The 59493-nt window shown below is 37.5% G+C and overlaps 2 protein-coding genes across 2 annotated transcripts; one reads left to right on the top strand and one right to left on the bottom strand.

The window, feature by feature from the left end:
• Positions 1–5338: 5338 nt before the first annotated feature.
• Positions 5339–32415, bottom strand: adgra1a (adhesion G protein-coupled receptor A1a). Its single transcript, XM_087792709.1, has 7 exons — positions 32399–32415; positions 31981–32174; positions 20361–20488; positions 17780–17903; positions 12446–12597; positions 9342–9437; positions 5339–9215 (listed from the first exon to the last, which is right to left on the bottom strand). Exons 2-7 carry the CDS (start codon positions 31981–31983, stop codon positions 7796–7798), a joined length of 1923 nt encoding a protein of 640 aa, XP_087648835.1. The 5' UTR covers positions 31984–32174; positions 32399–32415; the 3' UTR covers positions 5339–7795.
• Positions 32416–33902: 1487 nt separating this feature from the next.
• cabcoco1 (ciliary associated calcium binding coiled-coil 1) lies at positions 33903–41112 on the top strand. The gene is made up of 7 exons (XM_087793500.1): positions 33903–34003; positions 35241–35381; positions 35473–35567; positions 37366–37535; positions 37681–37825; positions 38732–38804; positions 38878–41112. Exons 2-7 carry the CDS (start codon positions 35334–35336, stop codon positions 38992–38994), a joined length of 648 nt encoding a protein of 215 aa, XP_087649626.1. The 5' UTR covers positions 33903–34003; positions 35241–35333; the 3' UTR covers positions 38995–41112.
• The last annotated feature ends 18381 nt before the right edge of the window (positions 41113–59493 follow it).

Below are 59493 nucleotides of genomic sequence, written 5' to 3'. Positions count from 1 at the left end.
AATGCTGTATATTAGTTTGCATTTATGGCAGAAAACAAAACAATTGTGTGTATCATTGTTAGCACCGTAACAGGTGGGTTAACTAGACTAACTTCCAAAACATTAGACATGCTAAAGGTCGTCTTCAAACTAAATCAACTTAATACACCAGCCTACATTTGCAGGAAGGTTAGTTAAAGGCAGCGAACATGAGGTGGAATCGATTTGTAATGGAGAGAATGTTTTCTGTTCTTCATGAAATATAAAAACGTATAAATAAGATAATTATTGAAAAAAATATATACAAAAAGAAAAGAACAATTCAAACAAATTTAAGCTGATATTGAATTGTGTCCTTAAAATGTATTACATTTAAGAGCTGAGACATTTAAATATCAAGACTTAAAACTACCAGAACATAAACAGTTTAAACAAAAATAAAACAAAGTGTCACCAGGTATGTTAGTCTGCAACACTGTTGGGTTTTTGCAGAGATTTTTCTTAAAGGAAAAAGAAAACATCAACAATTTATTCAGGCTTTCATTGAAACGATCGTACATTGAATAAAAAAGTAACTTGTTAACGGCTGCGTAGAGAACTGGTGTACTGTTATGGCCACTAGAGAGCAGCACAGGCTAGTTGATTTCTCTGTTTACGCCTGGTTTAGCCCGTTAAAGAGCGTCAGCACTCACTGTTCATTACAAAACATGCACTAAAACAAGTGGAGTCAATATGTACACCATACATTCCAATCTCACCTTGTCATTCACATCACTTTCTGTCGATTTCTAAGTTAAAACAACCATATTCATCTTTTGTTCTATATACTGTACATAATGCACATATAAGAGGTTTAAAAAACGGAATGATTTTTAACTTTAATCAAACAATTTCCAACAACACGTAATTATTAGCTGATCTGACGACACGTTTTGATGTATATTAAAAAGAAGCAGAAACAACAGTCTTATTCATATTTCACTGAAGATACTATTTACTTCATACTTGAGTTACTTTGTATATGTATTTTTGATGTTACAATGTGCGGTCTTTGTGTCATTTCATCATTTATATGGCTCAGGTAAACATTATGTATGAAATGGAACATGATGAAGAGAAAATGATGTGTGTCGTTAACCTTTATAGTGTTACTTATATCAATTTTGTTTATGATATTACTCAGAAAAAGGTATTTTCCTTTAAAAAAAATCTGTGAATACATACACATTTTTAAATACATGTTTTAAACAATATTCATGAAGTTAATGTTACAAATGGATGTATTTAAAACCCTTTACACATTTCTTTTCCCTTTAACAGATGTTTATCTGCCTGAGAGTGGTTCGTACATATGGTTTAAGAAAATATTCCTTCTATGTCTGTTTTCTTTTCTGCAGGTGTAAGTCTAAATCATTTAAACGCGCTCAGGTAACAGTGGATTTCAGGGCCTGGACATGACCAAATATTCTATTAATTCAGTCCATTAATTACCATGTCCTGAGAAACAAATTATTTTTGTATTGTAACATATGAAAAAAATTCCTCTTAAAGTCATTTTTTTGTAGAAGAAGCAGCTGCTTTGATTACCTGGTGTTAGCCCTTAATTCAACTCCAAGGAGAAACCAATAAGCAATACATTCCTCTCAACTCTCTCTTTCATTTAAGATATACATTTGAACATTTTCAGTCATGAAAACAAGAATACATCATTAAATGGCTTTTGGAAAACATTGTGCCCCCGAGGCATTGAACACATCACAAGTAAATACTTGTGGTTTTGATTCTGGTCCTACACTTTAAACGTTTTAATTTAATTTATTAAGGTAAGTTTTTGCCAATAACTGTATTAGGTTAGTTGAATATTTCACAATTAAATAAGATATGATTTAAATTATTATTTTTAAACTCAACTAACCTAATACAATTCTTTTGCAGAAACAAACCATAATAGATTCAATTAGACCCAACTTTTTCCATCTTTTTTTCAGTTTAGATAGTGGAGATTTAAAGTACAAACAAACCATGTGTTCTTATAAAATGAAACACACGGCAAATGTAATTTAAGTCTACATTATTTAGATTAAATATATATGAAACCAAGTGTTTACCGAAATATTTTGTGTTTTCATCTAATTCTTTGAAACATGGAAACAACCTAATGTGTGAACCGATGCTGCTCTCCACTCTTAGGTCTCCCTGCAAACGCTGCGTCGTGGTAAAATGTAAAGAGCAGAGACAAGACATGTCTGCCTGAGGATCCTTGAGAACCAGCTGGTGTGTTTATAGTGGTCAAAGGTCAGAGATGTAACATTAATAGCTTTAAACATGATCCAGAGAAGCTGGGAGCTGTTGAGGAGCCGAACACAGCAAAACCAGATTCACTTCAATTCAAGTAGATTCGTGTGCATCTTGAAATATACACACAAAGAAAAGGCAAAACCAGTTACAAATATGTGAATCACGACTGACACGAAGGAGTGAGTGATCCCCCAAAGACAGAGTGACGCTACGAAATGACCCGATGAGTCTTTGTTTTGGTTGAAACTTCATCAGAAACACTAGTTGGTCACTGCGTGATTGTCACTAGTCCCAATTGTGCCCCCGAGGCATTGAACACATCACCAGTGCTAGTGGGTCGTCACGCTTGTTGCTATAGAGAGACAAAAACAGGGGAAATTACCTTTTTTTTTCTTCTTGTTGTTGTGTGTTTTAAACACACACTTGTTTCACACATTTCACCTTTTTTTGGATCCTTAAAGAGCAACTTGTGTGTAAATCCATCTCCCCTGACTTACTCACAAGTCGAAGTCTTCCTCTCCAAGATGCAGTAAGTCCCTCATCATAATGATGTTTTACTAGTTTTTAATTTATAAAGTTCTGAAATCTTGGCGAACGAGAGGTTACGAGAGCGAAGTCCATTATGATGTAATAATGGTCTTCGCTCCTCTTTTAGTCAGCTGTAATCATGCCCCGAGTTCTTTATACAACGAGTCCTTTGGAGGTGGAGACATCCGGGAATGAAGACGCACAGTAAACAAGATTTTATAACCAGAAAACTAAGCATTTTCAGTTTTCAGGGGCTTAATCACATTTTGTAATGTAAATATTTCAATGAAAAGACAGTTTTGTACAAACAGACACATACTGATGATAAAATAGAGTCCAAGATCTATTTAAGGCCCACTTAAATCAACACTTAAGTTGAACTGGGCACCCCGCTGTAGCCCAAAGCTGGCTCTAGGAAAATGTATCTGTGTATGTTTTTGTGTTGTAAGAATAAGTAAATCAAGACACACAAGAATTTAAACATGAAATGGTGTGTTTATGATCCAAACCCTAAATACATAAAGTGGACAAATTAGCTACAAATAGCCCTCGTTTAAAAAAATCATTTCATAGACAAGGTCTGCATTCTTTTGTGTCTAATTAGTACACCAAGTTTCACGGGCCTGTGGGCAGCAGAAGCCGTTATGTAGGGCTGGAACTGAGTCCTGGAAAGACGCCATTGGACATACCAAGAGAACCTCTTCAAAGAGAAACCGAGCGCTAGCAAACATCGGGAACCTTTAAGGTCGGTGACCCAAGTTCGCAGCACTTCTGAGCACCAAGTCTAGAGTTTAAGTTCATGTTTTTTTTTTGCTGCAACACCAATCGTTTGGGCATGATTCAACATGGACTCTGGAACAACAAATATTACTTCAGGGTGGAAATATATAAACCATAATCATCATTATCAGTGGTTAGACTTCAAACATTGCTTCAGAGTTGTTGTTTTCAAAGGTTCCTGGAAGGTAGCTTCACACCAACACCCTCAAGAAGCACAAAGACAACACTGACATCAGCGACTTTTATAAAGAGCTGCAGAACTGCCTGGAGGATGTGACCAGATAAAGAAATCTATTCATAGAGTCAGCCGTGTTCTATTGTTTCAAAGGCTTTGATCATCGTGTAATTAAATCCAACCATTTCTTCTCTGTTTGCTTCAGAGAGCAGGAGGAGACAAAAGTTTGAAGGAGTGCTACGAACGTTCTCACTTGATGGTTTCTGAGAGATATTAATGCTGTTTTATTACATTTCAAGGTAAGTTACTTGAACGAGAAATAATCTTGTCTGTTCAGCTCAATTGATGGAAAAGGAGGATCATACATGTCCAGCTCACTGACACACACAGATGACATCACTTTCTATATGCGCCGACGATAGGCTGAGGTCACATGATCAACAGTTTGCTCTCATACGCTGATGAACACATCAGGACGGTGTCTCGATGTTTGCACCTCAACCCCCGGCACATGACTCCGGCGCCCTCAGTCTCCGCGATCATAGCATCTTATTTCCAAACCGACACTCGATGCAAGATGACGTCAGAGTTGAAGCCGGTCCAGCGACGGCCCGGAGCGACGGCCTCCCACGTCGCCTGCGAGGGCTCGGCCACGAGATCATGCGTTGGGGAGTTAACGTGTGATAATTCTGAGTAAATATCCACGCATGAGAAATGTAAATAACATTAGTCATGTGTGGAGGAGGCAGGTGCAGGCGGAGGGCCACACTGGCAGAAGCACCGGCAGATTCCAGCTTCTGTAGGGCTCCGAAATAGGTCATGTTCACATCAGGGAGGTCTGCATAATTTTTCTGACTTCTCTGCTGCTGAAGTGGTTCAGTCCAGTGGCCCATGGCTGTGGAGAGGAGCCTCAAGTGGGGGAAGGGACGAAGGAGACCCACGCTGGTGAAGACTCGTGGTCGGCAAGGATTTTTTAATTCTTGCCTAACTGAAGTGATAACGTTGTGTGGGGTTCTGTCCGGGTCATCCGTGCACGTGTAAGTGCGAACATGTGGCGCAGACGTGCTACATCCTCAAGGGGGAAGCACGATCAGGTTTAACCGCTGTTTGACCCACTTTTGGGTCCTATAAAAACCATGGCCAGATACACATGTTTCATCCACGGAGAATTGCAATATTTAAAAAAAAGTCAAGAACATCATCATGAACATGACGGAAACTGAATGCCAGGGATGTTCCAGCCTCACACTGGAAGGTCCTGGAACCTTCATCTTGCTTCATTTGCAAGTCAACATCTCAACCTCCCAATATCCCTGTAGGCCTGCGGTGACCTGGCCATGGACCCCCCCAAGATGGCGCTGAATGTTCGACCATGCCATCAGAAAACGCGGCCTCAGAACCATAGACAGTTTCAAGGGTGTTTTCAAGACTCATTTGAAAAGAAAACGCAGCTTGACTAAAGATGTTCAAGAACCTTTCACGGTATCGTAAGAGGATAATGATGCTTTTTCTGAAGACCCTCAGATTAGGAATGCAGTGTAACCCACAGCTCTTCTGAAATGAAACTTAGACAAATGATTTATGACAATAAGCTTTTATTTGCGGTGCGGACAACACAGTGCTCAAGTTGGTTCTCTGTTACACACGGTGTCGTGTCGGAAGAGTCACGAAGGAAGTGTAGGATATATGTGAGGTTTTCAAATGCCTCATTAAGCTCATCTCTGCCTCAAAGAGTGAAGATGTCGAGGAACAACCTGGAGGCAAAATGATGTCGCACACATCGACACGTCACAGCTACACAGTCGTCAATGTGAGGGCGAGCATCGCGGATAATCAAACCCATGACATTTAAGTCAGTGCTTAAAATACTTAATATAGTACATATTGTGTGACACAGAATAAACTCTAAATATATTTTAATTTACCAGAGAGAAAATATATATATATATATAGATTTGATTTAGTTTAAAATATGGCATTTAGTGTAGAAGGTGTTTCACTCCAGTAAAAAAGTCAAATTATTGGAAAAAAGATATTTCAACATTGGAAGAAGTTTTTTCTAAATTCTGTTACACAATTCAAACATGGCAGAAACTGGCATCATAGTTTGAGGCAATTTCTTCTACATTTTACAAAATACAAAAGACGTTTAACTTTTAGATGCTGCATAAGTTTGTTTTGGTGAAATCTCATAAGGTCCAGCAGCACTCGAAGTGTCTGTGTTCACTGTGCACTCAACGCCACTTTCTCTGAAAACAAACCACCCAGTGTAAGAAGTGCATATATCATGTCGCTCATTAAATATGGCTGTAACATTTACGAAGAAATGGCTGTAGGAGGGGAACACACAACATCTAGACGGAATGAAACAAGGCCAATCAGTTTCCACATCAATGCTCACTGTTACTTTTCGACACAACGTCATGAATGGCTTAAATTGTGTTCAAGGCGATTTAATTAAAGAGAAGAAAAAGAAAAACCTGAATAAGGTCAGTGGGAAGATTAATGCTTTTGTATGTGGGTATATAATCTTCTTTTTTAATTTAAATCCAAACACCATAACAACTCTGTGTTTTTATACCTGCTAAATTGAGCCAAATAGACAAAGGACAATATTATATACAGTATTCTACAAATTCAAAGGTTACCAATCCATTTAAATCTGCTGAATGATCCAAAGTGTTTCTCAAACTGCTTCATAAATAATTGCTTATTTCAGGAAATCCGGGGAACGGAAAGATGATTAAATATTATTTGATCAATATTAGGGCTGGTGAAGCTTCATGAAGCAGAAGCATGTTGTTTAGCGGTCAGTAGGTGTCGCCATGAGCTTAAAAATAATGTGATGTTTCATTAGAACAGTTTTTCAAAACAAAGGAAAACAGTTCAGAGAAAAATGACCATCACTACTCCATATTTATCTTGAATATTCGTCACTCTGTATTGTGTTTGAGTGATCTGGGTCACATTCGTTATTCAGACTGTTTCTATCACACTATCCCACTGTGATTTGTAAACTGTGGTTTTTTAAAGATGAAATAACTTGATATTAGGTGAAAAAGAACTATATTTCAATACGATCAGCTTTATTCCACATGTTAGTTTGGCACGATTATCTTTTGTCAATTTAGACGTTAAACACCCAAGAGACGTTGGTGAGGAAGTGAGTTATCGAGTATTTGCTTGCCCGCCAAATTCAAAGATCATATCTTAAGTTAAATTGGGTAAAATAAAACTTTTTTTTTTATCATAAATGGCAAACAGCAGTACATTAACTGACTTAACTGACAACTGCTTCACCAGATGGAGGAAAGCAAGAGACTAACTCGTGCAATACTTCTCAGATGAGAGTCTTGGACTTCAGCAGCATACATTGAAAATCCCTCCGGAGATTAAAACCACTTGACAGCATGAAAGCACATGACTAAAGAAGACATGAAGCACAAACACATTTGTATGTACAGACTCATGCACGTTCATCCCATGTGGCACTAAACACACATGCACACACAGATTGTGCTGTCATGTGTGTCACCGCTCATATTTATAAAGTAGACGTGGATAACGATGTCTCAAACGTACAATACGTTTTCCGATAAAAGCGTTTGAAAGTGCAATCAGTTTTGCCTTTGCTGTTCATGAATAGGTTTTTAAGTCTCTGGGTTAAACTCTGTTGTCCTGTTGCTGCTAGAAGAACAGGCAACCTGTATGTGTCAGTGCTGAGCAGCAGGTTTGATCAACTAGTGCTGACAGCAGAATCCAAATGACCTGGTGGTGGTGAGCAGGACACTCACTGCCACCTCTTGCCTCGACAGCTTGTCACCACTGATTGCATCTTCAAACAACAAGGGGGAGTCAAATGTTTTCATAAATATGATTGGTGACGATCAATAAAAACATCAGGGTCCAGGATAATATAAAGGCTTCTGAAAGATCAATACACAGGAAGCTCAAGGTTTGGTTTCAGGATAAAGCTGAGGGCAACTAGAGCAAAACCACTGGGTCATTTATGTACAGGACAGGAAGCTGTTGCAACTATACACTGGTTTCATTCTTCCAAGGTCCAGTCCTTACGTTTACAGTCGTGTCCGACCCAAACAGACCTTCATCTTGAAGGCTCCTGTTACGCCCGATGGTCGCTCGCCTGTTAATGGTGGCGTGCTGTCGAGGCAGTGTATTTCTCGGGAAGCATTTTTGGTCTGGTTCGACAGTGAGAGTATCCTTTTCTCGACGGAGGGTCTTTGTCATGCAGTTGTAGGACTCTACGTCGGACTGGTATTGGAGGTTGTAAGGGTCAGGTTTTTCCGAGCAACTGAGATTGGAGGAGTGGTCGACTGAGCTGTACATGGGCCACTGGCAAGAGCGAACCCCATGAGAAGGCATAAGGAGGCTGTGACAGGATGCCAATGAGTCTTGCACGCTGTGACAGGAGGTCTGACGTTGGAGGCTGTGACAGGAAGGTAGCTGCTTTTCCAAGTGAGGGCTGGGACATGGGATCTGGAGGTCCGGGTGAGGGCTGTTGGAGATCATTGGAATGCCTTCATAATAATGTGCAGCAGAAGGGCTGTCGAGGCGAGAGCTGTCCATACTAGTGGAGGCCAGATGTGAGCGATAGTCCTGTAGGCAGGGCCGTGGTCGGTTAAAGGAGCGGGATTTGGTTCTGTCTATAAGGCAGCTTTGCAGTGGCAGAGTGGGTCGAGGGAGATCATTGGGAAGCAGCTGGATATGAGGTGAAGGCATTGACTCAGTGAGAGGTGATATCGGGGATGTGGCCACGGGACTCATCACGGCCACGCAGCACGGACCCGCATGACTGGGCGTGAGAGTCTGTGAAGACGTCGCGATTTTCTGTCCGATCTGGGGGGAGAGCAGCAGAGGTTTGCCAGCGCAGGGTGAGTTCAGGTGGCAGTGCGGCTGGTGCAGCTCCTGCCTCTGGCCGTGTCCATTCTCATTTGCGTCGCCCTTCTTGGATCTGGACGGGCAGCAGGCCCACCAACGGTGCCACACATCATCACGTTTGGCACAGTGCTGGATGAGAAGGAAGAGCCCCAGAGTGACACAGAAGGCTCCATAGAGACAGCTGAAGATCATATCGAGAAAATGGCCCAGCGAAACAGCCAGCGCCCCCAACGCCCAGGTGGACAGGAACAGAAACAGGGTGAAGGCTGTGGCCCGGAGCTGAGACTTAAACGAGTGTTCATTTCCCAGCACGGACACACCGAAATGTGGGCAGTCTGTCGCAGAAGGACCCCCGGTGTCGATGTGGTACGGCTGGCCCGGCTCGCTGGACGAAAGCTGCTGTTGCTCCTCCGTCAGAATCCGCAACTCGTACTTCCTCTCGCGGTGACGCTTCAGCTGGATATATGTGCACAAAAAGTACACACACATGATGACGATCAACAGGCTGACGGGCGCGTAGAACCCTCCCAGGCTTGGTTCCCATGCCATCCAGCAACTGCAAGGAAGACAAAATAGAAACATTTTTTCAACTGTTGCTGACTATTCTTTATACTATGGTCTTCATTTTAACTGTTATCTTTGTTTGCAACAAACCATGTCCTTTAATAATTGATCTACTTACTATAAAGCTTCACTTCGGCTGCCATAGTTGTCCAAACCAAACGCTGCAGTCACTCCAACAATGATGAGAGGCACTCCGTTGCTTACCAGATAAAACCTGTACAAGATCAAAAGCACATGGAAGAACAATTCAATATTTAGCAGATAAACAGAAAGAATGGACTTTAAAGCAGAAATACATTGTTTCATGTTATTCATGTTCATTCAACAACAACTGGAATTTTGAAGCTAGTCTGTTGATCATCAGCAACTTACTTGATGAGAAAAGTATTGTGTTGGACTAGCACAGTGTGTATAGTTTGAATGTGTCATAATATTATATAATATTATTACCTTTTCATATCTGTCACTCAAGTGCATTTCCCACCAAATACAATATAAAATGTAATATCTGTGGCTTCTAAATGACTACTTAATCATGTATTTCATGGTGAATTGTGTATGTTTAAGCTGTAACATGACAACCTCTAACGAAAAACGTGCCAACGCAAGGCCCGGGGACAAAATCTTGACCGACATGTCATTTTAAGTGGCCTGCCAGATGGTTTTCTCATAGGTTTGCTCAAGATAAGATAAGAAACAGATATGACCAATACTATACATGGACTTTAAATAACAATAAAACATGTAGAAGGGAATACATTTGTTTGGGAAATGATAAGATACTTTGAGGATGAATTTAGCCACCAAAAATAAAAACACAACATCATCAGAGTCATACTTCCTGAAACAGTTTGTTAAATATTTATTGTCAAAAATATTCTGGCTCTTGTGTGCTTGAGTCGAACACCCCTGCTCTGATAGTTTAGGTTTATCATGCATGACGGAATGAAGGAGAGGTGCAGTGTTTCATAATGATAAATATTCAACTGGTAACTGGTAAAAATAAGGGTAAAATGATAAACCTCTTTTGAAACAGCTTAACATTTGAACTGTTTTCTGATTTATTTGCTGCTACTCTTGTCTGTTTGCCTTTTTAACAATCTCTATGTAATTTGCAAGGCAAGTAATGTAGTGCTGCGATCACTTAAATAGCTACATTTTTTTCAATACATGTTGAATATTTGTAACTTTGGCAGAAAAAATAAAAGTTTAGTTGGAGAAAATATTATCATAGCTGAAATTAAGCAACGGAATGAGAGTTTCACTTTGAGCTGGTTTCTACCATTATTCCATTATTTATCGTTACACATCCCTATTAATGTTAATAGCTTTTCTGCTCCCCCATCTCCAAATCATCGACACCTCCATGTTGTTCCTCCTGTCTGTTTGATGCTAAGAAACCCCACCAGGCCGATCCTCCAGTTGCTGACCTCGACCCTCACAAAGCAGGCACTACCCTGACTGTCGCTGGGGGTGACTTGCTCAGCAGCACCCTGGCAGCTCACGTCCTCACTGAAGGTTGCCACGCATGGGAATATATTAATAGTTGTTGTTCCTATCATCTATATCTTCGTCTTTCTGGATGACCTGGCATGACTGATGTCGCTGAACACCTCAGGACCACTATGAGTTTGAGGTAATGGGACAACCGGATTTGCTTTCCAGGCAAAATAACTGTAACTTTCTTCACCTCCAGTCTGAGTTGTCATGCTCTCTTTCATATTCTGCTCCAGAGACTCAGATCCAGCTGTGAACCATATGCAGTGAATGGGTACAGGTGAAGAGTTACTTTGATAGAACTTTAAATTGGATTCTGGAACTCTGCGGCTGAAAAATGAATTTGTCGAAAATTGATTTAAATGTTATTACCTGATGCCAATATTGTTAACGCAACAACATTTTGAAATCATTTTTATTATTTTTGTTGATTATTTTATGTAGCAGAGAAGAATACTTCCACACATTTAATTTTCAATATATAGTATAAGGTAGTGGTTGTCTGTCGTTTATCAAAACAACAAATAAAGTAATGAACAATATTTAATGAAATGCAAATGTTGATAAAGAAGAGCGAAGAGATGACTGACGTTTAAGGTGTTTTAAATTACCATCTGGATCGACAGATCTTTTGAAGAGTTTGTCACTTGCTGCTGAGAAAGTGAGCTGCTGCACATGCTCCTTTTATTAAGTTCTTTATTCACTGTGTGTGTTTGAACAGCAACAGTAATAATTCAAATGCTAAAAAAGTATCTATGCTGAACATAAACACAATGATTTTGTTTTTAGTTTAAATTTATAATTGCATCACAAAATACCTAATCAAATAATAGTAATACTCATAAATACAGTAAAAATCAGATAGAAATGGGGCAATAATAGAGAAATAATAATAGGCCATAACCCCCTCTGACTGAGGTAGATGACTCCCGAGGTGTACTGAAAAAGCCTTTCAGAAACCACTACAAAAAGATAAACAAACAGGACGATCACATGACCTAGCTGAAAGAGGTAATTACATCTAGTATTACCTCGCAAATATGAACTGTTTAAACACCGACAGAACACAGAGTGAGATGCAACTTTGTAACTATAGCTTCATGGCAAATCTACATAATGTTACCTACAAATTATACATTTAATTGTACTTTATTATAATTAAGGTACAGTTTACTTAATGTTAACCTTTTTACCAACCACCCCCACCCTTAAAAATAATCACTCATGATTAGGTAAGGATGCCGAGTGACTGAAGCTTGCTGAGCGAACTCAAATCATGTGGACATAGTAACTGATGATATGAACTGAAGAGCATCCAAACATGTCTACTTATGTTGTCTTTATTAACCCACTGTTATTGCCCTTCATTCATTTCATCTATAAAACCGAATACCTTTTTTGACAATTGGAATCGTATTGATGGCAGTAACTATTGCTTTTACTTTTAAACTTAAAAAAACAGAAAAAGTCTTCTTAGATCCTCATGGAAGTGTTCCATTAACAGTTATAATAAGTTATTTTACCAACGGACACACATCAGCCAACAGGAAACTTCATCGGCAGAGGTCAAAATACAAACTAAATCAAAGCTCTGTGACAAAAGTGAAAGATCTGAGTTGGTAAAATGATTGAATCCTCCTATTGATTTTCCCTTAGATGACTCACAAATCAATCGCACTTCAAATCAGTCCTGGACCCATAACCATAACGCTTAACCAATCTTACCTGAAGATGGTGGGTTTCCTGCGAGTCTGAGCTGGACCGCAGTTGTCGTGAGACTGCATGGGGTCTTTGCAAACATCTTTACAGAGGTTTCGGGCCATAAACGTTAGCCACAGCATCGTGGACAGAGAAGCATAGTGAATCCCAACGCCAACCTGCACACAGAGGATTTATTAGTTCATCTAATTTGAGCAATTGAAGTCGACAGATCACTGTTACATAAGCCACGGTCTATTATGAACTAATTTTGTGTTCAGTCTTGTCACTGTGTGCCTGCGTACACACGCCACAGGGTCATTATTTCAACATGTCAAAGCATTACATGCCATCCAGTGAACACCTTTCCTCATAGAGTACCCTAAATCATGTGACGTCCAGTTCAGCAGCCTGATCTCTGATGCAGAATGAGTTCACTTGTTCCAGAAAGACCATTCCACATCACCACGTCTTTTTCCTGGAGTCTGTATCTGCTGCTCCATGCAGAAACATCATCCAGTATTCCATACAGCAACAATGAGAAAATGAGGTCGACTGCAGCGTTCCATTATTGACATTTAAAACTATAATGCCATTTACAACATCAGCTGAGGTGCATATAATGATTTCTATTAGTTTGGACATTTGAGCCTGAAGCGAAGTTCGAGAGTGAAACCGCTTCTCTCTTCCTCAACATGAGCAAGGACAATAATTATCTCCATGGAAACAGCAACAGATATTTCCTCTCAATTTACTGCAGTGCATAAGGTGAGACTTCTCAAAGGGATTGTAAATACACGATGGCTGACATTAGACCTGATGGTTCCGTGATGCGCTTCAAAGAAGCTTGATAAGAGGAGGAAACAAACACAGCACAGAGGCATGTGGTGGTGGAACATACATGTTGATCTGCTCACTGTACCGTACCCATGTTGAATGTTGGCATGCAAAACAAATGATTCAGTTTAATATAGCGCAGCGATAACCAACATATTAATGATGCATTGGTCAGCAGTGCATTTGGTTTAGACTTAGACTTAGACTGCACTTTATTGATCCCATTGAGATGACACTCTCATTGAAATTTTATTAACTTCATAAACTCTTGCCGATGACATGGTAGTTAAGGCTTTATAAGGCCATGACCTTGAGCTCTAGTTGGGTGAGTGTGAAGCATCAGAAACTCCATATCTGAGTCCATGCATCTCAGTCTGGTGTACAGGTTACATAGGTTCTTAGAGTCAGGGAAGAATGGTATAGAGTTTGCCATGCGGATTGTACTCGCAGCATCCATCTATGCTAATAGAAAGAGAGCTAAACCGAAGACAAAGCTGGCGATTAACCGTTTAATCATGGTCATAAGTGGCGGTTAGTGACGAAAATAAAAAGATCCCCAGTGCAAGTGGCCAACATTCATTTTCTCCGCAGGGTGGCTAGGCTCACCCATAGAGAAAGGTTGAGAAGCACAGCCGTCCGATTGAGGCTCGTAGTATAGCTTCTACTCCGCAGTGTTGAGGGGAGTCAGGTGAGGTGGTTTTGGCATCCGAGTCCATAAGGGTGACCCGGGACACACTGGAAAGGCTGTGTCTCTTAGCTGGTTTCCTGGGAAGGTAATTGGATCTCTTTCAGACTGCTGAAGCTTCTACCCGAACCCATTCCGACCCCGGATAAGCTTAACGTCTAAATTTGAACTTTATTTTTATATGTTGCAAATAAACCCATATTTGAATCTCTGTAAATATATTTTAGCATGATGTTGTAAAGTGGACCTGAGGGTATACCGGGGGTGGTGCTCAGGAAGCAAACCAGTTAACACAGACTCTTCTGTCTCGTCCGTATATTTGGTAAGAAATCAGATTCCTTTCTTGCGAGCGTTGGACTCCACCAGTGCTGCCCTTCATCGCCAATTCTGTTTGTATTTCGTATTTCTCTGCGCGGCTAGTGTAGCGATGAGATTTTCGTAGGTGATGTGGGTGTGTGGTTTCCGCAGGCCAAGTTGGCCAGTCCTCACTAAAAAGTTACTGTTTCGTCCAACACAATACCACAAGATGGCGCCATTCATAGAACCCCCATTACCTTAAGCCACATCCTTTTTAACTTAAGAACAAAAATAGCTATATCAGTAAGACAATGTGAAACATATATTCACTATCATTTTCACTACTGTATGGTTAGTGACGTGACACAATAAAGTGTTGTGGTTTTAAGAGATGAGTAGCTGGTGATCTCGGTTTAAAAATGAGTAGTTTAGTTGAATTACTGGTTTAGAGCAAGAGAGACCATGGCCTTTTAAAACGACAGTGTGGCATGAAACCTCATCAGTTCATCTTAATATATTAAGTTAGAAGCAGTCTGATGAATGAAAACACAGCGTTGCATTATTGTTCTGCCTTTTTAATTATTTTTGACTTCTTTAGTGGTGAACTTTTTAACCAAATTTCCATTTAAATTAAGAGAGACATTTTAAATGTAACATTGACACATTTTATTGAATTTTAATACAAAGAAGCTAATGTGATTATTTACTGTTTATTCACATTTAAGATGTACATTGTACTGAATTGTGGAGAAAAATAATGCTATTGGTTATGCAATGCTGTATTGGTGACGGTCAAATGTCCGTATCAAAAGCCACAACAGCTATGTTTGCTGAATTTGCTTCAGTTGCAGCAGCAGCTGTATTTGTCATCTATTTACTGGCATGAGGTTTAATCAGGGACATCCCAATGTTACAACCAGCTGAGCGTTCCCTAAGTGATCCATGGCCAAAGCTTGAGCATAAACAGTAATCATTCTCACTCATGCCAATTCACATGTCGACTGATCCAATGAGCGCCAAAGGTCACAGACTGAAAAAGCCAATAGAACCACGTCGACCGAGAAAGGCAGTGATGCAATTGTTGGGTCACCAAAACTGCTTTGAACAACAGTCCACATGTGCATAAGATTCACCGGGGAATTAAAAACAAAAAGTAATATTCCAACAGAATTTATAAAGGGCTTCTATTGCGGAATGAAAACTGTTCACACTGACATAAATATAATGTTTATATGAAAAACAAACTAAATCTACATTAAATGTTTCAAGAACCCTTAAGATAAAAGTCAAATAAAAGGAGAGGATGGTCAATCTCAGATCATCAATAGCCACGTCATTTTCAAAAGATTGACTGAACAAGAAGGATTTCTTCAGAGTTTGGAATACTTGCAAGAAAACTTCATGACTTCAGCAATGACTTGATCATCCCAAAGGTTGGCTTTTCTTGTTACTCATGCATCTCAATTCAGTTCTCAACGATAGGTAATACATCAATTATAACACTATGAAAGCGTGCAGCAGTGCACAGAGGTGAAACACCATGAGCAGAATTGTTTCAAGGGGCATGCGGGAGCAAACACAGTACAGTGGGGGCAACCACCCAGGAAACAAGATCTGCAGACCGCCAGATGAAGGGTGTCCCATCACAGCACAACCTTCACATGAAGCTGTAAGAAGGAAACCACGTCAGCAACCCTGATGAGCACCAGATTCACCAGGCACCTGCAGCCAAACCCCACCATAAGCAGGGCGGCAGCTAACCAGAGGATAGCCCACGTGCTGTGGGCGGAGAACCCTCAACCCAGAACATTGTTTCAAAGGTAGAGCCTCCTAGTGTCAGATCCAGATCCCCATTAGGGAAACCGAGAACCGGGAACCAAACACGCATCATGAGACCACCCAGAGACCCAGAAAATAACCACACGTCCCCCTACCCCAGGACAGGATTCCCAGAACCCCCCACCAAAGGCAAATACACTGTCCGCATTTTTTGCTGAATAGAAGCTATAGTGCGTCTTCACATATCACATATGCCCTCATGCGACCTGAACTAGTCAAAAGACTTTTAATAAATCAAGTACATAATTAAAATATGATATGCAGGTAATTAAAATGCACTTGATAAGCTGCTAATATGTTTGTCGTGGTGGCAGGGATTCCCACAGGAGCTTAGCCTTATCTACAATGACGTTTGTGTTGACTGCTGCTGTGTGCTCAGTAGACGTACAGAGGTCACTTTGTTCTTCACTTATACAAACACATCTCTTTAATGACTGAATAATAGAATATGCTGTTTTGCTTTATCATCAAAGCAGAACGAAGGAAACGCAGCTACATTAATCTACTGTTTTTATTTTCTGATGTTTTGACTGTTCAGACGGCGACCAGAGGCATGATGTGAGCTGAGCTGATGCCTCCTGAGGTCTTTATTAAAGCCTGACTGAGATTCTGACGGAACCTTAACTAGAGGTCTTGCCGGTGGAGCGAGCCAGAAGCCCTCCTCCCTACCCCCAAATTCATCATCCTTAATAACACAACAACCTAGCAACTGGTCCTTTGTTCCCCAGACAGTGTAGCCTAGCAACCTTCTATGATGTCACTGCAGATGTCACCACCTCTGTGAGACGTTCGCTGAGCCGAAGTGAATCATCACAAACTTCATGAACGGGCGATGAATACAGATGTTAAGTGTCGACATGATTCTCTGTTTTAGAATCTGTTCGGAGCTTAAAGGGTAAATTCACCCCAAATTCTAATTTCATTTATTTTCTGCTCACCCTCATGTCGACTCCGGGTTGGGATTATTTTTTAGATTAATTATTTTAATTCAATAATTAATTAATCTGTACCTTTTTATAGGTAATAACAAAGAGTTATAGGCAAATGCATTTTCATTTTAATGTAGCGACTGGAGCTCAGTTGTCTTCGTCCAAGATGAAGCACTTGAAGAAGTACATTTTTGCCTATAACTCGAAAAAGGAACATATAACTAAAATAATCCCAACCTTTGGTCGACACGAGAGAGAGTGAAGTTTGTTTTTAATCAAGCGTTAAAGAGCAATAGGAGACTCTCCTTTAGCCAGTCGAAGAAAAGTTTCTTTACCATCTTTAGTTATATTATATTTATGGTTTCTTTTCTCTTCTCGATCCCTCCATCACGTTAAAAAAGTGAGATTGTCTATCCTCGCCATGGTTGTTTGGAGCCAGTTAGGGTGACTGACAGCACATATATTTTAAACTTTATAACAGGCTGTGAAAATGAAATATTTGGTTGTATTCAACTAGTATGTACTTGAATGAGCATCTTTTTTTTTGCCTTTCTTTTTTCCTGCTGTCAAACACCTAATAAAGTAAATAAATAACTTCAATGACAAAAACTTCAAAACACAAACTCTCCTGACACTCGTACATTTTTCACTCATAGTAATCAGAGGAAAACCATTCAGGACAGGATTTTGGCTCAGTGAAGCAGCCAATAATAACCAATTAACATAACACTGAAGATTCGGACAGTGGGTGTAAGTACAAAGAAAACAACTTACAATTTGACACACAAAGGGGAAGTCGATCTGATTGACGCCGCCAGCAAATATTCCAAATGTCATCCCCGTGTGGAAGAGGAAGTTGACGAGCGTGTGCCAGCCGTTCCTGCTGATGCGGACCACCCTGCAGGCAGAATTTAACAGACAGAATATTGTTGTAAATAACATTAAAAACCACTGTTAGTTTAACGTTCAACGTATATTGCTTTGATTTGCTATTTATCTATCTGTTAGTTCAGTCAATTATTTTGTCGATGGTAAGATAAGATTTTGTTTTAGCTCTTGAGCATTGTTTGTGATCTTTAGATGTGGATATAATTCCTCCATCACACCTTTAAGAAGGGGACCCTAATCTGTCTTGTAATCATATTTTAATCACAGATGGAGCTGCTCAGTCAGAAAACACGCCACGCGTTTTTTTTTTAAAGTGTCTCATTTTTTAGCAAATTACCGATCAACCCCTCCTGAGCACCAAAAGTCGCTAAAGAAGCAGCAAGGGGACAATAAAAAATTGAAAATGGAATCTAAAACGGAGGAAACAAGTGTCTTAACTGAACTCAACTATTGATCCAAACTGAATCCCTGTGGATGCTGCACAGTCAAGATGTTAAAGGCAGTTGCCGTGTGAAGGAAGAAAAATTCAGCCGGTTCTATTCGTCAGACTTGAAGAAGCACAGGCAGAAGAACCAGTGAAGCAAAGACTGATCTTCATTCCTCCATTTAATAAATAAGCAGGCATCGTGCCGTAATGGCACTGGTTCTGACATTAACAGTAGTTAACTAGACCAAAAAGTAAAACAGATTTTGGTGCTTTATTTCAGCTTTGGTTTTATGTTCCCTTTCTTCGTCTAAATGACATGTGTTTTTAAATAGTCATATCAGGATCAGTGATTTAAGAAAATATACTTTATTGCCCACGCAATTGATTATGAATATAAACGTTAAATCAGAGGAAACTGTTTGAAGGTGATATTATATTTTGTTCCGTGGTTTATTACAAGATCTTCTGGGACAACTCTTCATGACGTTCAGTACGGGCCAAAGGTTCAGTTCTCACTATCAAAAAGTAGCCACCTTTTTTCTCTGGTGACTGCAATGCAGACTTTTGATGACATTCAAAATATAGTCACCTGAAGTTGTTTTTACTTCTCAGGTATGTCTTTTCAGGGTCACTGGAATTATCTGCCTTATGAATTGGTTTATGACCATTAGTTGTGTCGTGCAGAAACCAGGCAGATACAGCCCTAATGGACAACCTCATAATTCATTTTATGGAACGAACCAATCAGCTAAGTAAAGAGAAATGAGTGGCCATCATTATTTTAAGAAATTGAGATCAGTCAGTCTGGGAAATTGCAAAAACATTGAATGAGCCCAGAAGGTATGTCCAATCTTTTGGCCTGTACTGAATAAGTAGACTTAAATTTAAAATAAAAAGCCGATCAGCTTTCATACCAGCAAAAAATTGCCCATGTGAACATATAAGCCTGATCTCATTCCCAAAATATTCTAATCTTTTGAAATATCAATACAGTTCAAAGAAAAAGGGACCTGTACAACATCATTTCACAGTAGTTTTGAGGAGTCGCCTGCTATACAAGAATGACTCGTCTTGAAAGCTCAATGTGTTTATAAAACCAACATATTTAAAATCATGTTCTGGCCAATTTCTGAGCTGAGACTATTTTTAAAGTACATGTTTAATTGACACTTGTATTGGATAAAACCTAAACCTTAAATAAATAAAATGCATCCTCAAGGCCAAGCCCACAGTTGACCTCTTTCATTTACCTGGTTGCACACTATTAGATCAGCGAAGGTTCTTGTAAAGCAAAGAGACATGAGTGGCTGGAGGGTGGAGGACGATCATCCTGCAAAGTGCTGGCTCGTCAGAAGGCAGCTAAGGTTTGAGTCCTCTGCTCGAAGGCACTGTTATACCAACATATGATGGTGTCTGACTAATCTCTTCTTGATTCATGCTTCATCCATTGATTCATACAAATCATTAATTGGTTACTTCTATTTATAAAAATGTGCTTTTCAAACGTTTCAATGCAGAAAAATAAAATCCTTCTTTGGCTTTAGTACCTTATATATATATATTTTTTAACTATAATTGTGGCGCCTGATTTTGTTAATTGTAACAGATTGAGTTACTGTTTTGTCAGTATAATTTTGGGGGTAAATGTTGAGTGCATAAGACTGCATGTATGAGGCACTCTGCCCAGTGAGTTCTGTTTGAGCTGCTTATAATGATATATTTTTGACTACATGTTAAACGTTTATATTTTAAACCAAAAAATGAATAAAGGAAAATGACACCAAAACCATCAAATGCCACAAAGGTTCCATTTATCTGTAGCAATGCCTATGATAGATGGTGCTGAGATAGACTGAGTCAGACTTGTAGATAATCTACTTTAATATTTATTACAGTTTCAACTCTCGGGAGAAGATTTGGATTGACTCAAGGCCTAAAGTGATTTGCTTAATGAGATACGTTTGTCACAAATGCCTGCAGTAAGTCACGATTGATGACACAGCATCAGTAATTTTTTAACTTTCATTGACTGAGTCCTACCTGTGGTGGATAATATACGTCATAATAGAGACCAGCAGGCAGAGCAGCATGACCGCCGTGCATGCGTAGACCACTGGATGCAGGTAGTCTCCAGGGTACGGAGGGAAGGACAGTACTTTCTTTAGATCCTGCAAACACACAGCAGTGAAATTACTGACAGTATTTTTCTATAATCTTGTCATTTTCTGAAGCGCAACCAACAAAACAAAAAAACAATACACAAGATAATAACGCTCATTTGAAGTCAAAGATAATTTCCCAGATGGTGTTGCAAATGTACAATCTGCTCCTTTTGTCAGCGCCTACGATGATTTACTGTCCAAGAACATTTCAGAGGGATGTTGGACTAGTAACCAGTGTATTGCAAAAGCAAACTGAAGGCTAATAAACCACTAACAAGTGGTTTCAAATGTGATGAAAAACTTTTTTTTTAGAATGTCATCAGATCTTCACCATGACTCACCGCTACGCTAACTTGTCTAATGATGGAACAACACACTAGTGTGAATGAAGACATGACAAATGATGACTCGATTTTTCACAACTTGATTACATTACAAAGGCTTGTGGGTGTTGAATCTTAATAGAATGACTTGCATCCACTTGGTTACTTCTCTTGTCCAAGGATATTAATTTCACATCTTCAATTAACTAAAACAACAATTCCTAAGCTAAACATTAATAAACAACACAATCTAAATCATATTTAACTATGTATATCTTTAGGACAAATATATTTTAAGCCTAAAATATTCTTCCGCCAAGATTGAGCTCCATTCTTCCGAAACATATTGCCTCATCTTAAGAACAGGTGCCAGGGGACAAAAAGTAGTTGACCAAATCCCATAAAATGAAAACCGTGCAGTTGATGTGACGGGTTAAATGACGCCAACAATCACTACAACCAAATGAAAATGGCTTTGAGGAAACTTCATATCACCAGACCTGATCAACCCCTCAATACCAATCTATCATGTTACAATTATGAAAGACACCAATTATATGCCAGTAAAGAGAGCAGGGATTTTGAATATTGGGACGATGACAGGAAAAGGAGAGTTGGTTGAGATGATGCAGAGCAGGAAGGTGGAGATACTGTGTGTCCAGGAGACCAGGTGGAAAGGTAGAAAGGGGAGAAGCTTAGGTGCAGGTTTATAAGTAAGTAGGTAATAATTATTTGTATAGCGCTTTTCCAGACCAGGGTCACAAAGCGCTTAAACAATCAAAACAATATTCAATAAAGTATATACTTTAAAGATCAAGATAAAACTGATAACAGAACAGGAGTTCCAGAAAATCAAGGAAAAGCCTGTACTACTATGGTATTGCTATGAAGAGAAATGGTGTAGAAGCTATCCTAAAAGAGGAGTTTGTTAGGAATGTCCTGGAAGTGTAAAAAATGTCAGATAGACTGATGAGTCTAATGCTTGAAATTGAAGGTGTGATGTTAAATGTTATTAGTGGCTATGCCCCACAGGTGGGATGTGAATTAGAGGAGGAATTAACATTTTATAGTGATTTATATTGAAGTGATGAGAGTGAGACCTGCGCATCCTTTAAAAAAGAATTGTGCGCTAACAAAATGTAGTCATCTATCCATTGTTCCAAATGAGGGCCAGTTGACCAAAAAAAGTTTTAATTTAATTTAAATTTAAAAAAACAGAAAGTTCCCACTCCAGATGCACGGAGCAAAGACACTTTTGCCAATGATGGCTTAGAAAACCTCAAGTTATTTTTCTGTTTGCTATTAGCACTAGTTGTAGATGTGGTTCATGTAAATCATAAACAATTGAAATACTTCTTTACAAAGTAGTCTTAGCTTATTGCTAACAACGTTATTTATCCTTACTTCAAATAAAAACACCTCAAAGCCATTTATTGGTTCACATTATTTCAAATTCGGCTGCAGGGACATGACTTTCAGCAGGGATCTGTGAATTTTAGAAATGTAATAAGTCTATATTTTAACCTTTTTTTCACAAGCTCTTCCAGTGTTGACAAATGACGGTATGCGATCTGAGCACCACAGAGGTATTCGGGTTTTTTAAGTGTCTTTTGGGAGGAAGATGTAGACAAAGACCATATGAGCTCCAGTTCTGCATTAAAATGAACAAACATTTTTGCATACATCTCTAAAAATGAAAGGATGAAAATAATTCCAACCCTTAGTCAACATGAGGGTAAGTAGAAAATGAGTGAAGTTTGAATTTTGGGTGAACTATCACTTTAATTCCAGCTGAGATAGAGGGATTAGATAGCATCATTTGAAATTGACAAGGAGAAGAAACAGCTTGATTGTTAGTGTTTGAAGGACGACTTGGCTTGCATAATAAAGACCAGACTACCCAGCCATCTAGATTAGAAACACATCTTCAGGTCTTTGAAATTTCAAACTTTACTTTTCACATCGATTGTTTCTTTAATTAAACTTTTGAAGCCTAAGCTTGAAGTGGCTTCACTTTCAACAAACAGCTCCAGTTTGACCTCATTTCAGGCGGGAGGATCGTGCACGGTTCTGCACTGACATCAGCCTCCCAAAATAACTAGGTGCATGTCATTAAACATGTAATACGCTGTAGTTGAATTCCAGTGTCTCCTGAAATGTAAATTCAGAGTAAGCCGATGCAAAGTGAAGCATTTCAGCAGTTCATCTCTATGTGGGCAAGTGTTGTCTGTTTGGGCACAACGGCCTGTTTCCTCACGGCCACGTTCTGTCTGCCTCTCTGACGGGGTGAGAGGAGACACGGAAGCCGCTAAAACAAAACACGTTCAAATGTGCCTCAACAATCTCCGACATGCTAATAAACGGAAGGACATTTGCATTGGAAGTAACTGTACAAAATGAAATGCCTTTAGTAAATCTTCTCCACAGTAAAACGTGATGTAAGATGCAAGAAACTAAATACAGCAGATGCTTTACTTTCTCTTGATAAGTGAGCCACACAATAACGTTCTACCCCATTGACATAAAATATTTAACATAAAAGGAAACATGTAAGCAAGTGCAATCTTACAGCTACACCAATCAGAAAGTCTCATTTGCACAAAATAGTGTATCATAAAATATAAAAATACTGTTTTATTAAGCAAAATGGGAAACATGTTGTGTACCTTCTATATGAAAGTAAGTTAGTAAAGGTTATTTGTAAAGTGCATTTCTAGACCAGGGACACAAAGCACTTTAACAATCAAAACAATACACAGTTAAAAACATTTTAATCTCTGTTTGAGTTACAGTTGAAAAAGTTGATTTTGAATTTCTCTTAAGTTTGTTTCTGTGTCATATTAATGCCAATATAGTGGGATTCACAACTTTGTACCTGAGATGTGTTAAAATGTTAAAATATGGTTGTTTATAAAATGCAAAAAACACCAAGAAAGCCACAGGTAGACATGGCAAGTTGTGCTCACATTGAAATATTCATCTGCATGACCTCAAGCTGACATATCACGGTGGACTACATGTGACAGATATTTTTGGAGTCACGTGAATGTTTCAGTGTGGGGAAATAATGCATCAGTAGGCAGTTTAAATCCGGACCTTAGAAAGTGATATATTCTGAATATTAGTCCTACAATAAATTTCTCCTTTTAATATAAATGGATAATAAAATAAAATAAGAATAGATAAATGAGTCAGTTGGACAGGAGTCACAAAGTATATGCCTACCATCGTAGCAATCCAATCATTTTTCCTGAGTATAAATTGGTGCCCAACTTATTGTGTCCACCTGTTTCCAAAGATTAAAAAAGTATAACTGTACCAGGTCCACTCATTTATAGTTTCTTGACTTGCCACTTCATCATTGGAGGTGGAAATGTGTTGTTTACCATTTTTTTGAAATAAATCAACATGTTAACATTTTGAGAACTATTAGTATTGTTGTGGAATATCTAGAGTTATTTGACCAAAATCACTCTGACCTAGAGCGACTATTTTCACCAAAGAGCCCATTATTCAATGTCTCCAAAAGATGAGCGAGCCCAGGTTTCTTTTTCTGTCAGGTACACCAAGAGATTGGATATGTGGTTCTGTGATGTGACTTCAGATAGCCCTTGATTTTGAAAAAGCTGATGTTTCTTCAGCATTGCTTAATAAATCCGTATTTTTTTGAGACATGTAACTTCGATTAAAACCAAGCCATCCAGTTGACTCTGATCTCCTCGTCTCTTTGGCCAATCCTTCTTCCAGAGTATTTCCAATTAGTGTATTTGTTCTATTGTTCAAAGTATCAGTCCTAAGTGCAGTTGGGCTTTAAACCATGGATGCACTGAAAATCCGGCTATCGAAAATGTCTCAAAGTGCATTTATGGTTTGTTATCTCAGGGTCAAGGTGACCCATAGGCCCTAAAACAAATGTGTTTGTGGAATCCCTTGTCTCTTGGTCAAGGTGAACAACCTCCGCCACTGCATATGTAATTCAGGAAGCCAGGGAGGACGTTCACCTTGACCCAGATATAACAAAAGAGTTAAACTGATAGACAAGCTCCCTGAGACATTTACATCACAACAGTGGGTCGAAATGAGACAAAATCTGAGAATAATTTAAAATAAAATAAATAGATTAGCTCCTCCGACACATCTGTCACATCATGATCCTACAGCACTTAACCGAGTCAAGAGGTGGATTCGGACCTAAACGATTAAAACGACACTCTTACTATGTCAACACACATGTCACTGAGATCTGTTCCCATCCCCTGCATGTCACAGCAACTGCATATAGACCGCATTATAAAGATTAGCATTTTGATGTGGGAATAAAGGAGCACGCTCGAGATAATGTTGAGGCACATATGGATCTCTTATTTTTATTGACATTTGTTCCATTCCCAAAATTATAAAAATTCCAGGCACTATAGTTAAATAAGCTTTTTTTCACTACTCTTTAAAATCTTTATTGGTAACATCCTTTAGTTTCAGGGCAGTTGCACCACCACCACCTAAATGCTTGAAAACATGGCTATTATGGTAAATATTGTTGCTGACACCAGTGCATGCTCCCGTCGACACAACACAAGAAAACGCAGCTGCAGGAGATGTCTGCACACACACCTCTCTCTCTCTCCCACACACACACACACACACACACACACACACGCACACACACAAACACACACACGTTCACATAAGCAGATACTCATGCAGCCTTCTGGCATTATTTTTGCTGTTGTTCAGAAAATAGACACTGATTTAAGGGGGAAAGAAGTGGGAAAATAATTGCACGTATAAACAATTGCTTGATCTCTTTCTACTGCTATGGTGGAGAAATCAATGGGCTCAACACTTCACTGAAGTTTTTATTACAGAGCAAAACATTTAAATTTGTTTAATTAATGGATGTGGGTTTTCTTTTTTTATCCTTTTCTGGATATCATTTAAAACAAATTGAATTAGAAGAACAAATGCAAAAGTGGCGCAGTGTTATCATGATCGCCTCACAGCAAGAAAGTTGCCAGTTCTCTTCCAGGTCGGAAGGGAGTCAACTCGTGACCTTTTCTCTGTGGAGTGTGTATGTTCTCCCGTGTTGCGTGGGTTAACTCTGGTTTCCTCCCACAGTCCAAAAACATAAAGAGGTTGATTGTAAACTTGGGGAAATTGTACATAGGTATGAGTGTGTGTGTGAATGGTTGTCTGTCTTTGTGTGCCCTGCGACAGACAGACGTCCTCTCCAGGGTGTCCCCTGCCTCTTGCCCCTAGAATCTGGGATAGGCTCCAGCTCCCCTGCAAACTTCATTAGCGATTAAGCCGTAAAGAAAATGAATGAATGAATGAATAAAAAAAAAATACTAAAGCAAGTGTAAAATAAGTTTTATGATGTGGAAAATTCCTCACATTTAGTTATTTCACAGTGGCTTACATCATGATTCTTGTACAATGTGTTTTAATTTGGTTAGATCCCTTCGTGGTGGTTTCTAACCCTTCTATAGGAGCTTCGAAGCTGGTAGAGATCGCCAGTTGATCGTGACTTCTAACAAGGTTTGGCTCTACTCCCATCACTATCTGAACCTTAGGATGTTCCAGTGATTGTTCCTGATTTGACCATTTTTAAATACCTTTTTTTCTCTTTTCAGTTCGTCCAGGGTCCAGCAGTTCCCTTGTCTCCTGTGTTCTGTTTTTTTTTGTTGCTCAAGTTAGAGCCTATTTTAGATTTAACCTTTGTGGATATTATTTATTAAAGAAAGTGATTTTTGGGTATACTTTCGGCAGCGGAACAACTAAAGAACTAAGAACTAAAAAGTGAGTTTATGTAAAATAAGAGGAGATAATAGGATCAATTTTTATATATATATATTTTATATTTCAATGTATGTTTAGGGCTCCTCAGTAGACAAATGCTCCCATATTTTAATGTAAATAATGGCAGGTTAGGAATGACATTTTGATAACTAAAATCCTGATTTAACTTAAGACAATTTCTATTTCTCCACATTTTGAAGTGACTTATGACCCCGATTTTCCACACACTGATGTGGTTTTTGAGACCGGAAGTCAAAACCCTGAATGTCCCACTAACACATTTTCCAATGACCCATGAAGAACACCACGTGAGCATGTAGGACGGTGATGAATGATGAATGGAGTTCTGGTGACGACGGGTTCTGCTGACGGAGGCGAGTAGAACGAGCCGCGGTGGAGCCTGAGAACTAGTGACTCACGTACACCCGTTGACGTGTTTCTCCTGGACAGCACGAGTGTTCCAAGCAAAATAAAAAAGTGCGTTCAAAGTGTTAGCGCCCTCCCTTCTACTCCACTGGAACACACTCCTGCATGGGCGTAATTCAAAGTGAAGATTCTTGCGGAGGCAGCAATCACAAGCTAAGCCAGCTCCGTCTCTACGACAGCGTCAACTCGCTTTTCCCTTTGTGTCCCGAGACTTTGAATTTTAGAGACACTGTCATGTCTTCTTCCTCTCATCGCTCCCTGGGACAGCATGCTCTCTCGCCACGCTCTGCTGAACAAGCCATCTATTAGACCTAGCATGACTGATTAAATCCTTCCCAGATCCCATAAAGTGAGAAAAAAAAATTACACTAGCAGCGACTCGCGAGCGAGATCTGTGAGGTTCACACCCCACTTTACCAGTGAAGAGAGCCGATGTCACGTCAGAGGATTTACTCATCAACTTCTTTCCTTCACTATTTTGTGGCTTTGAGCGAACCAGCTTTCTTCTTTACTCCTGATACGAAACACATCCTGGGTTTCTATGGTTACCAATTAAAGCCCCTCAGGCCAAACCTCGCTGGTATGTTGTTCACTGCTGCAATATTAATGATGACACAAAACAAGGCAACAAGTCTTGTCTAAAAAGCACGCACACAATGTAATTAAACGCTGTCTGAGGGACATTTACATTCATAAATGTAAACAATTCACTTTTATGAATTGTAAAAAATTCGAAATCTGCCCCTTTGAAAATACGCTTTCAGATAAAGTGAAGAACTAATTTATAGCATCAACTACTTCGGGAATCCACACATATTTGTATATATATATATATACAATGTATATGAAACTATGGATGGGTATGGATAAAACATTTTCGAAACCGGCACTGATACCAATACTTTCACATTGATATCGCTTCCTGAACGATACTTTTTTTTACGATACCAGATTTAAAAGATAAATTAACCCGGGTACAAAGTACCAAAAATGAGTAAAATTATTCCAGCTTCAGTCCAGTTTTAGTGTGTTTTGGTATCACTATTTTTCATGAATTTATATTAACAACTGCCTACAGTTGGGAAGGGAAGATTTGATATAGTTTTTTTTTTTTACTTTATTCTCATTTTATTTCATTTTGACTACACTTTTATTTAATTATCCTTCTTTTCTTTTCTTGTGATTCCTTCTTTCTTTTACTATCTCTGTTTTTTGTTTTTCTTTTAATTTATTATACTCCTTTTCTTTTTAATGTATCCACTTTTGTATGCCACACAAACATTTACATAATTTTCTTTACATAAAAAAATAAAGGTATTTGGAAATATATATATATTCAGCTTATGTAGATTTCCATTCCAAGCTGTATTCATGCAGAAAAAAAAAAAAAAAAAAATCCATTCCAGTGCAAAAGAACACTTGACACATTTATCTGATGTTCACTGCCATGGTAACAAGATAAGTTTATGAAGTTTTGATCACGTGTAGGTATCAAGAACTTAGCACCCTAAGACGAAGCATTTTTCCATACTCTAGTACTGCCAATGCATTTTGGTCAGTGTCACAAAAGAACCACATTTCTATACCTAGCTCAACTTAAAACTAAATACACAATATGACACCATCCAGCTCAACTTAAAACTGAATACAAAATATCACACCATCCAGCTCAACACTCAGAGTTTAAGATCTACTTGTGTCCCATGAAGCAATTTGTCCTGGCCTGTGGGCCATTCACCCACAAATAATGAATGTGTTATCAAAAAGACTTTGAGGCACCGACTGAACTGCTTCGGTCATACTTAGTTTAAAAACATTCTGTTTTTAGTGCCAAATTTCAGTAACAAGTCGTTAATCATGAGTTTAAGATAACGCTGCCGGTGATTGGCTGTAACGTTTAGGATAGTTTTAATTGATAAAAACAGATATATAAATCACAGGATGGCACTGGTGTTAGCACTGTAAGGTAACTGGATAGATGGGGTATTGGTCTTCCCAATAAATATTATTTAAACCAATAATAATAAGCCTTCAATAAAAGAACAAAGTAAGTTCTGTTAATTGTAATTGTTAATTTGGTAAAAGAAATGAAAATCATTGAGTTGATATTGTAAATAGAAAGGTAATCATTTCAATATTATATATGTATTTAATGCATATAAAATTGTTGTAATAGCAGGTGTGACGGCTGTGTTTTTTGTCTCACATGCAAGAATTTCTTTTTATCAATTTAGTTAAATATTAATGGAGACTGAGCAAAACATTGAATACATCTTCTCTCTTTGACTGTACAATGTATCCTCTGGGTATTTACGGTTCTGTTACAAACAAAAATGTGAGTCGCCTTTACTAGTATCCATATAAATATTTAACATGATCTATAAATATGTCCAGCTTGAACTTGCACTGCTACACTTACAGTGAATATCAAGGAAGAATTTATATTTGTTTGATCCAAATTACAAGAGAACATTGTGGTTATCAGAATACATTCAATGGTGTTGGTAGAGGGGCACCTCTTCGAAAAGATTACTTCATCCAGAAAAGTATTTTTCACAGGTACATACTTGAAACAAAATAATTTGAAACCACATTGAGCTACAAACTCAGTTGAACTGAGGATAAGATGTCTCCCAGGGGAGGTCAGCTACTGAGAGGAATCCTTTGAAGAGAGTCCTGAGAATATCTTGGTTTTCCCTTTGGGGGAATTAAATGGATGACCAGCTTGAAATTGCAAACTATTATTAGTAAGATGATGCAGTTCGTCCTCTACCAGAACCAGCCTGGTTATGCCCCACAGACCGAGATAAACAATAGCTTCGCCCCGATGACGGAAGACTTAGTGTCCCAGCTAGCCTGGTGTATACAGTAGAATAGCTCTACATTTCACAGGATATTTTTTGTGTTTCTTGTTACCCAAATTGAAATTCTAATTCTTGTCGGCACTCCTCGATCAAAAGCAAAACAGTTGAAACATATGAGTGTGGTTCAAAGACAGTCTGCCTGAAACTCCCACATCGTAACACAACTGAAATAACTTCACATGAGGACTGAGGATGAACGTCCCATGACATGAGCAGATGTCACCTGCGCACAAACACGTCTAAAAACAGTCAAATAATCTGAGTTAAAGCTGCCAGAAATAGAATCTTTGATATAAAACAAAAAAAAGGTACTTGATGTTAAAGCGTCAGTCTGAGTGTGTGTTTATAACTACACACTAGGATGACACACACATGGTGCTGTGACAGAGCAACACTGTCAGACAGTCTACACACTTCACACTTGGTGATGAGGCCGACATGATTTCATTGTCATCATAATGTGTGCGTCTTTTTTAATCTACAACTCTCTGGAGGTTGTGTAGCTTATGTAAAGTGTATATGTAGTGTTTTATATTTTCATTTAAGGAGTCTCTGACACAATATTGGAACTATGCATGAATATTTAATATAAATGATTGAACCTGGTCCTCTTAGTTGATTCTATTCAAATGTTTGTGATTACAAATAAGCGCTGAGCGAATAATTGTTTTTGATTGTTTATCGTGCAAAATTCCGAGTCGATCTTGACCCGTTTATCCATTGGACACGCCCCCCCCCCCCGCCCTGGACCACAGTCACTGTGTCCAGTATCTGACACACTCTCAACACGTCTGCTCTTGATAAACAAGTTTGCTTTCTTGTTTCTTCGTCAAACTGCTTCTTGATTTGTTCCTATTAAAGGGCGGGAAAGTTTTCTTATATAATTATTATTACATTTCACTTTTTAAACTTTAATTTTGATGGGAGGAGATTATTTCCTGCGGCCTAGCTTTGTCATTTGTTTAATGTGAAAATAAAATAAAAATAATTCTACTTTCTATAGTTTTCCTGATACATGCTTGAAAAACTGACATTTTACAAACAATGTTTTGAAACAAATTAAGAATAATCGATATCGAACCATGTGAGAAAATATATCATGAAATATTTTTTGGGGTATATATCGCCAGCTCTCACTTATAATGTGCTTCCATGTTGCATTACACAATGTTCTGAGATGCACCTTAATGATGTATTTGTGGATTTTCCATGACGACTGATCTTGATGATGAGCTTTCAACCCTCAGTGCAAACGCAACCTTTCGTCAACACTGAGGATGAGGTGGAGTTGAGGGGCTTCACAGATGAGGCCATACTGCCCCTGCTGGGTAACAAGTGCATTCATCTTTTCCCAACACTGAGCCCGAGCCCCAGGACGGTAACCCACAGCCGTACATGTTAGAGGCCAGAGCATGCATGAAGTAGAACCTGAACACATCAAAAATACTGCTCTAAGTTAAGCACATTTTTCTGATTAAACATCCCTTAAAAACTGTATTAGAAATAACAAGATAACATGATGTTGCATTCTGTGTACATGTACTATTTTTTATTACCAGAAGATTATTAAAAGCATCTCACATTACAATACCTTCTGTGCCAATTAAGAATTGAAAGTCATTTCATCAAATTTCACCCGATGAAATGACTTGTTAACAAGGAAACCGCTCAAAGCGAACTCATTTTTTAAATAATAATTAATACATACAAATCAACAAAACTTAAGATAACAGGTATCAGTATCACAATTCACAGGTCAAACTGTATTAAATTGTGCATTTTTTAATTAAAGCTATTAATTGATGACTATGACTTACATATGAGCCTACAAAAATAATAAAGTAAATTCAATTAAAATAATATAACACCCACAACTGCTCTCTGTTCTCTTTTTCCATGACTTTAATATAACCCATTACATTCGTATAACCTTATGACGTCACTACCACTGGTGGAGTTAGGATTTTTCTCTGTAAATTTCATGTCATTTTTCTTGCTTTCACTAAGACTCCATATAGTTAAAAAACATATATAGATTTCCAAGCGGAAGTTTTCACAAGCATCAATCCGGTTGTTAAAACAAACTTACCATTAGTCTTGCTTCACAGGTGCAACTCTACCCGGCTCTCGGTGGGTCCATGAGCAGCGGCTCGGATCGCGGTGTCGGTTCGGAGAGAGAGACGGGCATCACTGGAGCCCAAAGATCCTCCTGGAGCTCCGCGGGTTGTGGAGCGGCGCGGACCCGCATCCTCCTCCTCCTCCTCCTCCCAGCGCTGACTCCATCTGCTCGGGTCCAGCACACAAACGCACAGATACCCAAACAAGTTTCTCGACACTTTGGTGACACGCGCCTCAACCCACGCGTGTCGGCTGTGGACCGCGATGTCAAACAGTTGCACGAGGAGAAACTCAAAAGTCGAACAACAGCGCCATGAGTTGACTCTGGTCCAGGAGACGCGCAAACAGATTTTAAGGGAGAAAAAAAAAAAGAAAGAAAGGATGGATACCTGGGGTGACGTCTCTCCTCACAGCAGCTCCAGAATCACAGCCACAATAATCCAGGTCAGTGAAGATAGTGGCTCCGTTTGTGCGTGACGAAGAGCCGCGTGTGACGTATGACGAGGGCGGGGGAGGAGGGTAATTGGAGGGGATGGGAAGGAAGAGGAGGAGGAGGAGAAGGAGGAGGAGGAGGAGGGGGAGGAGGAGGAGGAGGATGAAGGTGACGACGAGGGAAACTCCGAGACATAACGGATTGTTTTTATTCAACACGAACGTCATGCGGGGTTTATGGCGCATGACCTCATATGGGGACTGTTTTATTATTAAATAAGATTTATGAACGTTCATTCTTTGCAGCAACAATAGATTAAAACTCAAACCTTCAGAAGATATATTGTTATTCATAGGCTCACGACTTTCTATGTATGGAACTTGCTCTGTGGAAAATATATGTTCATTGTGCTTGAAATATGTGTTATCATTAGCGGTGTATTATACATTTATCAAGCAAACACAAATATTAACAGCATGCTTTTTTAACAAGAATGGGCCATTATCTTTTAAATAGTTTGTCTCATATTTAAGCTTATGCGTACTTAAATGCACTTGTTTCCAGCATTATTATATTAGTCTATACGTAGCTCTATGTAAGGGGTGGGCTGTTAGATTGTTAAAGGCCATTAAGCCAAAATAAATAGTGGAGGAGCTTTAAAATATTGGGAACATTTAAAAAAATATATAAATAATTAAAAAGAAGGTTATAAATGACATCATAAAATGTGATTAAGCTGTTATTTGATTTACTTATTACATCATTTCCAATTAATATAATTTAAAGATCCTTAAAAAAAAGAATCTCTTTTTATATTAAACAATATTTGTAACAACAAAAACTAAAATCAAATGCAAAAAAATAATATAGGTTTTACCAAAACAACGTAAAATGTCTTTTATCGTGTAATATTCAATTTGTAATTTAATATTGACATTTAATTCACAAATATGAACAAATTCACCCTATTTTTAAAAGTATCCCCCAAAAAGGAGAGATAAAATTAAGGAAATCTAAGAAAAAAGGCCTCAAACAATGATTTTTAATGACTTAAATTAGTTAAATGATAATAAAGGTTTGCCCATCAGAAACGTTTATAGATAAATGTAGATTTACTCTTTCCTCATGAGGGCCACATACATGGGGGCTGCATGTTGCCCACGGTCCACACTTCGCCCATGTCGGCTCTAGATTATATTGTCCATTAAAACAACTAAATCCAGGTAAATACGACTTTTCTTTGGTCATGAACTGTAAAACTGTGAGATTGTAATGTAGCAATGACACATGATGACAAAGATGAAGGGAATACTATTTACATTACATGATGTAATCACATTAAAGAGACGGTATTTTCATTGACAAAAGAAGACAAACAAAGGAAAGGCACTATTAAAGATGACTTTAAACTTATGAACTCCGGAGCGTAGCCGCATAACAGGGACTATCTCTTACAATAATGTAAACACAGTTGTCAGGAAGCAGCACAGACTAGTTTGCTGTGATTCAGTGAATCTCTGCGACATAGACACAGCTGGGACATGTAATATTCAGACTGACGGTAAAACATCTTGCTTAAAACTTTAATTTGGTCAAATGTATTTCAGTGCTGTAAATCAAACCAGCTGTCAAGTGTGTCATGTTCCATTTGTTAACCGGGTTATATCATTACATCCACTGATTTGTTTATATAGTCTTAGCGACAACACTGAGACATACTTCAGTGTATTTTTGTTAAATACACTTTTTAATGTTTTATTCTTGACCTCAGATTCTCTCTCATGGCACAAATGTGCTTCCAGCAGTAAAATAGTACAGCACCTTTAAAAAGTAATTAAGGTGAGAGTGCTTCTGCATCTATGGACAGACTGACCACTGTTGCCCCTCGCCGTTAGATGTCACCTGGGATCGGCTCCAGCACCCGTGTGACCCTCGTCTTGACAGAACATGCAGTTGAAGATTGGCTGAGTGCAACAGCGAGGATTAGTGCAGGTTGCATGTGCCTCTAAAGGCATAGCGGCAGCTTCACTATGAAGGTCCAAAAGTGCCACATGTTTTAGTTTCAGTCTTATTCTAGACAAAACGCTTGGAGTGGTCACGTGATTGTGGGGTTGTTGAGCTCTGTGTATTTTCCGACGGCCGGTTGGCAACAGATCAATGGGTGTTCCAGCTTCTCATAACCCTGGGATGCTTGAGAATGAGGCCAACGTCGAATAAATAACGATGATAATGGAAATTATTCCAGCTGTCTTATGAGTCCAAACGACTGCATTATGTTGAGTTTACTCTCCTGTCAAGGTTCATAAATTGATTATCCACTCTTTAGGAGTGTTCTTTTTTTATTCAGCTCTAGAAGAACCTTTGCTTTAATAGAAGTGTAGGTTAATAAAAAAGATCAACATTCATTGGATTGTTGTAAATTGGTAGCCGGGGCTCACTTTAATCTCAAGAAGTAATAGGCTTACATGTAGAAAATAAAAGGAAATGGAAGAAATTGAATAGAATAGAATAGAATCCATACATTATCAGGGTGTGTTTTCTGATGAACATTTACTCAGGAAGAGGAGTTCAATTGGGTTTGCTTTAATCTACTTTAATTCAAAACTTATGTTGTTTATCATTACATTCTCGCCTTCAGCGTCAGCACAAGAAAAACATTTGGGAATCATTTATACATTAGTGCCACTTCAGCAACATTCCACAATTCCACCGAGATTGCATCTTCTATATTTTTGTCAGGTATTCTAAAGCTGTTATGGGAAACGCTTTAAGAAGAATGTTTTTAAACTTTCTCAAAGACGAAGTTTAGGAAGAAATCCGCTCACTTCCAGCAACAGTTTCTACAAGAGAAATAGTGAAGGTGTTGCCAGGGCAACGACTCAAGCGTCAACATGGCCGGACGACGTCGTGAGAAGAAAGAGCCTCAGAAATTGAAAAAAGTGAGCAAAAATACTAATTTTATGCGTCATAGTTGGGGGTCTTTGTGTTACGTGCGTGCGCGTGAGTGTTGACGTCGTTCTCTGTTGACAGGAGGCGGAGGAAGTGATCGTTTACCTGCAGTGGCAAGCACTGTCTCACCTGAAGATAGAGGAGCTGATGGATAAAACTGCGCCAGAGGTCGAGAAGTAAGTGAGGACTCTCTTGGACATTTTTTAAAATGTTTCTTTTCACCAAATAAACGACGAAATGAGAAGGAATGCGTTTGTCTTTGAACAGCATCATCTGGTGGCTGTTCTTGTTTTTGCACATCGGACATGCAATACATTAAGTTTTATTTTACTTGTTGAATAATTCAGAAACTTTTATTAAATACAATATTAATGCTCATATTATCCACATCAGTAGTAACTAATAGATAAGTTATAAGGGACTAAATGCCCCTAAATATAAGATTTATCATCTGCTGAAAGAACATCTACTACCCACGGATGTCCAGAGTATCTCTTTTGTGCTCAATAAAACACTTCAATTGTGTCTGTGTTTGTAGTTTATTCGTTTTCCCACAGCAGTAAATTCTAAAGAGAGGATAGATGTTTGGCTGCGAACCTTTTTTAATGTAATGCAAACAGTGGTGGTCCTGGACGAGACAGCGTCTGAGCTCAGTACCCAAAGAGAAGTGCTTTACAAAAAAAAATGTAAGACATCTTCAGTAAATATGATTTCTTCAGGTTATTACTGTATAATTAAATATTACAATTATTACCACTATTTCAACTTTTCCTTTTCTAGTTTCTTCTTCACAACTTTGAACTGTCTGCAACTAATGGCTATTCTTGACATTGGGGGATATTTATTCTTCTTTTAATTGCGTTATATCTTATTCACAAGTTTTAAATTGAATAGGTATTGTGAACTATATATTAGTAATCTCTAAATTAAATGCATGAAAATGATGTTCATCTTTGATATCAGATGTTTTTGGACACAGTACAAAAGAGATATGAGCAGTAAAGGCTATAGAATGTGATTTATCCCGAAGACTCACATCTATTCCATAAAAGCTGTGTAGCTGCTAAATAAGATGGATGCTTCACATCCTGAAGCAACAGCTGGTGGTTTACCCTGAACTTTGGCAGAGGATTCTCCAAAATATTATAAAAGTGGTGCTAATATTGCGTTTTAAAATAAAAATAGTAATACTACTAACAACAAATAATAGATTTCAACTGAAAAAATGTTTAAGAGAGTTAGTACACTTACACATGTGAATAAACCTGACAAAATGTGCATAAGTTCTCTCAATATACACTGTATTAACCTTTATATTCATCTTCCAGGGAGAAACACTTTGGTAAACACATTGAATTCTATGCTTGGCTCCCTTTGAGTTATGACCTGGCAATGTTATATTAATAAGTATGTCTTGTTTTGAAAAAGAGGCAAATTTGGGTTTTTAAAACTACCTAGTACTACCCAACTATAATGTCAACTAGCTTGGCCCTTCATTCAAGCAGATACAGGTGCAGTCATCATATATATAGAAATATTTCTTTGCTGGTTTCACCTCCTCCTTTTGTTTCCCCAAACTATACACTCGACGACCTTTTCTCAGCACCTCCGTGTTTACCTGCCACTCCACGACAACCAAAGACTTTCCGGCCGTCAACACTGTCACTCACTCACGACCAGAAGTCAGAACAATACCAGTTCACTTGGTGCCAGGTCAGCCATTCAGGACAAACAAAAAACATGCATTAAATGCAAGCCTGTGTGGACAATGAAGTCGATGCAGTGTGCTTTATATTATTTTTATTGAGAGGAGAGTTGACCCATTTCTTAACTGCAACTCGCTCCCTTCCCCAATCAGTTAGAAGACACGAATAACGACTAATTCAACGATAACATCATATTTCTAGTGTAAAGTGAAAAAAAAAAAAGTCCTCTTCGGTTTACAAAACTGATGGATTAACTTGTGATGTGCAGGGAGATGAGGAGGATTCTGAAGCTACAACACCATCACACAGAGATAAAGGAGTCGGTGCTGCTGGACGAGTATGTCTGTATGTTCTGGTGGACCAAAAACAGGAACTTTAACGTGACACAAGTGTCCTTCACGTTGGCTGTCCTGCACATGCTGCTGGACAACCTCAAGGGTGAGAAGAAAACACACAAAGCAACTCATTTCTCAGCAAAGTTTCAGTCGGACGAGATCCAAACATCTTGTAACGACTGCTGCATTAGCATGATACGTTCATAGAGCTATTTACACAAATACAATGTGTTTCCGTCCTAATCTAGAGAAGAAGATGGATATTGTGGATAACATGATGCAGTTTGTCAAAGCTCTCGCTCCTGCCTGCTATTGCTCACAGGCAGTGGAAGGTTCAACTCCACTTCTGGGAAAACAGGATTCAGCAGCGCTTGTGCTTTACGTCAAAGAAAGGTAAGTACAGTCCGAATGCCTTGTTTCCGCTGATGTAAAAGACAAGCTTTGACTCTTACATGCAATATTAACTGGAGCACATATGTAGAGATGGACAAAGTTATGGTTTGTATTATTCATTCTGAAGTCGTTGGCTTGACTTCAAGCAGAACAAAGACAATGATGAAAATGGTTTGTACATTTTACTGCCTTTAATTACATCTGTGGAATACATCTGAACCACTCATTCTAAAAAATATCATATACATGTAAAGACTAATATTCCCATGTGCTATTATTTTTTCTCCAAGTTATTTAAATAATTGTTATTCATTTTAAAAAAAAGATTTGAAAATATTTTAAGTATGGTACTTATCCTTGTACTATTAGAATTATTAGCACCAACACATTTGGTGTTTTTCAATTTGAGAAACAATAATACCAAAATAAAATAATAAAACAAATTAAATAAAAAGCAAACAAATACTTTTATTTTTGCCCCCTTTCGTGCCTGGATTGTGTTTTTTGATTGATATGTAACCAGAATGTTTATTGAAACGATTTATTTGAAGTGAAAATACCATAACAGATCATTTTTTTGTTCAATTTCTTCAACATTCAACAACATTTCAACAAGCTATACCTGACCTCTCTCCGGTTATTACTTTAAGCAGTATGGTGTTATTAAAGGATTTATTACATACAGTAGGACTCATAGAAACAGAGTAAATAATATTAACAGACCAAAAGCAAAAACATATGATCGTTCAAGCTGATAAAAATGTTCTATTGATTCAATTCAACTACTAATTCAAGTAAAATAACATTTGAAATTGAACATTTCATTTAAGCAGCCAATCAATGTGACCAGTCATCCACATCAGTTACAATATCAAACATAATTATATTTTATCTTTGTGTTCATAGTCTCTTCCATAAGTATCGGCTCTATCAGACTCTCTTCTCCACGTCCAGGGAACAGGTGTCCATTAGCATGGAGGTGAGACAGATTGTGACATACGAGTCCAAACATACATTTAATTTCACCTAATCTCTCAACATGTTTCTTTCAGAGGACGATTGAGCTCTTCCCATACAAAAGCATGCCTCCTCTTGAGGAAGGGAGTCCGTTTGATGATCATGGAGAGCACAGACCTGAAGAGACATGCATGTCCAACATGCCCCTGTGATCATCTAGCTACAAACAAAGAGAAAAGGGAATGTATACGTCATATATACTGTATATATGAGAAATGAACATGTATGTGTCTAGATATCATATAAATACGCTCATTTTATTGATTTATTTTTATGTAAAGCCCTGACAATAGCAACATAGTAGGTGTAGTCAAGAGAGGATCTTTATAAACATGGTGACACTGTGATTGTGTGAGACTTCCTGTAGATAGTTGTTCATTGAAGTAAGAACACACCTATACATCATCATCTGGAGGTTTATTGATGAATGACGCAGCTGAGGCCATAGTTTATTGCAGGGGATACTCAAGGATCATGAGAGTTGCCCGTTCCATTAATACATCGTTTTAAATTAACCATCTTATACTTTCATGTTTCCTTCCTCTGATGAAACCATTATAAGTTATTGTAAAGAAAAACTGATAACGTGTATTTGATGTATACTATTTAGCAGTTGTAAAGCATTGGCAACCATAAAGAAACCTTTGTTCCTCTCAAAACGAACTTGTAGTAACCCTCGCTCAGTAAAAATTGGTTTATAGTTTCTTCTTGTGGTGATGATCGTATCATTATGGTGGAGATAAACAACTGAAAATGATGACAATGTCACATCTTGATAAGTGGTTTATGATGGAAAATGAAGCGATTGATCCAGAATTCAGATCCTTTCGCCAATTTTAAAGGGGCCAAAAAGGAGGCATAACATTTCTTATATGTCAAATTTCTATAAATTCATACGTTATTTTTTTTATAGAGAATGTTTTCCATCATTTTATTTATAGAACATTCTTAAACCGCATCACTTGCTGTTCATCCACATGAGTATATAATCAATCTATTGCTTTATATGAAGCTTTGTATTTGAGTCAATGATGACACATGATCAACCTGAGGGAAGAACCAATATGCAGTAAAACTGCTGAAGCAACAGCAGCACAATAGCAACGAGTATGAAGACTCTCTTGTTAAAGTGCGTCCACTCTGGTGAGACCAACATGCTGTAAACCTCAACTGAGCCCAACATGAATATTGCAGGTGGACATGCAAGATTTTAAAATGGAATTGTAATGTCACTGAAATATGGATGAGCTCTATAGAGTCAAGTCTGTAGTTGTATACTTTGTTATCCGTCAGACCTGATTTCACTTCTCATATTGGTGAGTGGATCCAGAGCAAGATCTGGTTTTAGCTTGTGACGGATTGCAATCGGGTATTAATAATCATTCATGTTTTATTGAGGAAGCTTTTATCCCAGTGAACCTGGGTCAGAAAGAGGAAAGGAGCGTTCGGTAGGACTTAAAAGCGATGAAGTGATGGCTGTGTACGACACCCAAGGCTTACACTTCTAATGTTTGTGAATGTGTTAGTCTCTCTCCCCATCTGTAAACCAGTCTGCCTTCACACAATCACCACTTTTGGTCATTTAATGTTGAAAAATTATTCTTATCCAATTACATATTTAAGTACTCAGTCAAAACTCAACAAAACCTAATTCCATTATAGAGCGTTAGCTATCGACATAATGTATAAAAGTATAAAAATCACACAACAGTCATTGAATAACCTTAACATGTTATAGAACTGGTGATACATCGCAAGGACAATAACTGCACAGATTTACCTGGTGTAAACCAAAAATTAACTTTATGTAAGTGTTTTTTTTATTTTTCCTCATTGATATTGTTTAACAGAATGTCTGAGTCCTCTTCATCCAACTGCTGTCGCTGCTGGATCATCAGCAATTTGCACTTCGTCCTTTCCTCACTCATGAACCAGAGCACAAGATACATGAACCGTGCACTCCTATGTTTTTATCACACACTGCATATGGAAAAAATCTAATCAAAATGTGTCTCTGGTATTGTTCAGTTTGTTCAAATAAAAGTAAAACAGTGCAGAGAGCACCATCTAGTGGGCTGTGAAAGTAATGACACCGCTTCATGAAGCTTCATCAGACCATCACTTCATGTGGACCTCTGAATAAAATGATCACATGATCCTCGCCCAAAACCAGGCAAAAAAACAAACAGAAACTTGACAAGGCTCAGAGTTTGAGGAGAGACATCTGCTAACTTGCTGAAGCCAACAGGAATGAAGCAATGTTCTGGATGACCTGCATGAAAACTGAATGTTCATCAGATTAATTTATATAAAACATATGTTATAATGTAATGATGTGTTTTTTTTCTTTGTTTACAGCACATTTAGTCACACAATTGTCTTGATTGAGTTGCCAACATAAAAACAAACGTGAACTGAAGTGAACTGTAATCATAAAACAAACAAACTTAAATGTGAATTCTGTTTTCTATATAAATATAAATGTTGGCGGTCAATGCTTCATCAAGAAGCTCCTATTTGTGGAGGGTGTTATTGGCTCCGGGCACAAAGTGAAACAAACACAACACTCAATATTACACACTGTGGAAGTCAATAACCTGTGCTCACAACTCCCCGGACAGTGAGGAAGAGCAGCAGCATATATGTGCCTCTGAATCAGATTAATAATGAATCTGCACATCATTCTTCACCTGGAGATCTTAGAGTTCTGTACCTCAAGCATGTCAATGTTTAACTGAAATGATTTTTATTTCCAACAGTTTTAGGACTTGAGGTGCTGATGTGAACAGAAGCTTTATTATAACAGAGCTGAGCAAACAACAAGTTGATTCTTATTGACAGAAATATATGTTAAAAGCTTTTTTGAAATCTTTAAAACCTCCCTCTTTACTTAACCTTACATACAATTATGTTTGGTTTTTAATTAAATAACTTAAATTAAACATAACGGTTCATTTACGAATATAAACAACAGAGAACATGGTCTTATTGAGCAGTAAAATATTGTTGAGGCAATTTCCGTTTCAGTCCAGCAGATGTCAATAAAGACTCGGATGAGAGCGGATGAGACGAGGCAGTAAAATGAGTAAGTAAAATTGCCCCGCCACGTGGGGAAAAAACCCCAATAGTCTTGTGAAATAATAGACAACAAGAATAAACATGTGAGAAACAGCAGAACACAGGACCAAAAGAAAGGAAAGTACTTTCGTGGCAAAGGACTACAAGTCTTTCAATAAAACTCAATATTTCTAAATAAAGTTTAGATTGTTTTCATTTCAGTGGGTATATTGAATAAAAAATACCAAATCTTCATACTGGATGAGTTAATTCACTGATGCTTTCTCAAAGTGTACAATAGAAAAGTTAACTGAAGTGAAAGTTAAAAAAGATAGACGAAAACAATAACCATAATATTATTTACAAAATATCAATTTAATACTATGCATCTATATTGTAAAGTAACACATAGTTCAAAATAGAAACATAAATGTTAATAAATCGATAAAAATGATATTATATTTTAAATTATCTTAACATGACCTACATATTTTATTACATTATCCATCATTTTACTTACTTAAATAGAGTTAAAGGAATACATTTGAAATTAATTTAAGCAACTTAAACCCTTTTAGAATTGTTGACATTTTAGTCCATGATACATATACCAGCTTCAGAAGCACAATACAAATTGTTATAATTATTATAGACTTGATTTTTCCTATTAAGAAGTGATTTAATATTATTTAGAAATACACGTTTCTGTTATTTGAGCATGGTCCTAATCTATCTCACACATTTGAAGACCCAGTACTTGTCGGAGGCAAAACAGTTCCGGTCGTTATCCTATTTTGAAAGCAGTCAACCGGATGTGAGCACGAACAGACCGGGAACTTGACGCACGCAGTGGGAGCTGCTGCTCAGCTGACAGCGACGCTCCTGATCTGCGGTTCATCGACCACAACAGGTGAGACCGACGATCTTTTCCTTAACTATCCCATGTGGACCAACTTTCTGAAACAAAAGAGTTAAATGACCAAAAACTGTCTGTGTATTTGTCTCTTTTTATTTGGGTTTTGTCCTGACAGTTAACTTGGCGAGCGAGAGAAGTGGCGGTAGATCAAAGTCAGTCTGGCAGGTATTTCTTTCTCGAACCTAGTTTAGTTTATCAATAACACACAAGGTCATTTTAATTCAAAGTTTCTCTTTATTCACTAACACAAGTCATCTGTCACTGAACAACCACACGTGTGTTTCTTTTGAAGCAAGCATGTTAATAATGTGATTTCTGCATTAGTTTGTTATCAGATCAAACTTTGTTAAAACTGCTTCCTAACGATTCATATTCCCATTTACTAAAGCATGAATCTAACATCTAAAGCACCTGAGTGAAAATAAAATAAACTGTTTTAGGAGAGATTTAAAGTTCTCTGTATTTTTTAATCCAATGTTCAACAGAGCAAACACCTTATGTTACGTTAAATAATGAATTCAAGAAGGTTTTTGTTGACATTAAATTTATCAAGCAATGTACCTGTTTGTAACTGATAAATACAACGACTTAAATGAGAATTAAACCTAACCTCTCCTTGCCGTTAGTCACTATTGACAAAGCAGGAGCAGAGATTTACTGTGTCTACACATGTCGTTTCTATAGTTAAAAAAACCGACATACAAAGAGCACTTGTCTCATGTTAGAAACAAATCACTCAAATTTTTTTTTTTAGAAGCCTGTTTTTTTTTAAATTGTAACCTTTTCAAAAACTTAATCACTTTTTTAATTGATTTTATTTTTACTACAATATTGAAGAATGTGTATTACTTACAATAAGAATGTTAATGTTGTTCTATGGGATGTCCACTACTTCCCACCACAAATTTCAGTGATGGGTTTCAACCCAATAAGGAAGGAAGAGGGAAACGATAAATTAATTTCTCCTTTGTTTGCACCACAAGATGTGTTCAAATTGATTTAATAAGGCACTGTTATTTTGAAAGTTTGCAAGCCTCATATATTTGTATGTATCCAATATTCAACAAAGAGAACCTGCAAAACTCTTTTGTTCACCGTCCTCTTTTATCTTACTCTTCATAAACATTTGCAACTTGACAATATTCACAAAATGTCAGTTTTAAAAAAAATATTATTTATATAAGTGCTTAATGTGTTTTGCAGACCCAGTTCCAAACCAATTTCCAGACTCTATGAAAAGTAAAATAGATCACAAACTGTTTTGATCATGTTTAAATGGGAAACAACTGCAGCATGTAAACTGAAGGCAAATATAACGACTAAAGAAAAAGTTTCCATTTTTGATTCTCTGTGTATCATTTGCTGGCGTGAGATGGATCCGTGCTGTACTGTGACTTCTTTCCAGACTCGTTCTAAGATCTGGTGTCAGTGCAGATATGGCCTGGCATCTGCCACTGAGCATGCATGCAAGATTACCAGCAGTGCCAGGATGTTTGGCCAACACTTCGAGCTAGGGCAGAAGTAGGACAAGGTTTGGTAGTGAACAAGAAATTGGGCTTGTTATGTAAAGCAATGAACTTTGGTGAACTACAGTATATTGTATACAAATTGTGAAGGACATTGAATGAAGTCATTTATGTGTACCAGGAATATTCTTGTAGTTCAAACAACCCACTGTGAAATCACCAACTAGACTTGCATGTTTCTTGTTGACAATTGCCCAAAGCAAGCTTTGAACGACTATTGGAACAAAACTTGCTGACATTTTGAAGGATGATGAACTGTTTGACAGAACGTATGACTTTGAAAGCTTTCTTATTTATTTCTGTGGTTAAAGAAAATGGTAAAAAAGTCTACCTGTGAGCGAGAAAGTTCCTCCTTCCTGTTAATTTTGGAATGACATGGCACCTGACATGTGTGTAATACTTCAGTGAAAACCAAATGTTGAATCCTCCTAAAAATCCTAATCTAATAATCCTTATTTGTGCTGCCCTGTTTTATTCCGGCTAAACTTGTTTTTTCTCTGCTTCTCTTTTTGCAGCGTGCTCACAAAAATGGAATATATCAGCGAGGCCAGCAGGTGGTTGAAGACAAGCTTTGAGCAAACACTCAGCCCAACGTTCGACTGAATTCATCCGAGAACATGAACTCAAACCACAGAAGTAGATGACGGGATTATTTCGGAGGGGCTGCCACAATAAAGCAGCTGCTTCTTGACTTTGTTCCATGAGACAGACAGACATAGAGGAGGAAACACAGGAACATACCAAAAGTGGGAATCTAAAGCAACCTGCCCAGATATCACCATGGGAAAGGAGCTCGAGCTGTTGGCAGCAGTGAAGAGTGGAGATCTCCTGTTGGCTCACAAGCTTCTCTCCAGGCTGAAGTGCAACAAAGCCAGTAAGTATGAAACTCCACGATGTAGAGAGTTGATTTATGTCACTGCTTATGCAACCATAACCAGGTATAAATATTAAGAACACAGTTTGAGATGACACTAAAAGTGATGAATTCTCAACAAGCCGTTAGTTTCAATGACTCTTAAATATGTCTTTGGTAAGCAGTTCCTTAAAGGACAAAATCATGTCGACAGTAGTTGTTGTTGCATCAAATAATTGTTATAATCAAACAGCAAGTTAGTTTGTCATGAGCGTTGGTTGTTATTGCAGTTTATAATTCAGTATTCCCTGATGTTTCCAATAGAAATATTGATTAACCACGATCTTTAGACATGAAAAATACCAAAGCCTGTTGCTGGTTGAAGAATCAGTTCTATGCACACCTGTATACACAAGATATTATTGATAATGTTATTTAATTAGAACCTAAAATACATGGAAAATGTTTTCACTTAAAGGGTTAGTTCACCCAAAATTAAATCTTCACTCATTTTGTATTCGCCCTAATGTCGACAGAGAGTTGGGATTGTTTTCAGAGTAATCTGTTCGTTTTTTTATTGGCAAAAATGTCAATTTTTATGAATCAACTAAGCGCCCAGGGATGAACTTCCTTCATAAAGACACTGAAAAACATCCAAATATCTCCATCACCTCATTGTCTATAATGTCCATCTTGTATTGAAGCCTCAATTGGAAGAATTGGTCAGGGAAAAAATGAAACAAGTCTATATTTTACACTTGTTTGTGGCAGACCGTTGTTGGTTTCAAGTGTAATGTGTTGGGGTTGAACCGTACCTTAACTTCGTAGTCAAGAAGAGTCAAGAAATAAACTTGCTGATATCTGTTTTTATCTCGTAGCTTGTAGGGAACTGTCTTCATTTTCATGATGAATACAGTTTTAAATGACTCAAGAAAAGAACTGCATTTTCAGTTTATGTGACCCATTTTGATAAAGCAGCATTACTGTCGTTCACAAAAAAAAAAAGGCTTTGATGTTTGCAAGCGCATTGCACTCTATTACGTGACTGTTCCTGCTACCTCTTCCTAATTGTCATTTCTGGATGTAAATGAATTAAAATTACATCTAATATTCAGTAATTTGCTTAGAATCTGTAAAAGAAAAGGTTTTAATTTGTATCGGGAGTTGTGTTTCTTTTTAGTAACATTTGATTTTTTGCTCTAAGGTTATTAATATGTAGGGAAAGACATGCTTCATACTTTGACACAAATGTGTGAATATAAACAAAAGTATACGTAAATATAGTTCATAGTATAAAACGGAGAATGTCAAAATAATAAAACTGAAATCGCATAAAACGTAAAACTACATAATTAATCATTATAAATATTATAAGTAATTATTTATTTAATGTATAGGTTGTAGGCAATTGTACAGTTGTTTAACTCTGACTTCAACAGTTTGAAACTTCATCTTCTAAAATGTACACATAATTAATTTGTTTTGCTCGTGACTTGGTTATATTCTCTCTGAGGAAGAGACTAATTGTCTTCTTCTTTGTCTTCTTTGGGGCACCATATTTTTAGCAAGCCTCTTTTTTCCCAGGAATACATTATAAATTCAGCAAAATGTGCGACATGAACAGAGAGCTGGTCAAGAAGATTATATTCACTGTGTTTACAAAAATTACATGATGATTTGTTTTGTGGATTCCATAATTGTATTGTCGACACCAGATTCTTAAACTGGATGGACTGATGAACCAAATTCCATCAAGGCATTGATGTGGAAAACTTAAAATCCCAACAGCTCCAACTCATCCTTTTTCTCACCAAAATAACATTTTGTTTGATGACCTTAAATATTGAACAGACATAAGTAACATCTTCCCATTCCTCTTATGATGCGTCAGTTTGTTTGGAGAATCGTTGGCCTTTTCCCGATGTCAAAATGTCAACAGCATCAGCCCATGTAAGGACATCTTTGACCTTTACTCCCCACTGTCCCCAGAGACATTTCTCGTAGATTTTTGGAGTGCATTTTCTTCATATTAACTTTGTGTACACAGTCTGTTCTGATGCTTCAGGAGTGTGGCACACATGGGTTCATTCTTCTCACTGGATTCTAGTAAAAACACAAGTACTTAACATACATTTCTAGGTAAGATAAGATGGGATACGATATGTTTCAGTGACAGCTTCAAGCTGCAAGTCATTAAAAGAAAGACAAATGTTTTTTATGTGTACATTTTGACTTTATGATGAATGAATTATATAAAAAATGCTAAATTAAAATGAACTGTTATGATTAATTTCCATATTAGAACAGCTTTTAGCCTCTCTGAATGCATCTCATCTGAAGACCTATTTATTTGTGCAGGCTTTTTCTTATTTTTATCAGGGCTTCTGTGTTTGTCTCAATGTTATCTTGGCCTTTTAAAGAATGTATTTTAATGTGTATTGTTTTTAATTGTTCGAGCGCTTTGTGTCCCAGGTCTGAGAAAGGCGCTTTACAAATAACGACTTACTTACATTGTTAAAGGGTTAGTCAGATAAAGACAGAAGACAATGGGTGGGTTCACTCATTAAAAGTTATACTGTATTTTAAGTGATGGGTGAAAGCCCCTAGTTTGAAAAAGTTCAATTAAAACTAAATTATATCATTATATTATGTAGGTTTTTTTTTTCAATTGTATATCTCAAATTCAAACGGGCAAAGGGCAACTAATGTGTTGATTTAAGTGTACTTTCAATTGGCCTTAAACCTCTATTGTACTCATCAGTTTGTACAAAACCCCCTTTATTCAATTAATTACATGATTGCATAATAACAAAGCTTTGCTATAATGGAGATTAAATCTTGTTTACTGTAACCTCACCTACTCTGCTGTGAAGTCTGCACCTCCATGGGACTCGTTGTATAAACAAAGCAGGACTGCAGGCCATTATTTCATCATAATGGACTCTGCTCTTATAACCTCTCGTTTGCCGATATTTCAGAGTGGGAAGAACTTTATAAAGTAATGACTTCAAAACATGGTCATGATGAGGGACTTACTGATTCTTGGAGAGGAACACTTCATCATTTAAAACATGTGAGCGAGTCAGGAGAGTTGGGTTTTCAAGGTTTTCAAAGTCATCTTGTCTCGACTGATTTTTTTCGACTCCTTCTTTGCAGCCTACGTCTTCCACAAACATGATTGGAAAATAGCAGCAATAACCATTTTACCAAAAATATTTTGGCTTTAATTGAAAAAAGTTTTGTTCATAATTGACTTTGTTATGGTTTCTTAAAGAAGTCAGTCTTCTCTTCTGTCTTCATGAGGACCGTGACTCCTGGCGCTGCTGAAGGGGGATCGGATTCAGCACAATTTCAAACTAAGTCGATTCAAAATGAAGCTAATCTTCTTAGTGTAGAACTGCAGCTCATTTGTGCGACTATGTGAGGTTTTAGCAGCTCCTCTTCATCTCCTTGAGTCTGCTATCTGATTTCAGGTCAGGTGATGAGAGAGCACTATTTTCAGGATGTGCTAGCTGTGGAAATGTAAGGACAATGTTGGCAGTGAAGTTTAGAAATAATCTTTTTGTTTTTTTGGTGAAGCTCTCTGAAACATGACGAGCTTCTGTTGCTGTGTCGAGGGAGCTTGTCATATAGACATTGATGGAGTGAAAATATGCATAGGGGGTATAAGTGCTGCAACATGGCATTAACGCTTCTTGTATTATAAATACAATCCCAATCTAGAATGCTGGATCTTTTTCCTCTAAAACTAACCCAAGTCACAAGAAGGCTGAACAGTTTAAAAACTATTCTGTAGTATTTTCTTTAAGTGCAAAAAACGGTTGTCTCTTGTGACGATACATCATTATTTATTTAATATCTTTCCATCTTTTCTGCCATGACACATTTCCAATATTTTGACCTCAATAATTAAATCCAGCCATGCCAAAAAAATAGGCCACCCTCAATTGCCTGTGAATTTTAATGCGTGATACAACTTGTTTGGATAAAATAAGTAATATAGCTCACACCCATTTAATTTAAGAGCTGGAAGACTAGAGAACTTTATAATAAACAAAAGTTTAGGAGTATTAGGATAGGATTTAGGATAGAGCCAGCTCATGTTTGTACATGTGTTTCTGACACATTTGGCCGTTTTAGACATTATTGAGAAGAAATCATGTATAACAATGTAAGCAAAACCAGAGAGACGAGGTAGAAAATGTGAGACTTCTATTCCAATTGAAGGAAAAATAGCCATTATGGAAGAAAGAACTGAAGTTACCTGTGACAAGACTGTGTGAAGGTAATGTATCAGCGAAAAGCCCCTGCCAAGTGTCGATTTAAAAAGTAGAAAAAAAATATTGTTAAAGATGTTACCATTAGCCACAGAACACGTCCACTGGCCTAGAAAAACTGAGTAACACGATGAAAGTAAGACTTTTTGGTTCAAGGTCTGCAGAGTGTTTGTCAGGCGAACAAAGAATTCCAGCCACAGCACAATCTGGAGGGAGTGTTGGTGATATGATACGAGGATGTTTTTCTTTCTGTGGCGTCATGCCTACTGTACTTGTCTCAGTCCAGGGAGCGTGGATCAATCAAAAATACTTCAGGTCATGTTGTCTTTTGCTGCAGAGGTACTGCCCTTGGAATGGTTGTTTCAAGACAAGGATGGCCAACACACCAGCAGATGAGCAACAACTTGGTTCCAGACCAGCTAAATTAAATATATGGAGTAAACTTGGAGTTACCTGACATTCCACGGCTCTCCATTTGTTGTCTAAGATTTTATGATTGCAGGCAGAGCAAGGGACACCATTTTTGAACATCGTCAGATGGTTGAGCAACAAGTTCATGAGATCAAATATTATTTTTTGTATAGCTTTGATCGTATGGTTGAGATGAAGAAAATAAAATTAGACTAAAATGACCGAAATATTACAGTGAAACCACACAAAATACATTTACCAAAAAATTAAAAATCAAAATGGTCAAAGACACCCCTGACCTCAGGACTCCTATACAGCTTGACCAGATTTAGTGACACATATGTAGAGTAATCACAAGATTATGTTGTATGTTCGTCATGATCTGACACCAAATGACTTAAATGTCTTTTTATTGGTTTTTATCAGTTATTAAATTTAATCTGGTGGTGTTTTTCTTCATCTTGGCATGCATGTCTATCTTATAGACAATACATATTCTGAAACAATTCTTACCAAATCAATGCACCTAATTTTATTCTACTACTAAAGGGTGACTGATGTAAAACCCAAACTCTCCTGACTCACTCACATGTTTCAAATGTTGACGTCTTCTCCAAGATGAAGTAAGTCCTTCATCATGACGATGTTTTGAACTTATTACTTTATAAAGTGCGTTTATGAGAGTGGAGTATGGATATTGACATAATAATGGTGTTCACTCCTCCTCCAGCCACCGTAGTCACGCTCCACTTTGTTTATACAAGTCCCTTGGAGGTGGAGATTGATGATGCGTGGTGACAAACCTTGATGCGTGACCAATCGCAGCAGAGTGGGCATGTGGAAATTAAGCGTATTATTCACACATCATAGTTATTCAAGTTATAGGCCAGATACATATTTCTTTATTGCTTGACAAGTATTGATTGATTGTCGACTGGAACCTTCTTGTTTGATGTTCAACCACTGACACATGTTCAGAAGGCTGTGATTGGTAGCTTGTCCTGAGTAATGAGAGAGTTGACCATTCTTCTTTGGAATGAACCACCTGTGAGGTCACCTTAGCAACTCAAGTGGTCTTTAACAAAACACTTTTTTTTTTCCAACAGTTTTTCTTTACAAGTTGATGAAGTCAAGTCTGGAAAGGCTTCTACCAAAATCACTGACTTGCTTTGTTTGATCCATACAAAGGGTTGGCAAAAATCCTTGCCTATTCCTCTGACGAGTTCATCAAAATTGTGTTTTTATTTCAGCTCCCAAGCAAATTGGCCTAATGCCCCTTTGTTTGGAGACAGCAGATGTATAGAAGGTTACTTCACTAGGCTTCACTAACCTTCAACAGATAACCCCACTCACCCAAAACAAACTGGTACAAATTAAAATACCAACTATTTATCAGAGATCAAACTGACTAAACCCGAATCCTAAAAGTAAAAAAAGTCAACCTAGCTAGTGTAGTGATTTCATGTCACTATTTCCAACACCCCAAAAATAATAATTGGATTTATAAATTGGATGTGAATGCATCAATACAAATATTGTTTAAATTATGAGAGAGAGTTCTACTCAAATAAAGAAGAATATAAATAATAAAAATAAAAAAACACGGCCAGGTTGTTGCCAGCGCCCTCTTTGGGCCGTCTGCCACTGATTTACAATGGCCTCCATCTCTCCACTGTTATAGTTTTGATTGTAGAGAGGTCAAAGGACACAAATGATTACAATTAAATTTGTAATGGCAAGACTTGCCAAGTGATATGTTATTTTATAAAAGTAATGTCCATGTGAGGAATACCTTGAATTGATTGATTCTTCTGGTTTTTTTTCAGAAAAGTATTAGTGGCAGACAGCACTTACGCGAATGGACACTGATAAGAACTTCATAGTTCTTCATTGTCGATAAATCTACCCGACAAAGGGGTCAACACATGAATATTCATGATCTTTCAGTTATTCCCTAAGTATGTTTCCTCTGCTGAGAAGAGTGTAAAAATAAAATGATCTAAAGGAGTCTGCATCATTAAAGCAGATGATTCACTTCGTACAATGTGCAGAACTGTGACTTCCTTGCACTTCTGGTTTTGACGAATAGACGCAACTAAGAAAATCAAAACCAAGGCTTTATAACTTGAGGCCGTCCTTATTGTTGACCGATTGGAGAGGCGATGCGCTCGCAACTTGGAAACCTACCAAGAGCAAATTAACGTGAGGCCCGAGGTGTCACCTGCTATTTTAGCTTGCTGCGCGGTTTTATAAGAATAATTGCAGGGTGAGGAAAGTTCACGCCCATCTCTATTTTGGATGCTGCTGCGTTCTAACACTCATCTTAAGTCTGATTCAAATAGTTTATTCCCAATCTTAAAACATTTTGTTTGATACTTGAAATGTTCCTAAATAAGTACTACATTATGAACTCTTTCAACGTTTTGTTGCTGCATTAAATCCGCTAAAGATGCCAACATTCATTCCTAATCCCAGCTTCTCTGCTCCTTCATTCCCATACAGTCGATCAGGGATAACCATCTGTCACAGCGGCGCTCTGATAGCCGGAGCTAAACAGCTAACTGGGCTAATCACTCCGCTGTTTCATTAGAGTGTTGGGACTCAGCCAAAGTCGCATGTAGGGGCTTTCAAGTTCAACTAGTCTACCGCAGTGTACACACATTAATCCCCCCTCCTCCCCTCGCATGACATATGGGGGAGCCAGTCTGAATTTACCGAAGGTATTAGAGTGTCTGTGTGTGTGATACACAACGTCATTTATCCTTTTATTACTGGCTCCAGGCTGCATATAGCAGCGCTGGCACGCACCTCCTTTGTAGTCCTTTTCTTATCTCCAGTTACTCAAAAACAAAACATCATTCAAGCATGTTATGGCTGTAGAATTCAGACTTTCATGTCTCTGGTTCTGCCCCCACATGCCCCGCAACTATTCACCAGCAAACTGGAGGTGGATTATTTAGACTTTGTAAGATGTATTTGCATGCAGACAAAGATTATGTTCTTCACTAGCACGGTGGTCGGGTACAACAACCCACTGCATTAATCCGAGTGTAACAATTAGACCTAATGAGTTTTAGTCTAATGCTTCTTTTGACAAATCTGACTATATTTCAGATGTTCATTCTTTCCTTTCGCTTTAAGCAGAATTAAAGACCTTTTATGATGTTGGCAAGAACATTCATTTGGCTTTTATTGTTTTTTTTAAACAGTTTGAATTTATCCAAGGTGTTCATTTCTCTCAAGAAATCGAGGAAATGCATTTAAGATCCTAAATAATTGTTGGGAGTTTGTCCTGATCTTCAAGAACAATTCTTTAATATCAAGTCAAGTATCAAATAATATTGTCATTGAGGACAGACATACTGTATAAGTTTAAAAAATAAGTCGAAATACACATACGAAGAAGTACAAATCACAATAGCCCTGTCATTTGAAAAGTAGCATCTCAGGCTAATGTATTCAACCTGTAGTAAATAATCTTGTCGTCATCATCACTGTATGTTTATGAGTAGGTTACATCTATGTCTGCTGCTGTGTTCTTTGTGTCAAATGACCGTCCTAAAATAACAAGTTAAAAAAAAAAAATCTTTTCTGCTTGTACACAACCTTCAGAGTGGCTGAATAGTAGAACAAATGTTTAATTTAGTTGTATTCATGATGTTGTCAAGCATGTTAGAAGCTACTTGTTAGATCGATTGAGAACAATAACATACAAAGACCTCAGACAAGCTTTACCATTGCATGCATATTTTATTTTTATATTTTGTACTGTGTATTACTATTGAGTTTCCACTCTCCAAATATCTCTTCCAGCTCTTCTGGAAAAGCAGCAGTTTTACTTTGGAGCTGCTTTAAAACCACATTCTAGCTTTAGGTCACTGCCCAAAGTTCATGACCACGAATGAGTGTGAATCCACTCCAGTAAGTACTGATGTCTTGGCCTGAGGGAGTCACACCATCAGTTGATAAAATATCTTGGTTACCAACTGATGACCTTCTCCTCGCTGGCTGTACTACGCTGTACAAATGTGATCAGAACTAGTGATATAAGTCTGGTGGAGTCAAACCCTCACTGGAAAACAATTATTTTGTAGAAAATAAAATAAAAAAAATAAAAAAATAAAAACTCTGAGATCCCACAACACCCACCACAGGAAATCTTTTCGTTGCCTTCTCCAAGTTAACAGAACACAAATTAACTGGTTGACTATGACTTCCCATAAACTTTCAAAGACTATGATAAGGTTGGAGAACTGCTAGTGTTTTATTCAATATTTTAATTAAATTAAATTTTATTTCAAGTGTCTTGTCATGATGAAGTTATCTCAAGATGGACTACGGGCTGAAGCCAGTAATTATATCCGTCAATACTGACCTCTAGCACAACAATAAGCACCTTAATACAGTATATGTTTAATAATAAATAATAAATTGCCTCTTACCTTAAAGCGAGATTTGAAAATATTTCAATTTGAAATTTTCTAAATATTTATTTTTTGTAAATAATTGAAGTAATTCATATTTTTAAAGCGCCTTTCGCGCCTTACTTTATTTTTTCATTACATTATACAGATAAACAAAATCAATATTTTTTGATAAAACCCTGATTTGAACAAGGCAAGGGTCTTTTTTTTATTTTTTTCATTTCAAAAGAGCATAAACAGACATTATATTAATTGGTTAATTCCAAATAAACAATATCTTAGATGTAAAAATCTAAATACAAAAAAATCTAAATCTAGATTTAAAAGCTTTCAATTAATTTTAAACTCCATAGAACACAAACAATACAGATGTTGTACGTTGAGGATATGGAGAATAAATATAACATTATAAGCACAAAAAAATTGATTTGCCTTGCGACTCCAGTGTTCCTCTTCATTCAAAGCAGCTTGTGACAAGTATTGGTTCAGATGTTTTATTTAGTTAAATAATTAAAGCAGAACTTAGAAAAGGTAATGGTAAGGTATTTTTGTTTATTTTCTTCTGTGCTTTCTTGGACTTACTGTGTTCCCAATGGTTTACCTACAACTACTACTGTCCAGCAACATGAATCTTCCATCATTCTGTATACGTGTCAGTGAGGGAATGATCATCCTGGGTGTCCCTTGCTGCTCACTCTACGTAGCTGGGAGAGACTCTCAACCTTTTCCTTCAGCATTTATTCAAGAATAATCATTCAGTCCAAACATATTCATAACCTCACATGTTAAATCATCTTTTTGAATAGCTTTTACTGCATCAGATTTTTAGTTGACATCATGAAACTCCTTTAAAGATAATAGTTAAAAATCATCCACAGAAAAGGACAAAAGTCCAATTATATTTCTTTGTAATATGAAATGAAGCGCTCACACATCCAGCAGCTTAATCAACAACCGTTGAATGAATTATATTGAAGATGTTCATGCATCTGCAGTGTCTGAGTTATCCAGGTCATTGTTGTTCTAAAGCGTCTTACCTGCCACCCTTGAGGCTTTATTAGTGCTGACTTATTTTACCGTCTGCAAAAAGAATTGAGCAAGTGTATCTGTGGTTTTGTCTTGACACGTTTCATCTTTTCAGTGCCTACCAGGTCACATTTACTCATCATTACTCAAGTTATGTATTTGGCTAAATGTTAAACTGGCATTATTACATCATGACATTTGCAAGTGCTGCTTATTTTATGTAGAGACACGTCCAGAATAAATCAAACAGACTGAAAAACACATTCACTTATAGCTTACAGCTAATACATTATGACCTTCTGGCTAATCGTCAAAGTGCCTTTGCTTAAAAACCGAGACATTTTAAGTGTCCGCGGTGTTAAGTTTTCTTTTTTTTTTTTAATTTCCCTTTCTTGTTCATACTGTATATTGCTAGAGTTGTCGACCTTTTCTAATTTGTATAGTTCAGAATTGTTCTACTCTGCTACAAAGCCACACTGTATTTATTTTGTAATTTTAACTCTTTTACCCTGGTATTAGTACAAAAAACTCTTTCATACACTGTTACTTTGAGTGTATATTATTAATATTATACAATGATCTTCCACAGACCTATTCTAATTATACGCAAGTATAAAAAAATGGATTTTGCACATTCAATTTTAATGTCAATGACCTATTTATACTTATGATACTTGATACTATTTCACTTTTTTTTAACATATTTTTCTGAGACCTTTTGACTTGTTTGTCAAAATCCTTCCCACACATATCCATGTTATTCTGTTTAAGGGAGGTTTATGCAAATCAGGCCAAAGACCAAATATCATGTTGTACATGGAGATGAACCATCAACACGATCCACAATATTATTATTATAATTATTTAATTATTGTGTAGTGTATTTTAGACGATCAATCATCTGATTAACTGTGAAAATCAGCCAGTAGACAGAGTGCAGGTCCAAACATTGGCAAATTATTCATAACTATTACTACATATCTTGGGGCTTTTTTAGATTTTGCAAAGCTGCTCTGCAGGAGTCTTATTCCACGATGAAGAGGCAGAGGAAGTTTCATCAAGTTTTTGAAGTAATGACTGCTGGAAAAGCTAATGTATGTGTGTGTGTTGGTGTTACATAACCCTCCAGGTTTCACCAGTTTGTAACAAATGTAAAGATGTAGCTTCGCTGATTCACATTCAAACTCGACAGATCATCGGATTCACTTCCCTCCAGGCTCAGTGGCAACAAATATTGAATTTGTTTGACCTAGTTTGAAGCAGCACTGCAGGATATTACATTTTCAACAAATGGGCTTCATGTGTGAGATGTTGCAGCCTCAAGATGTTTTGATGTGCTGCTCTTTTTTTTCCTCAAGACTCGGATGCTGACTTTTAATGACGAATTGATAAAAAGAGATGCTCTTCAAAAACTCTCTTCCTTTGGATGTCGTTGATGCACTTGTTTGCACCACAAACCACTTTGACATAGTCAGAAATATACACGTTTACATTTTAGACTTAATCACCCAAAAAAATCAAACCAAATGAGAAGAATGTGTTTTTGAACCATCATCAATCATTTTTGTAAGGCCTTGTATCTATTTTATTCTTATATATATTATCCACATATTTATGTAGATTAACAACAGATTCCACATTCAAACATTATATATTCAGAACATGCAACATGACTGGAGTGTGTGTTGAATATGAGGTTAAGAAGATTTTGTCAGAGACTTGATTTGTTGTTTTAATGACTGTGTGTGTGTGTGTGCGTTTGTGTAGAGAAGACAGTATCTGGTAGCAGTGGGAGGAACTGTCGCTTCACATAAAAAAAAGCTGTGATGCCTTTCTCTGCAAGATGTACCTTCTAGGTCGGTGTTGCTTGCCGGGTAAGAAGGATTTAAATATGACATTAAATATGTCTAGAAGCAGTCACAGGTGGATAATTCAACTGATAGTTGAAACACTGATTCTCGATGGTAGATGTCTCTAACTTATAGCCCGCTTTTTTTCTTCCAACAGCCAAAGCTGCTTTAAACTCAGTCGGGCTCAGCAATGATTTTTTTTTTTTGGTTATAACTTTACTTTCAACAGAGTTTCCTGTTTTTACAGATGTATTGGCTATACATAAATGTATGTTTAAATCGGAGATGTATAAATATATGTTTGGATAAATATCAATATGTCAATATAAATAAATGACTTCTCATTTAATTTTTGTCAAAGAATGGAGCTATTTTACATATAAATAAACATTTTGTCATTTATACATTTTGACATTTATTTATACAATATGTCTTCTATTTATTTAGGTATTTTGACATTTTGACATTTTGTTGTCAAATTAAGTGGGCGGGTCACATTGGTTTAAGGCAGTGATTGGTTAAACAAACTAAAGCAATCAATGTCAATCTCAAAACTATCGCTCCTCCAGCAACTGGTCTAAAGCATCGACGCTGCAGCAAGAGTGGAAGAAACTTTTCTGAAATCTTGGCAAACAAACTTGATAAGTCGTCTGTGGTGTTCATGTGTATGAGACTTATTATTATTATTATTATTAATTATTTTTTTTAACAACCATGATGCTTATGAATGATTTCCGTGAAACTCACACCAGCTAATGTGGCTCAGTTGTACTTTACTCTCCTCTGGACCCAGACGTCCAGGATTGTTTCCCAGCTAATCATTTTCATTTTTCCGCAATTTCTTATTTATTTTTAATCTTAACCTGATGCAGATATTTAATTACTTTGAAATTAGCAACAATTAGAGACATTGTTATGAGTAACAAATTAACATTGAATAATAGCTCTCCTTTTTATTTAGACATTGTGTAGCGTTTGCAGAGAGAGCTTGAAAGTTCTCGAACTTCAACAACTGTGTGTCTTCTTCTTCTTCACGATCCGAGACTCGCAATGCCTTCACGGCATCTCCGTTTACTCCGAACTTAACACTTCAAACCACCGTTACATTTGTTTATATTCTCACATAGTTCACACCTGAGTATTTATATGAGTTGTTAGACTCGAGTGATTTTACATTGTGGTTTGCTTACCCAGCTGTGCAGGAAATGATAGCTCAGGTTCTCTGATCACTAGAACGACGCAGTTAACTGGACACAAAACTAACTTACGAACATAAACGCAGCACAACTAAATACATTACACACTAGACTGTGAAATTATTAGCAATAGCATGGACGCAGTCCATCTTCCCAGGGTTATCCAAAGTTAGCGGTGAAGCTAAGATAAAGGTGTGATTAACATGTGATGCTCTCAAGGTAGTGGTAGTTGATCCAAGGCTGTAACCAATCACTGCCTTAGACTGATGTTCGACCAGCCCACTAAATTTGCATACGGACAACAAAATGTCAAAATATCAAAAAGTATAACTAACTATATACCTAAATAAATATAAAAGAAAATTTATAAATATATAAATACATTTCAAATGTATAAATGAAAAAATGTGTATTTATACTTTATAGTTATTTCTGCATTTTTTCGTGTAAGAGCTGAAAACATGTTCAAATAGGAGGACCAAGACAGGCCAAGACTATTATACACATACACATGCATGTGCTTGTGAACACTTATTGATGGTATTATATTACGAAAATAAGTTTTGTTGAAATAAAAAAGGTTAATAACGGCGATCAATGTACATGGTTTGTTGTTGTTATACCAATATATTATATGTTGCAATGCTTTAAATTCAATGCAGCCCTCTAGGATGGATCCAGGAAACTTGTTTTCATGGGGTGTACAGCCCTTAATCAGCCCTTGCATTAGAGCCCACAGAGAATTGGGACACCCCTTGCAAAATCAAGATGAAGGGGAAAGTGTAAGGACTGAGGGGGAGAATTGGGAAAATGTTTTCACAGACCGGCAAAAAAACGCCATGTGCATGAAAATTACGTCCCACCATAACGCTGAATCAGCAAGAGCCAAAGGCTGGTTTCTTTGCAAAAGGTAGGTTCCATATGAAGTTATTGTTTCACAACATTTCAGTAGTTGTCAGGATTTTTTTGCGACATGTCGGTGGTCACATGCTAACATGACCTTGGAAAAGGCCAGTCTTTTCTTTTTTTTTTTTTTACAGTCAACTTTCAGGTGATGATCGACACAGAAATTAAAAAATGTGTTTCCTCTTTCTGTGTGGCCAAGTATCAAATGC

This window comes from Callionymus lyra, chromosome 6 (assembly GCF_982586985.1).
Source record: "Callionymus lyra chromosome 6, fCalLyr1.hap1.1, whole genome shotgun sequence".
Taxonomy (NCBI): domain Eukaryota; kingdom Metazoa; phylum Chordata; class Actinopteri; order Syngnathiformes; family Callionymidae; genus Callionymus; species Callionymus lyra.
This window is presented reverse-complemented; position numbering and strand designations above follow the sequence as displayed.

Coding starts and splice junctions, on each gene's coding strand:
- adgra1a (XM_087792709.1), bottom strand. Junction 12,598..17,779: donor TCCCCTTTGTGTGTCAAATT/GTAAGTTGTTTT, acceptor CTCTGTGTGCAG/GTTGGCGTTGGGATTCACTA. Junction 9,216..9,341: donor AGCCGAAGTGAAGCTTTATA/GTAAGTAGATCA, acceptor TCTTCCTTGCAG/TTGCTGGATGGCATGGGAAC.
- cabcoco1 (XM_087793500.1), top strand. CDS start 35,334: ATGGCCGGACGACGTCGTGAGAAGAAAGAGCCTCAGAAATTGAAAAAA. Junction 37,536..37,680: donor GCTGCTGGACAACCTCAAGG/GTGAGAAGAAAA, acceptor GTCCTAATCTAG/AGAAGAAGATGGATATTGTG. Junction 37,826..38,731: donor GTGCTTTACGTCAAAGAAAG/GTAAGTACAGTC, acceptor TTGTGTTCATAG/TCTCTTCCATAAGTATCGGC.